Below are 72,089 nucleotides of genomic sequence, written 5' to 3' on the forward strand. Positions count from 1 at the left end.
CTCTCCATCTATTTGTATAAACTTTAATTTCTTTCATCAGTGTCTTATAATTTGGTGCATACAGGTCTTTTGTCTCCTTAGGTAGGTTTATTCCTAGATATTTTATTCTTATCCTTGCAATGGTAAATGGGAGTGTTTTCTTGATGTCACTTTCAGATTTTTCATCATTAGTGTATAGGAATGCCAGAGATTTCTGGGCATTAATTTTGTATCCTGCAACTTTACCTAATTCATTGATTAACTCTAGTAGTTTTCTGGTAGCATCTTTAGGATTCTCTATGTATAGTATCATGTCATCTGCAAATAGTGACAGCTTTACTTCTTCTTTTCCGATTTGGATTCCCTTTATTTCCTTTTCTTCTCTGATTGCAGTTGCTAAAACTTCCAAAACTATGTTGAATAAGAGCGGTGAGAGTGGGCAACCTTTTCTTGCTCCTGATCTTAGTGGAAATGCTTTCAGTTTTTCACCATTAAGGATGATGTTGACTATGAGTTTGTCACATATGGCCTTTATATGTTGAGAAAAGTTCCCTCTATGCCTACTTTCTGCAGGGTTTTTATCATAAATGGGTGTTGAATTTTGTTAAAAGATTTCTCTGCCTCTATTGAGATGATCATATGGTTTTTCTCCTTCAATTTGTTAATATGGTTTATCACATTGATTTGCATATATTGAAGAATCCTTGCATTCCTGGAATAAACCCCGCTTGATCTTGGTGTATGATCCTTTTAATGTGCTGTGAATTCTGTTTCCTAGTATTTTGTTGAGGATTTTTGCATTTATGTTTATCAGTGATATTGGCCTAGAGTTTTCTTTCTTTGTGATATCCTTGTCTGGTTTTGGTATCAAGGTGATTGTGGCCTCATAGAATGGATTTGGGAGTGTTCCTCCCTCTGCTATATTTTGGAAGAGTTTGAGTAGAATAGATGTTAGCTCTTCTCTAAATGTTTGATAGAATTCGCCTGTGAAGCCATCTGGTCCTGGGTTTTTGTTTGTTGGAAGATTTTTAATCACAGTTTCAATTTTAGTGTTTGTGATTGGTCTGTTCATATTTTCTATTTCTTCCTGATTCAGTCTTGGCAGGATGTGCATTTCTAAGAATTTGTCCATTTCTTCCAGGTTGTCCATTTTAATGACATAGAGTTGCTTGCAGTAATGTCACATAATCTTTTGTATTTCTGCAGTGTCAGTTGTTACTTTTCCTTTTTCATTTTTAATTCTATTGATTTGAGTCTTCTCCCTTTTTTTTTTTTTTGATGAGTCTGGCTAATGGTTTATCTATTTTGTTTATCTTCTCAAAGAACCAGCTTTTAGTTTTATTGATATTTGCTATCATTTCCTTCATTTCTTTTTCATGTATTTCTGATCTGATCTTCACGATTTCTTTTCTTCTTCTAACTTTGGGTTTTTTTTGTTCTTCCTTGTCTAATTGCTTTAGGTGCAAGGTTCGGTTGTTTATTTGAGATGTTTCCTGTTTCTTAAGGTGGGCTTGTATTGCTATAAACTTCCCTCCTAGAAGTGCTTTTGCTGCATCCCATTTGTTTTGGGTTGTCATGTCTCCATTGTCATTTTTTTCTAGGTATTATTTTATTTCCTCTTTGATTTCTTCAGTGATCACTTCGTTATTAAGTAGTGTATTGTTTAGCCTCCAAGTGTTTGTATTTTTTATAGATCTTTTCCTGTAATTGATATCTAGTATCATAGCATTGTGGTCGGAAAAGACACTTGATAAAATTTCAATTTTCTTAAATTTACCAAAACTTGATTTGTGACCCAAGATATGATCTATCCTGGAGAATGTTCCATGAGCACTAGAGAAAAATGTGTATTCTGTTGTTTTAGGATGGAGTGTCCTATAAATATCAATTAAGTCCATCTTGTTTAATGTATCATTTAAAGCTTATGTTTCCTTATATATTTACATTTCGGATGATCTGTCCATTGGTGAAAGTGGGGTGTTAAATTCCCCTATTATTTATGTGTTACTGTCGATTTCCCCTTTTATGGCTGTTAGTATTTGCCTTATGTATTGAGGTGATCCTATGTTGGCCACATAAATATTTACAATTTTTATATCTTCTTCTTGGATCGATCCCTTGATCATTATGTAGTGTCCTTCTTTGTCTCCTGTAATAGTCTTTATTTTAAAGTCTATTTTGTCTGATATGAGAATTGCTACTCCAGCTTTCTTTTGGTTTCCATTTGCATGGAATATCTTTTTCCATCCCCTCACTTTCAGTCTGTATGTGTCTCTAGGTCTGAAGTGGGTTTCTTGTAGGCAGCATATATATGGGTCTTGTTTTTGTATCCATTCAGTCAATCTGTGTCTTTTGGTGGGAGCATTTAGTCCATTTACATTCAACGTAATTATCGATATGTATGTTCCTATTCCCATTTTCTAAATTGTTTTGGGTTCGTTATTGTAAGTTTTTTCCTTCTCTTGTGTTTCTTGCCTAGAGAAGTTCCTTTAGCATTTGTTGTAAAGCTGGTTTGGTGGTGCTGAACTCTCTCATCTTTTGCTTGTCTGTAAAGGTTTTAATTTCTTCACCAAATCTGACTGAGATCCTTGCTGGGTAGAGTAATCTTGGTTGCAGGTTTCTCTCCTTCATCACTTTAAGTGTGTCCTGCCACTCCCTTCTGGCTTGCAGAGTTTCTGCTGAAAGACCAGCTGTTAACCTTATGGGGATTCCCTTGTGTGTTATTTGTTGTTTTTCCCTTGCTGCTTTTAATATGCTTTCTTTGTATTTAATTTTTGACAGTTTGATTAATATATGTCTTGGCATATATCTCCTTGGATTTATCCTGTATTGGACTCTCTGTGCTTCTTGGACTTGATTAACTATTTCCTTTCCCATATTAGGGAAGTTTTCAACTATAATCTCTTCAAATATTTTCTCACTCCCTTTCTTTTTCTCTTCTTCTTCTGGAACCCCTATAATTCGAATGTTGGTGCGTTTAATGTTGTCCCAGAGGTCTCTGAGACTGTCCTCAGTTCTTTTCATTCTTTTTTCTTTATTCTGCTCTGCAGTAGTTATTTCCACTATTTTATCTTCCAGGTCACTTATCCGTTCTTCTGCCTCAGTTATGCTGCTATTGATCCCATCTAGAGTACTTTTAATTTCATTTATTGTGTTGTTCATCATTGCTTGTTTCATCTTTATTTCTTCTAGGTCCTTGTTAACTGTTTCTTGCATTTTGTCCATTCTATTTCCAAGATTTCTGATCATCCTTACTATCATTATTCTGAATTCTTTTTCAGGTAAGCTGCCTATTTCCTCTTCATTTGTTAGGTCTGGTGCATTTTTATCTTGCTCCTTTATCTGCTGTGTGTTTTTCTGTCTTCTCATTTTGCTTATCTTACTGTGTTTGGGGTCTCCTTTTTGCAGGCTGCATGTTCATAGTTCCCGTTGTGTTTGGTCTGTCCCCAGTGGCTAAGGTTGGTTCAGTGGGTTGTGTAGGCTTCCTGGTGGAGGGGACTAGTGCCTGTGTTCTGGTGGATGAGGCTGGATCTTGTCTCTCTGGTGGGCAGGTTCACGTCTGGTGGTGTGTTTTGGGGTGTCTGTGGAACTATTATGATTTTAGATAGCCTCTCTGCTAATGGGTGGGGTTGTGTTCCTGTTTTACTAGTTGTTTGTCATAGAGTGTCCAGCACTGTAGCTTGCTGGTCATTGAGTGAAGTTGGGTGCTGGCATTGAGATGGAGATCTCTGGGTGATTTTCACCATTTGATATTATGTGGAGCTGGGACGTCTCTTGTGGACCAGTGTCCTGAAGTTGGCTCTCCCACCTCAGAGGCACAGCACTGACTCCTGGCTGCAGCACCGAGGGCCTTTCCTCTACATGGCTCAGAATAAAAGGGAGAAAAAGTAGAGAGAAAGAATTAGTAGAAGTAGGAAGAAAGAAAGTAAGAAAGAAAGAAAGAAAGAAAGAAAAGAAGGAAGGAAGAAAGGAAGGAAGAAAGAAAGAAGGAAAGAAGGAAAGAAAAGAAGGAGGGAGGGAGGGAGGGACGATGGGAGGAAGGAAGAAAGGTGGGAAACAAGGATAAAAGAAAGAAAGAAGGAAAATAAAGTAAAATAAAATAGAGTAAAATATAATAAAGTTATTAATTTAAAATATAATTATAAAGAAAAAAATAATTAAAAGAAACGGAAGGATAGAACCTTAGGACAAATGGTGGAAGCAAAGCTTTATAGACAAAATCTCATACAGAAGCATACACATACACACTCACAAAAAGAGGAAAAGGGGAAAAAATCATAAATCTTGCTCTCAAAATCCACCTCCTCAATTTGGGATGATTCATTGTCTAAAGGAAGGAAGGAAGGAAGGAAAGAAAGAAAGAAAGAAAGAAAGAAAGAAAGAAAGAAAGAAAGAAAGAAAGAAAGAAAGAAAGAAAGAAGATAAAGTAAAATAGAGTTATTAAAATTAATTATTAAGAAAGAAAAAAATTAAAAACAAAAAAAAAACGGATGGATAGAACCCTAGGACAAATGGTGGAAGCAACGCTATACAGACAAAATCTCACACAGAAGCATACACATACACAATCACAAAAAGAGGAAAAGGGGAAAAAATCATAAATCTTGCTCTCAAAGTCCACCTCCTCAATTTGGGGTGATTTGTTGTCTATTCATGTATTCTACAGATGCAGGGTACATCAAGTTGATTGTGGAGATTTAATCTGCTGCTTCTGAGGCTGCTGGGAGAGATTTCCCTTTCTCTTCTTTGTTCTCACAGCTCACAGGGGCTCAGCTTTGGATTTGGCCCCGCCTCTGCGTGTAGGTCGCTGGAGGGCATCTGTTTTTTGCTCAGACAGGACGGGGTTAAAGAAGCCGCTGATTCAGGGGCTCTGGCTCACTCGGGCCAGGGGAAGGGAGGGGCATGGAGTGCGGGGTAAGCCTGGGGCAGCAGAGGCCAGGATGACGTTGCACCAGCCTGAGGTTCGCCGTGCGTTCTCCTGGGAGAGTTCTCCCTGGATCCCGGGAACCCGGCAGTGGCAGGCTGCACAGGCTCCCCGGAAGGGAGGTGTGGATAGTGACCTGTGCTCGCACACAGGCTTCTTGGCAGCGGCAACAGCAGCCTTAGCATTTCCTGCCCGTCTCTGGGGTCTGCGCTTTTAGCCGCAGCTCGTGTCCATGTCTGAAGCTCCTTTAAGCAGCGCTCTTAATCCCCTCTCCTTGTGCACCAGGGAACCAAGAGGGAAGAAAAAGTCTTTTGCCTCTTTGGCAGCTCCAGACCTTTTCCCCGACTCCCTCCTGGCTAGCCGTCGTGCACTAACCCCTTCAGGCTCTGTTCACACTGCCAACCCCAGTCCTCTCCATATGCTCCCACCAAAGCCGGAGCCTCAGCTCGCAGCCCCTCCCGCCCCGGCGGGTGAACAGACAAGCCTCTCAGGCTGGTGAGTGCTGGTTGGCACTGATCTTCTGTGCGGGAATCTCCCAGCTTTGCCCTCCGCACCCCTGTTGCTGCGCTCTCCTCTGCGGCTCCAAAGCTCCCCCCGCTCCGCCACCCGCAGTCTCTGCCCGCAAAGGGGTTTCCTAGTGTGTGGAAACCTTTCCTCCTTCACAGCTCCCTCCTACTGGTGCAGGTCCCATCCCTATTCTTTTGTCTCTATTTATTTTTTTTTTCTTTTGCCCTACCCAGGTACGTGGGGACTTTCTTGCCTTTTGGGAGGTCTGAGGTCTTCTGCCAGTGTTCAGTAGGTGTTCTGAAGGAGTTGTTCCACGTGTAGATGTATTTCTGGTGTATCTGTGGGGAGGTAGGTGATCTCCGCGTCTTACTCTTCTGCCATCTTCCCCTCGTCCCCCCTGTTGGAAGATTTCTAATCACAGTTTTAATTTAAGTGCTTGTGATTTGTCTGTTCATATTTTCTATTTCTTCCTGGTTCAGTCTCGGAAGGCTGTTCATTTCTAAGAATTTGCCCATTTCTTCCAAGTTGTCCATTTTATTGGCATATATTTGCTCGTAGTAATCTCTCATAATTCTTTGTATTTCTGCAGTGACAGTTGTTACTTCCCCTTTTTCATTCCTTGTTATATTAATTTGAGTCTTCTCTCTTTTTTTCTTCATTAGTCTGGCTAACAGTTTCTCAATTTTGTTTATCTTCTCAAAGAACCAGCTTTTAGTTTTATTGATCTTTGCTCTAGTTTCCTCTGTTTCTTTTTCATTTATTTCTGATCTGAGCTTTATGATTTCTTTCCTTCTGCTAACTTTGGAGAATTTTTTGTTCTTCTTTCTCTAATTTCTTTAGGTGTAAGGTTAGGTTGTTTATTTCAGATGTTTCTTCTCTCTTAAGGTAAGATTGTATTGCTATAAACTTCCTTCTTAGAACTGCTTTGCTGCACCCCAAGGTATTGGCTCATCTTGTTTTCATTGTCATTTGTATGTAGGTATTTTTTGATTTCCTCTTTGATTTCTTCATTGATCTCTTGGTTATTAAGTATTGTATTGTTTAGCCACCATGTGTTTGTATATTTTACAGATTTTTTCCTGTAATTGATATCTAGTCTCATAGTGTAGTGGTCAGAAAAGTTACTTGATATGATTTCAATTTTTTAAAATTTACCAAGGCTTGATTTGTGACCCAAGGTATGATCTATCCTGGAGAATGTTCTATGAGCACTTGAGAAGAAAGTGTATTCTGTTGTTTTTGGATGGACTGTCCTATAAGTATTAATTAAGTCCACTTTTTTAATGTATTATTTAAAGCTTGTGTTTCCTTATTTATTTTCATTTTGGATGATCTGTCCATTGTTGAAAATGGGGTGTCAAAGTCCCCCACTATGTTTGTGTTACTGTCAATTTCCCCTTTTATGGATGTTAGTATTTGTTTTATGTACTGAGGAGCTCCTATGTTGGGTTCATAAATATTTACAATTGTTATATCTCCTTCTTGGATTGATCCCTTGATCATTATGTAGTGTCCTTCTTTGTCTCTTTTAGTAGTCTGTTTTAAAGTGTATTTTGTCTGATATAAGAATTGCTACTCCAGCTTTCTTTTGATTTCCGTTTGCATGGAATATCTTTTTCCACCTCCTCACTTTCAGTCTTCATGTGTCCCGTTCTGAAGTGGGTCTCTTGTAGACAGAATATATATGAGTCTTGTTTTTGTATACATTCAGTGGGTCTATGTCTTTTGGTTGGAGTATTTAATCCATTTACATTTAAGGTAATTATTGATATGTATGCTCCTATTACCATTTTCTTAATTGTTTGGGGTTTGTTATTGTAGGTCTTTTCCCTCTCTTGTGTTTCCTGCCTAGAGAAGTTCCTTTAGCATTTGTTGTAAAGCTGGTTTGGTGGTGCTGAATTCTCTTAGCTTTTGCTTGTCTGTAAAGGTTTTAATTTCTCCATCAAATCTGAATGAGATCCTTGCTGGGTAGAGTAATCTTGGTTGTAGGTTTTTCCTTTCATCACTTTAATATGTCCTGCCACTCCCTTCCGGCTTGGCGTGTTTCTGCTGAAATATCATCTGTTAACCTTATTGGGATTCCCCTGTATGTTATTTATTGTTTTTCCCTGCTGCTTTTAATATATTTTCTTTCTATTTAATTTTTGATAGTTTGATAAGTATGTGTCTTGGCGTGTTTCTCCTTGGATATATCCCATGTGGGACTCTCTGTGCTTCCTGGACATAATTAACTATTTCCCCATATTTGGTAAGTTTTCAATTATAATCTCTTCCAATATTTTCTCAGCCCCTTTCTTTTTCTCTTCTTCTTCTGGGACCCCTATAATTCAAAAGTTGTTGTGTTTAATGATGTCCCATATGCTTCTGAGACTGTCCTCAATTCTTTCCTTTTTTTTTTTTTTTTTTTTTTTTTTTTTTTTTTTTTTTTACTTTATTCTGCTCTGCAGTAGTTATTTCCACTATTTTATCTTCCAGGTCACTTATCTGTTCTTTTGCTTCAGTTATTCTGCTATTGATCCCTTCTAGAGAATTTTTAATTTCATTTATTGTGTTGCTCATCACTGTTTGTTTGCTCTTTAGTACTTCTAGGTCCTTGTTAAACGTTTCTTGTATTTTCTCCCTTCTATTTCCAAGTTTATGGATCATCTTTATTATCATTATTCTGAATTCCTTTTCAGGTAGACTCCCTATTTCCTGTTCATTTGTTTGGTCTGGTGGGTTTTTACCTTGCTCCTTCATCTGCTGTGTGTTTCTCTGACTACTCATTTTGCTTAACTTGCCGTGTTTGGGGTCTGCTTTTTGCTGGCTGTTCGTTTGTAGTTCCCATTGTTTTTGGTGTCTGCCCCTAGGGTCTCAGGTTATTTCAGTGGGTTGTGTAGGCTTTCTGGTGGAGGGGTCTAGTGCCTGTGTTCTGGTGGTTGAGGCTGGATTTTGTCTATCTGGTGGGCAGGTTCTCTTCTAGTGTGTAATGGGGTGTCTGTGGCCTTATTATGATTTTAGGCAGCCTCTCTGCTAACGGCTGGGGTTGTGTTCCTCTCTTGCTAGTTGTTTGGCATAGGGTATCCAGCACTGGAGCTTGCTGGTCATTGAATGGAAATGAGTCTTGGTGTTGAGATGGAAATCTCTGGGAGATATTTGCCATTTGATATTATGTGGAACTGGGAGGTCTCTTGGGGACCAGTGTGCTGAAGTAGGCTCTCCCACCTCAGAGGCACAGCCCTGAAGCCTGGCTGGAGCACGAAGAGCCTATCATCAACACTGCTCAGAATAAAAGGGAGGAAGGAAAGAAAGAAAGAAACAATAAAATAAAGTTATTAAAATAAAAATAATATTTTAAAAAATATGTAAAAGTAATAAAACAAAAAAGAAAGGAAGAAAGAAGAGAGCAACCAAAGCATAAAACAAATACACCAATGATAACGGGTGCTAAAAACCATACCAAAAAAAAAAAACAAAAACAGACAGACAGAACCCTAGGACATAGGGTAAAAGCAAGCTATACAGACAAAATCACACACAGAAGCATACATATACACACTCAGAAATAGAGAAAAAGAGAAAATAAAAATAGGTATATCGTTTCTCCCAAAGGCCACCTCCTCAATTTGGGATGATTTGCTGTCTATTCAGGTATTCCACAGATATAGGGTACATCAGGTTGATTGTAGAGATTTAATCCACTGCTCCTGAGACTGCTGGGAGAGATTTCCCTTTCCATTGTTTATTCGCACACCTCCTGTGGTTCAGCTTTAGAGTTGGTCTTGCCCCTGCATGTAGTTCGCCTAAGGGCGTCTGTTCTTCGCTCAGACAGGACGGGGTTAATGGAGCAGCTGACTTGGGGGTTCTGGCTCACTCAGGCCAGGGGGAGGGAGAAGTACAGAGTTCAGGGTGAGTCTGCAGTGGCAGAGGCTGGCGTGACGTTGCTCCAGCCTGAGCTGCACCAGTGTTCTCCCGGGGAATTTGTCCCTGGATCATGGGACCCAGGCAGTGGCACGCTGCACAGGCTCATGGGAGAGGCTGTGTGGACAGTGACCTGTGCTTGAACACAGGTTTCTTGGTGGCTGCAGCAGCGAATTTAACGTCTCATGCCCGTCTCTGGTGTCCATGCTGATAGCCGTGGCTCGCGCCCATCTCTGGATCTCATTTAAGCGGCACTCTTAATTCCCTCTCCCTGCACACCAGGAAACAAAGAGGGAAGAAAAAGTCTCTTGCCTCTTTGGCAGCTCCAGACTTTTTCCCGGACTCCCTCCCAGCTAGCTGTGGTGCATAGCCTGCTTCAGGCTGTGTTCATGCAGCCAACGCTAGTCCTCTCCCTGGGATCCGATTTCCGAAGTCCAAGCCTCAGCTCCCAGCTCCCATTCGCCCCGGCGGGTGAGCAGACAAACCTCTCGGGGTGGGGAGTGCTGGTCGGCACTGAACCTCTGTGCAGGAACCTCTCCACTTTGCCCTCTTCACCCTTGTTGCTGCGCTCTCCTCCATGGCTCTGAAGCTTCCCCTCTCCACCACCCCCAGTCTCTGCCCACGAAGGGGCTTTCTAATGTGTGGAAATCTTTCCTCCTTCACAGTTCCATCCCACTGTTGCAGGTCCCATCCCTACTCTTTTGTCTCTGTTTTTTTCTTTTTTCTTTTGCCCTACCCAAGTAAGTGGGGAGTTTCTTGCCTTTTGGGAAGTCTGAGGTCTTCTGCCAGTGTTCAGTAGGTGTTCTGTGGGAGTTGTTCCACATGTAGATGTATTTCTGATGCATTTGTGGGGAGGAAGATGATCTCCATGTCTTACTCTTCTGCCATCTTGAAGCTCCTCCTGGCCATCTCATTTAAATTTTATCTTCTTAATAATTCTATACTGGGGACGAGCTTCAAGATGGTGGAAGAGCAAGATGTGGAGATCACCTTCCTCCCCACATATATATCAGAAATACATCTACATGTGGAACAACCACTACTGAACATATACTGAATGCTGGCAGAACTCAGACCTCGCAAAAAGCAAGAAACTCCCCACGTACCTGGGTAGGGCAAAATAAAAAACAAAAAACAGACAAAAGTATAAGGATGAGACTGCACCAGTGGGATGGAGCTGTGAAGGAGGAAAGGTTTCCACACACTAGGAAGCCCCTTCGTGGGCAGAGACTGTGGGTGGCAGAGAGAGGAAAGTTCAGAGCCATGGAGGAGAGCACAGCAACAGGGGTGCAGAGGGCAAAGCAGAGAGTTTTTCACACAGAGGATCAGTGCCAGCCAGCACTCACCAGCCTGAGAGGCTTGTCTGCTCACCCATCGGAGAGGATTGGGGCTGGGAGGTGAGGCTTGGGCTTCGGAAGTCAGATCCCAGGGATAGGACTGGGGTTGGCTGCGTGAACACAGCCTGAAGGGGGCTAGTGTGCCACAGCTAGCCGGGAGTGTGTCTGGGAAAAAGTCTGGAACTGCTGAAGTGGCAAGAGACTTTTTCTTGCCTCTTTGTTTTGTGGTGCACAAGGAGAGGTGATTAAGAGTGCTGCCTAAATGAGCTCCAGAGATGGGTGTGAGCCACAGCTATCAGGGCGGATACCAGAGACGGGCGTGAGATGCAAAGGCAGCTGCTTAAGCCACCAAGAAGCCTATGTGCAAGCACAGGTCAGTATCCACACCTCTTCTCCTGGGAGCCTGTGCAACCAGCCACTTCCAGGATCACATTATCCAGGGACAATCTTCCTGGGAGAGTACATGGTGCACCTCAGGCTGTTGCAACTTCACGCCAGCCTCTGCCACCCGGAGCCTTTCCCAGCCCCACATTCCATAACCCTCCCTCTCCCCCCGCTGAGTGAGACAGAGACCCCTAATCAGCTGCTACTTTAACCCGGTCCTGTCTCAGTTGGGAACAGACGCCCTGAGGTGACCAACATGAAAAAGTGGGGCCAAATCCAAAGCTGAACCATGGGAGCTGTGCAAACAGAGAAAAGAATGGGAAATCTCTCCCAGCAGCCTGAGGAGCAGTGGATTAGATCACCACGATCAACTTGAGGTATGCTGCATCTGTGGAATACCTGAATAGATAATGAATCTTCCCAAATTGAGGAGGTGGACTTTGGGAGCAAAGATATATATTTTTTTTCTTTTTTCTCTTTTTTGACTGTGTATTTGTATGCTTCTGTGTTTAATTATGTCTGTATAGCTTTGCTTTTACCATTTGTCCTAGGGTTTTGTCTGTCTATCTTTTTTTTTTTTAATAAAGGTTTTAGCGTTTGTTATCATTGGTGGATGTGTCTTTTGTTTTGGTTGCTCTCTTCTTTGCTTTTTTCTTTTAATTACTTTTTAAAATTTTAAAAAATTTTTAATAAATATTTTTTATTTCAATAACTTTATTCTATTTTATTTTATTATTTTGACTTTCTTTCCTTTTTTCTCCCTTTTATTCTGAGCCATGTGGACAACAGGCTCTTAGTGCTGTGGTCGGGTACCATGCCTGTGCCTCTGAGGTGGGAGAACCAAGTTCAGGACATTGGTCCAACAAAGACCTCCCAACTCCAAAGACCTCCCAACCTCCCACCAAGTAATATAAAATGGCAAAAATCTCCCAGTGATCTCCATCTCAATGCCAAGGCCCAGCTCCACTCAATGACCAGAAAGCTACAGTGATCAACATTCTATGCAAAACAACTAGCAAAACAGGAGCACAACCCCACCCAGTAGCAGAGAGGCTGCCTAAAATCATAATAAGGTCACAGACACCCCAAAACACACCACCAGACGTGGACCTGCCCACCAGAAAGACAAGATCGAGCCTCATCCACCAGAACACAGGCATTAGTCCCCTCCACCAGGAAGCCTACACAACCCACTGAACCAACTTTAGCCACTGGGGACAGACACCAAAAAAACCCGGGAACTACAAACCTGCAGCCTGTGAAAAGGAGACCCCAAACACAGTAACTTAAGCAAACTGAGAAGACAGAGAAACACACAGCAGATGAAGGAGGAAGGTAAAAACCAACCAGACCAAACAAATGAAGAGGAAATAGGCAGTCTACCTGAAAAAGAATTCAGAATAATGAGAGTAAAGATGATTCAAAATCTTGGAAATAGAAGGGAAAAAATACAAGAAATGTTTATCAGGGAACTAGAGGAACTAAAGAACAAGCAAACAATGATGAACAACAAAATAAATGAAGTTAAAAATTCTCTAGAAGGAATCAAAAGTGGAATAACTGAGGCAGAAGAACGTGTAAGTGACATAGAAGATAAAATACTGGAAATAACTACTTCAGAGCATAATAAAGAAAAAAGAATGAAAATAATTGAGAACAGTTGCAGAGATCTCTGGGACAACATTAAACACACCAACATTAGAATTATAGGGGACCCAGAAGAAGAAGAGAAAAAGAAAGGGACTGAGAAAATATTTAACGAGATTATGGTTGAAAACTTCCTTAATATGGGAAAGGAAATAATTAATAATGTCCAGGAAGCACAGAGAGTCATATACAAGATATATCCAAGGAGAGACATGCCAAGACACATATTAATCAACTATCAAAAATTACATACAAAGAAAAAATATTAAAAGCAGCAATTAAAAATATTAAAAGGGGAATGGAAAAAATAACATACAAGGGTATCCCCAATAAGTTAACAGCTGATCTTTCAGCAGAAGCTCTGCAAACCAGAAGGGAGTGGCAGGACATATTTAAACTTATGAAAGGGAAAAACCTACAACCAAGATTACTCTACCCAGCAAGGATCTCAGTCAGATTTGACCGAGAAATTAAAACCTTTACAGACAAGCAAAATCTAAGAGAATTCAAGACCATCATACCAGCTTTTCAACAAATGATAAAGGGATTTCTCAGGCAGGAAACACAAGAAAAGGAAAAGACCTACAATAACGAACCAAAAAAATTAAGAAAATGGGAACAGGAACATGCATATCAATAATTACCTGAAATGTAAATGCATTAAAGTCTCCAATGAAAGATGTAGACTGGCTGAATGGATACAGAAACAAGACCCATATATATGCTGTCTGCAAGAGACCCACTTCAGACCTAAGGACACATACAGACTGAAAGTGAGGGGATGGAAAAAGATATTCCATGCAAATGCAAATCAAAAGAGAGCTGGAGTAGCATTTCTTATATCACACAAAACAAACTTTAAACAAAGATTATTACAAGAGAGGACGAAGGGAAGATGGCAGAAGATTAAGACACAGAGATCACCTTCCTCCCCACAGATACACCAGAAATACATCTACACATGGAACAACTACTACAGAACACCTACTGAATGCTGACAGAAGACCTCAGACCTCCCAAAAGGCAAGAAGCTCCCCACGTACCTGGGTAGGGCAAAAGAAATAAAGAATAAACAGAGACAAAAGGATAGGGAAGGGACCTGCACCAGTGGGAGGGAGCTGTGAAGGAGGAAAGGTTTCTACACACTAGGAAGCCCCTTCATGGGCGGAGACTGCGGGTTGTGGAGGGGGAAAGCTTTGGAGCCGCGGAGGAGAGCACAGCAACAGGGGATCGGAGGGCAATTTGGAGAGATACCCACACAGAAGATCGGTGCCGACCTGAACTCACCAGCCCAAGAGGCTTCTCTGCTCACCTGCCGGGGCAGGCGGGGCTGGGAGCTGAGGCTCGGGCTTTAGTCGGAGCGCAGAGAGAGGACTGGGGTTGGCAGCATAAACACAGCCTGCAGGGTGTTAGTGCAACACGGCTAGCCGGGAGGGAGTCCGGGGGGAAAAGTCTGGACCTGCCAAAGAGGCAAAAGACTTTTTCATCCCTCTTTGTTCCCTGGTGTGCGAGGAGAGGGGATTAAGAAAGCTGCTTAAAGGAGCGCCACAGATGGGTGCGAGGCACGGCTAAAAGTGCGGACCACAGAGACGGGCATGAGACACTAAGGCTGCTGCTGCTGCCACCAAGAAGCTTGTGTATGAGCACAGGTCACTATCCACACCCCCCTTCCGGGTAGCCTGTGCAGCCCTCCACTGCTACAGGATCCAGGGACAACTTCCCTGGGAGAACGCACGGTGCGCCTCAGGCTGGTGCAACGTCACGCTGGCCTCGGCCACCGCAGGATCACCCCGTACTCTGTGCCCCTCCCTCCCCCCCGGCCTGAGTGAGCCAGAGTCCCCGAAGCTGCTGCTCCTTTAACCCCATCCTGTCTGAGCGAAGAAGGGATGTCCTCCAGTGACCTACACACAGAGGCAGGACCAAATCCAAAGATGAGCCCCTGGGAGCTGTGAGAACAAAGAAGAGAAAGGGAAATCTATCCCAACAGCCTCAGAAGCAGCAGATTAAATCTCCACAATAAACTTGATGTATGCTGCAACTGTGGAATACGTGAATAGACAACGAATCATTCCAAATTGAGGAGGTGGACTTTGAGAGCAAGATTTATGATTTTTCCCCCTTTTCCTTTTTTTGTGAGTGTGTATGTATATGCTTCTGTGTGAGATTTTGTCTCTATAGCTTTGCTTCCACCATTTGTCCTAAGATCTATCCATCCATTTTTCTTTGTTTTTTTAAAAATTTTTTTCTTAATAATTGTTTTTATTTTAATAACTTTATTATATTCTTTCTTACTTTATTTTATTTTACTTTATCTTCTTTCTTTCTTTTTTTCTTCCTTCCCTCCTTCCTTCCTTCTTTCCTCCCTCCCTCCTTCTCTCCCTCCTTTCTTCCTTCCTTTCTTTCTTTCTTTCTCTTTCTTTCTTTCTTTTTTCTTCCTTCCTTCCTTCCTTCTTTCCCCCTCCCTCCTTCTCTCCCTCCTTTCTTCCTTCCTTTCTTTCTTTCTTTCTTTCTTTCTTTCTTTCTTTCTTTCTTTCTTTCTTTCTTTCTACTTCTACTAATTCTTTCTTTCTACTTTTTCTCCCTTTTATTCTGAGCCGTGTGAATTAAAGGCTCTTGGTACTGCAGCCAAGAGTCAGTGCTGTGCCTCTGAGGTGGGAGAGCCAACTTCAGGACACTGGTCAACAAGAGACCTCCTGGTCAACCTAAGATATATCCTGGTCAACCTAAGATATACCGATATATCCTTGTAAATGAGTTTAGCTACACACTCCCCTGACACTGTCTAGTAACTCCATCAAACATTTATTATTTACTATGATTTCCTTTTCTAATTCAGTCATTCAATACAAATACATGCACGCATGCAGTAGTTAGGATAACTGGAATTTTTTTAATGTAAATTTACTGATATAACTACCACCCATGTAAACTTCTCAGTCTTTCAGAGATAACATGGAATCCACCTAAATGTATTTTCCCTTTACCATGTATGGCAGCAAAGAAAACCAGTTCTGGCTGTTGTTTTCTCTTAACATCCCTTTATATGCTTCTCATCTGCACTTCTTCACCAGAGGCCAGTAAATGATAAATAAGAAGATCCATGCCAGTGATTGGCATCAATTTACAGTTAAAGTTTCATTGTTTCTCTAACATATCAATAGATCATTAATTGAGAATATGGGAATATAGCCTTCTAATGCAGTTCTCAGGGAAAAAGGTAATAAAGCTGGTTAAGCAGAATGATCAGTACATCACCAAGATTACAAAGTAGGAGACCCCATCATCCCTCCATCTCCCCACAAAGATCACCAATATTTGATCCCCCAAAACACTCTGCCTTTGGAGATCTCAGGAGTCCACTTTAAAAACTTAAGCAACACAAAATTAACTTTAAATAGATTATAACTTAAACACAAGGCCTGAATTTGTAAAACTTCTAGAAGAAAACAGGAAGAAATCTTGATATTGGTCTTAGAAATGATTTATCAGTTGTGACACCAAAATTTCAAGCAACAAAAGCAAAAATAAATAAGTGGGGCTACATCTAACTAAAAAGCTTCTACACAGCAAATGAAACAATCAACAAAATGAAAAGGCAAACTATGGAATGGGAGATAATATTTGCAAACCATATATCAGGTAAAGTGTTAATATCCAAAATATATATAGAACTCATACATTTCAATGGCAAAATAACAATTTGATTAAAAATGAGCAAGTGAACTGAATAGAGTCTTTTACAAAGAAAATATACAAATGGCCAAGACGTATATGAAGCAGTGTTTAACATCACTAATCATCAGGGAAATGTAACTCAAAACAACAATTAGATAGTACCTCACACCTGGTAGAATGTGGTTTATCAAAAAGATTAGAAATAACAAACTTTGACAAAGATGTTAAGATAAGGGTACCTTTGTGCACTTTTGGTAGGAATGTAAATTAATTCAACCATTATGGAAAAGAGTATGGAGTTCCTCAAAAAGTTAAGAGTAAAACTAGCATATGATCTAGCAATCCCACTTTTGGGTATATATCCAAAGGAAACAAAATCACTGTTGTGAAGAGCTAGCTACACTTCCATGTTTATTCAGCATTATTCACAATAGCCAAGACATGGAAACAACCTAAATGTTAGTCTATGGATGAATTAAAGGGAGATTTGAAACTGTAATATTATTCAGCAATAAAAAAAAAAAAAAGAAAAAGAAATCCTGCCCTTGGTGATACCATGAATGGATCTTGAGAGCATTATGCTAAGTGAAATAAGTCAGACAAAGAAATACATATACTGTATAATATCACTTGCATGTGGAATCTAAAAAAAGCCAAACTCATAGAAACAGAGAGTAGAATGGTGACTATCAGAGGCTTGAGAGATGAGGGAAATAGAAAGATACTGTTCAAAGGGTACAAACTTTCAGTTTTAGGATGAATAAGTTCTGGGGATGTACAGCATGGTGGCTATAGTTGACAATACTCGACAGTTGCTATGGAAGTGGAGCCTTAATGTTCTTACCATAACAACAATAACAATAAAATGACGATTATGTGAGGTGAAGGATGTTTTAAATAATCTTATTGTGGTATATACATTTTGCATTACATACATGTGTCAAATCATACACACCTTATTATATGCGACATATCTCATAAAGGTGGAATGAAAAAAGGAGTGATGATGTATTAGTAGCTTATCATGGCAATATCAGTTGCCTTCCTCCTAGCCCTATAACTTCCTCTTTGGCTCCTCTATATCATTATAGGGTTGTAAACTAGCAGAAAGTGTCTTTAAAATTGTGACTTTTAATAAGAATTTCAAACATATGAGTTAAGTTTTAGAGCTTTAAAATAAGTCACTATAAATGTGTTTTATTAAAAAATAAAATAGAAAAATCATGAGGAAACAGTGAAGAACTAGAAAACAATGTAGCAATCTAATCACACATTTGTTTCCCTTTAACTTGAGGTTTTGAACCATTAATTAACCTTAAAAATGAATGTGTACTGTATATAAATGTGTACGCAGTGCAGTGTTCTTAAGTGAACCAGTATTCTGACAGTAATAATTAATGAGTTAATAGCTGTGGCTATTTTAGGACAGTTTTAAAATATAATTTTGTGAAGAACATACAGGTTTACTGGTAAGTAGAAACTCATAAAATCTTAAATGAAGAAGGAAATTTAAAGAGCATATAATCCTTGGCAATACAAAAGCCTATCCTCAGTAAAATGGCAGTGCCTATCATGGTACTTGGCACCTACTTGGTGTTCAGTAGTTACTTGCCTAATATTTCCTTGCTGTGCTAGTAACATTGGATTATTACTACAATGATCTCATAGAACTTTCAAAAACACCTGAAGAGAGTCAGATCTGTTTTTGGTGAACTTTTGCCAGTTGGTGGAGATTGCTGCTTCCCTTACTATGAATTTTCACCCAGATATTTTAGAATTATTTCTAAAATTTATTCAGCCCTGATCATCAAAACAAACCAAGAAGTCTTTATGTTTTCTGCCAATTTTCCCTCTTTCACATGTCAATTAAAATTAGTTAGAAATATTTAAAACCCTCCCTTGGCACATCTTCCACCAGTCGTTCTTCTAAAATTTCTTGAACAAGTGGTTCATTCTCAGTCTCCAGTTTTTCATTGTCTCTCATGCCTTGTGCTCACAAGTAACATCCTCAACATAGCCAGTTATCAAAGTGATCTCTCTGAAATAAGCAGATTTTACATTTTTTTCTCTCCTTTAAAATGTCCTCTTTTGAAACCTCATTACTTTGTAATGTTTACTTTAATAAAGCATCTTAAAAACCACCTTCCTTGTATTATAAAGAATTTTTAAAAATAAGTATGCCTTATGATTTCCGCATTGTTTCTCCCTTACATTTGATGCTGTCTTGCACATCACATAGCCTCTTTCAGAGCTCTCAAACACCCACACACTCACACTACCTTTTTCCTGGAAAAGGGTCAGATTTTTAGTTATAAGTAATTATGAAGACTTTTCTTCAGCAAAGATTCCCTGGGGCTGACAAATAGTCTTACAGCCCTAATTAAATTATTTTATGGTAAATCTAATAACTATTCTTGTTTAGGTAAAAAACGTTTGGGATTTTTGCTTTTAAAAAACTTCAAAATAGGAGGAGAGTTCAACCAACCACAAGGACACATATATAGAGCATGATCTCATTCCTTAACAACTAGGTAGGATTTAAAAAAAAATGTCTTAATATCTAATTTAAGATAGCAGACAGTTTAATACATTTATCACTCATTAATAATATTGCTTTGAAATATAACAGAAGAAATACACAAATGAAATAAATCCATAACTCTGCTGTAAATTCAGAATGAGTCCCATCAACAAACTAAATGGTAGAGAACTTCTTGAACATAGAATGAAAATAAGGCCAAATGCATACCTGAGCTCCTTGAAATCCTATTTGAGTTAAAGAAGAGACCGTCAAAAAGGAGTGAATTGTTTTGCATAAGAATTCCAGAATAATTTAAAAATGAGAGGTAATGGGGCAGAAGAGAATCAACCATAGTGTAGTCAGCAAAGAAACTAATTAGAGAGATGGAAACAGTTGTATGAATCTTTTATTATCAGAAGTAACTTCTGTCACCACTATTTGCCCTCAGGATAAATCACAAATATAGCCAAACCAAATGAAAAACAAACTGAAAAAGTAGCCTGAGATTCCTAAGGATACTTAAAATTATGAAAGCACACACATAGAGAAGACAATCTACCCACATTTGTATACATTCAACTGACCAACTACTTGTTGATCTCACTTCTGAGGTTTGAATTTAGCTCTTTCATGGATACCGTGAGAAATCTTTTTAGTGTGTGTTTCAGAGTAGTTTTCTGTCGCTTGGATCTTTAAGAACAGTTGCTCAGGGATATATATATGTATATGGAATTTTATACTGGGTTGACATTATGCAGAGGTGGTGAGACAATTTCTCCTGCCCACCCAGATTCCCAGATGGGAAATTATCAGCAGAGACAATAAATGATTTAACTGATCATGTAATTAGATGGATCCATATACACACTGAGGATGAAGTGTGGGAAATAAATAACAATGGATTCTATGAAATGCTGAACTTTCATTTTATTTTACATCACAACTAAGTCTGCTATGTTGCCTAAATTCATTTCAATATTTTAAGACCTTTATCAGGAAAGAGTAACACCCCAACTATTGGAAGAAGACTGGAAGGATCCACAGAATTTAGCAAGCCACTGAATGGCCCAATGACACTGAAATATCACTCAGAGTTAGTAAAGTTAACAATTGTCCCCATCTGCTATCACTCATTGTTTCTCAAAATATAATTGTAATTAAACACAACATGATCTGAAGGACTGAATGAAGACATGAGTGAAGAAGAAAAAAGATGTATTTAGAATAAATGAGAGAAATTTATCAATATATTCTCTAATAATTTGGGTTAAATATGTGGACTTAGATTTTATGGGCACAAATCTAAGACAGAATGAAATAATTTGGGGTTGGGCTGAATTGATGTATGTGCAATCACCAGAGGTTCTGTATTTCACATGCTTGTTGGAACCTCCTTAGTCATTAAAACACATTCCAAATTTGCAACACAATCAGAACCGAACAGTGACCAGAAAGCCTTTGAGTGACTGAGGGTGAAGGATCCAATAACTGTAGGCAATAAAAAAGCTGGATGAGATCTTTAAGAATACTTAACATCTCACCATGTCTGATGGTCAGTTTCAGACCCTTTCCTCTTGATCAAGTGAAACAATTGACCAAAATTTTTTAAATAGAGTTCTCCTGTTTGTCCTCTGTAGGCCTGGAACATCTATGAGACATTTGTAATTTCTGATTTCAGGTTGAGTGTAATGAATCTTAGGGTCTTGTTCCCAAGTGCTAACTGTTAAATGCCATTAACAAAGTGAGTACAGTCATTGTAAAGACAGCACTGTGGCATAAAAATCAGGGTTCAGTGAATAGTCTGACATCAAGAGATCTCTTGATAACCAATCAAGGATTCACCAGGGACAAAATCAACAATTCACAAGTCCCTAAGACAAAGGGCTCACTTGAGTTACCAGGCTGTGTAAGGAGCTCTTTGCTGGAAACTGCCCCTGGCCTGAAACCCCTTTTCTTGTCACTTTAGCAAAGCTACATTGTAACTAACTTTTAAACCAGGCACCCTCATGCTCTACTCATCTCCAGCTCAAGCATGCCTTTTAAATCTTTTAATCACACAATACCTTGCTTAACTTGTTGGTTCGTTCCACAGATCAAAGAAGTGGAAGTGAAGAATAAGTAATTAACAGATGACAAGGTTCTTCTTTAACTTCCCCTTCAGTAATCTGAACAAAGTGTGTGACCAAACTGTGTGAAGAACCTAACATCTAGAGGAAGATCACAAAGAGTCAATGAGCCTGCACACAAGCCTGCACACAGTGAGAAATGGTGACAACTCTGACCTCCTATCTCAATGATTAACTGAGATTACTTTCCTGTTTCTCTTTAAAAGTTTCATTACTGGGAAGAATTTTCAGAAGTGGTTTTGGGAAGATGCTGAGTCCACCATCTCCCCAGATATCCAGCATTCTAAATTAAAGGCATCTTTCGTTTCTACCATTTGTGAGTACTGATTTTGTAAGTGACAAGCAGTGGAACCCATGTTCAATAACAGCTGCAGACTCAGATCTCTGAAGAGACTGTCTTTTCTCCATTGTATATTCTTGCCTCCTTTGTCATAGATTAGGTGACCATAAGTGTGTGGGTTTATCTATGGCTTTCTTTCATGTTCCATTGATCTATAGTTCTGTTTTTGTGCCAGTACCATACTGTTTTGCTGACTGTAGCTTTGTAGTATAGTCTGAATACAGGGAGCCTGGTTCCTCCAGTTGTGGTTTTCTTTCTCAGGATTACTTTTGCTCTTTGGGGTCTTTTATGTTTCCATAAAAATTGTAAAATATTTTGTTGTAATTCTGTGAAAGATGCCATTCTTTGATGCCATTTTTAAAATGCCACAGTTTGATAGGGATTGCATACAATCTGTAAATTGCTTTGGGTAGTATAGTCATTTTCACAATATTGATTCTTCCAATCCAAGAACATTGTATATCTCTCCATCTGTTTGTGTCATTTTTTTTTCTTTCACCAGTATCTTATAGTTTTCTGAGTACAGTTCTTTTGCCTCCTTAGGTAGGTGCAGTCCTAGGTATTTTATTCTTTTTGATGCAATGGTGAATGGGGTTATTTCCTTAACTTCTCTTTCTGATCTTTCATTGTTAGTGTGTAGGAATGCAAAAGATTTTTGTGTATTAATTTTGTATCCTGCAACTTTACCAAATTCATTGATAAGCTCTGGTAGTTTTCTGGTAGCATATTTAAGATTTTCTCTGAATAGTATCATGACATCATGGTCATCTGCAAACAGTGGCAGTTTAATGATTTTCTAATCTGGACTCATTTTATTTCTTTTTCTCTTCTGATGGCCAGCTTCCAAAACTATTTTGAACAAAAATGATTAGAGGACATCCTCATCTGATCTTTCTGCATCTATTGAGATGATCATGTGTTTTTTATTCTTCAATTTGTTAATGTGGTGTATTACATTGACTGATTTGCATACATTGAAGAACCTTGCATCCCAGTGATAAATCCTATTGATCAGGGTGTATGATCCTTTTAATGTTGGATTTTTTTTCTAGTATAATGTTGAGGATTTTTGTGTCTACATTCATCATTGATATTGGCCTGTAATTTTCTTTTCTTGTGATATCTTTGTCTGGTTTTGGTATCAGGATGATTGTGGCCTTGTAGAGTGAGTTTTGGAGTGTTCCTTCCTCTGCAATTTTTTGGAAGTGTTTCAAGAGGGTAGGTGTTAACTTTTCTCTAAATGTTTAATATAATTTGACTGTGAAGCTATCTGGTCCTGGACTTTTGTTTGTTGGAGGATTTTAAATCAATTTCAATTTCAGTACTTGTGATTGGTCTGGTCATATTTTCTCTTTCTCCCTAGTTCAGTCTTGGAAGGTTATATCTTTCTTAGAGTTTGTCCATTTCTTCTAGGTTGTCAATTTTATTGGCATATAGTTGTTTGTAGTAGTCTCTTATGATCCATTGTATTTTTGCAGTGTCAGTTGTAACTTCCCCTTTTTCATTTTCAATTTTATTGATTTGAATCCTCTCCCTTTTTTTCTTGATGAGTCTAACTAAAGGTTTATCAATTTTGTTTATCTTCTAAAAGAACCAGTTTTTAGTTTCATTAAACTTTTCTATTGTTTTCTGTATTTCTGCTCTGATATTTATTATTTCTTTCCTTCTACTAACTTTTGGCTTTGTTTTTTCTTCTTTCCCTAGTTGCTTTATGTGTAAGAATCGGTTGTTTATTTGAGATATTTCTTGTTCCTTGGGGTAAGATTGTATTGCTATAAACTGCCCTCTTAGAACTGCTTTTGTTGTGTCCCATAGGTTTTGGATTGTTGTGTTTTCATTGTCTTTTTTCTCTAGATATTTTTTTGATTTCCTCTTTGATTATCTTCAGGGATCCATTGATTATTTAGTAACTTTTTTTTTTAGCCTCCATATGTTTATGTTTTTTACAGTGTTTTTTCCTGTAGTTGATTTCTAATCTCATAATGTTGTCATCAGAAAATATGCTTAATATGATTTCAATTTTCTTAAGTTTACCAAGACTTGATTTGTGATCCAAGATGTGATCCTGAAGAATATTCCATGTACACTTGAAAAGACAGTGTATTCTGCAGCTTTTGGATGGAATGCCCTATAAATATCAATTAAGTCTCCTGTTCTAATGTGTTATTTAAGGCTTATGTTCCTTATTTATTTTCTGTCTGGATGATCTATCCTTAGGTGTAAGTAGGGTGTTGAAGTCACCCACTATTATTGTATTATTCTCGATTTCCCTTTTTATGGCTGATAGCATTTGAATTATGTATTGAGCTTCTCCTATGTTTGGTACATATATCTTTACAATAGTTATGTCTTCCTCTTGGATTGGTCCCTTGATCATTATGTAGTGTCCTTCCTTTTCACTTGTAACAATCTTTATTTTAAAGTCTATTTCATCTGATATGAGTATTGTTACTCCAGCTTTCTTTTGATTTCCATTTGCATGTAATATCTTTTTCCATCCCCTCACTTTCAGTCTATATGTGTCCCTAGGTCAGAAGTGGGTCTCTTGTAGACTGCATGCATAGAGTTTTTGTTTTTGTATCCATTCAGCCAGTCTATGTCTTTTGGTTGGAGCATTTAATCCATTTACATTTAAGGTAATTATCAATATGTATGTTCCTATTGCCATTTTCTTAATAGTTTTGGGTTTGTTTTGTAGGTCTTTTTCTTGTTCTTCTCTTGTGTTTCCTGCCTAGAGATTTTCCTTTAGTATGTGTTGTAAAGCTGGTTTGCTGGTGCTGAATTCTCTTAGGTTTTGCTTGTCTGTAAAGCTTTTGATTTGTCTGTCAAATCTGAATGAGAGCCTTTCTGGGTAGAGTATTCTTGGTTGTAGGTTTTTCCCTTTCATCACGTTAAATATGGCATGCCATTCTCTTCTGGCCTGCAGAGTTTCTTCTCAAAAATCAGCTGATAACCTTATGGGGATTCCCTTGTATGTTATTTGTTGCTTTCTCTTTATGCTTTTAATATTTTTTCTTTGTATTTAATTTTCATTAGTTTGATTAATACATGTCTCATCATGTTTCTCCTTGGATTTATCTTGTATGGGACTCTCTGCACTTCCTGGACTTGGATGACTATTTCATTTCCCATGTTAGGGAATTTTTCAACTATAATATCTTCAAATATTTTCTCTGACACTTTCTCTTTCTCTTCTTCTTCTGAGACCTTTATAATTCAAATATAGGTGCATTAAATGATGTCTCAGAAGTCCCTCATTTCTTTTCATTCTTTTATCTTTATTCTGTTCTGTGACAGTGATTTCCACCATTCTGTCTTCCAGCTAACTTATCTGTTCTTCTGCCTCTGTTATTCTGCTATTGTTACCTTCTAGTGTATTTTTCATTTCATTTATTTTATTGTTCATCTGTTTGTTCTTTAGTTCTTCTAGGGCTTTGTTAAACCCTTCTTGTACTTTCTTGGTCTGTGCCTCCATTCTATTTCCAAGATCTTGCGTCATCTTTACTATCACTATTCTGAATTCTTTTTCAGGTAGATTGCCTATCTCATCTTCATTTAGTTGGTCTTGTAGGTTTTTACTTTGCTCCTTCGTCTGCAGCATATTCCTCTGTCATCTCATTTTGTCTAACTTACTGTGTTTGTGGTCTCCTTCCTGCAGGCTGCAGGGTCATAGTTCCTCTTACTTCTGGTGTTTGCCCCCTCGTGGGTGAGGTTGGTCCAGGGGTTTCTGTCAACTTCCTGGTGAGAGGGACTTGTGCCTGTGCTTTTGTAGGTGAAGCTGGGTCTTTTTTCCTCTGGTGAACAGGGCCATTTCAAAGGGTGTGTTTTGGGGTGTCTGTGAGCTTAGTGTGATGATAGGCAGCCTGTATACTGATGGGTGGGGCTGTGTTCCTGTACTGCTGGTTGTTTGAACTGAGGCTTCCAGCACTGGAGCTTGCAGGCTGTTGGATTGAGCCAGGTCTTGGTGCCAAGATGGGGACCTCTGGGAGACCTCATGTCAATTAATATTCCTTGGACCAGGAATTCTGTGGTGGTCTAGTGGCCAGGACTCAGCACTCCCACCATGAGGGCTCAGGTTTGATGGCCATCTGGTGAACCAAGACCTCAGAAGCCATGTGATGCAGTCAAGAAAAGAAAAAAAAAAGGAAAAGAAAACAGACAATGAAAACCAATTCAAACAATAAAACAAAACCAATGAAACAAAAGTAAACAAACAAAATATAAAGAAGACAAAAAGAAAACAACCAACGCAAGAAAAAAACCCAAAACTAAAACAAACAATAAAAACAAAACTAAAAAATACAAAAAACAAGAAAAACAAAGAAAACAAAAAATAGACACAGAAAATGACAACAAAGCAAGAAAAGGGAAACAGATAAAAAACAAGACATACAATAAAAGCAAAACCAAACAAAAATAAAAAACAGAAACACAAAAACACAAAGAAAACAACCAAACAAAAATACCAAAATACCACAAAAGCAATCAAAACAAAACTAACAAAAACAAAAAGAAAACAAAAAAATAAACACATAAATGACAACAACAAAATAAAACAAAACAAAACAAAAAACAAAAAAATGAAACCAGAAAAGAAAAAAAAAATTTAAAAAGCAAAAAAGACAACAAACCCAAACAAAAATAAACCAAAAAACTAAAAATAGACAAAAAATATATTTAAAAAATTTTAAATAAATATATAATTAAAATTAAAACAATAGCAACAAACAATTCTCTGGGGCCTCCACTATCAGTGTCTTTACCCCAAAGTGAGCCACAGTCACCCCCCTCCTCTCTGGGAGGCCTTCCAATACCTCTAGGTAGGTCTCTGGACACACTGTGGGCACCATGGTGGCAACTCAGACTCTGACCTGGCCCAAGTCCCACGTGTACATGCCCTCAAACGCCACAGCTGTTAAAGCTAGACTGGTCTCAGTTGTGAGAGTACTCATTGTTCACTCAGATGTTCTTCAGATGTTGGATATACCAGGCTGATTGCAGTGGTTTAATCTGTGACTTTTACAGCTGCACAGATATATTCCTGTCCCTCTTCCTTAATCACACAGCCCCTGTGGCTCAGCTTTAGTTTTGGCCTCACCTCTGCATGTGGGCCGCACTCAGGAGTCTGCTCTCTGCCCAGACGAGAGGGGACGAAGGCAGCAGCTGACTGGGGGACACTTGCTTGCTTAGGTGGGAGGGTCTAGAGGTGGCAACTGATTGGGACACACATGCTTGCTCAGGCAGGAGGGGCATAAGGTAGTTAAGACTGGGTCCTGATAAACCTAGGGACAGTACAGGAATAAAGACACAGATGTAGAGAATGGACTTGATGACACAGTGAGGGGGAAGTGTAAGCTTGGGCAAAGTGAGAGAGTCGCATGGACATATATACACTACCAAATGTAAACTAGATAGCTAGTGGGAAGCAGCCACATAGCAGAGGGAGATCAGTTTGATGCTTTGTGTCCACCTAGAGGGGTGGGATAGGGAGGGTGGGAGGGAGATGCAAGAGAGAGGAGATATCAGGATATATGTTTATGTATAGCTGATTCACTTTGTTATACAGCAGAAACTAACACACCATTGTAAAACAGTTATACTCCAATAAAGATGTTAAAAAAAAAAAAAAAAAGACTGAGGCATGCACAATCACTCTGCTGGGAATCCCCCCCAGTGCCCACAGCATCAGGGACTGGTGTATGGGGAGAAAGTCCATGATGGTAGCCCCACCCCTTGATCATCACTTAACAATGACACCTCACTTCCAAGGCAGTCTGTGCTTCCTCCAGGATCATTCCCAGCTCTGGAACTCCTCACTCCTATCCCTACAGGCTGTCTCCACACAGCTGAGCTCCTCACTCCCACCCCTTCAGGCCATGTCCATGCAGCCAACACCAGTCCTCTTCCCAGGCCCACTCTCGTAACCCCACGCTTTAGCACCCAGCCCCCACCTATAATGGTGGACACCAGTCTCAGACTGGGGCATGCAGGGCTATGATACAGACCATCTGTGCAAGACTTGCTCTATCCTGCCTGTCACAGACCAGCCACTACACTTTCTTCCAATAGCCCCCAAAGCTTCCCCTCTATTTCAGAGTATTTTCCACCGGTGAGGGGTTAGAGTAACCTCTCCTCTCCTTCAGCCCCACTCAAGGGGTGTGGGTCCCATCCCATTTCCCTTTTTCTTTTTCTTCCCTTTCTCTTCTTCATCCTACCCAGTTATGCAGGAATCTTTTCTTGTCCTTTTATGTGTCTGAGGTCCTCTGCTAGTATTCAGCTGGTGCTCTGTGTGAATTTTTCCACTTGTAGATGTATTCTTGATGTACTTGTGGGGAGAAGTGAACCCCAGGTCCTCCTATTCCACCATCTTGACTGCTCTCTAATTTTTAAATGTTGCTTATTTTTCATTCTCACATTTATCTTCAGTGTCAATGTTGTTGACCTCACTACTGCTACTCTTTGAGTCATTGAACATATCTCTGGAACTCATATTCAACTTTATGTAGTTTGAGATATGGCATTGTTTTAATCCATGTATAGGGCTATCACTGGAAAATCCATCCAAATCCATAAAAACACATTTAAATTTTATTAGGAGTTTTGTGGTTTTCATTTTTCTAGTAAGTTTATGTTTATGATCACCACAATATAGCCCTTTGCTAAATTTCTTTTAAAGCAATCTTTTTAAAGTCTGTTTTAAAATATTGAATAGAGTACGTCTAGTAACTAGTTTAGTACTGGAAAACAAAATAAGGCAACCCCAAGGAGGTGGTGTGTGAATTGAACACCTAAATTGATTTAGTGGAAGATGGTGGCAACCTAAGGTATATTAATGACAGGGATACTGGCCAAGGGCTACTGCAGTAATCTAGGAGTGGACTATAGGAAGCAGTGAATTAGGAATTGAGTGGAAAAATCAAATCAAATATTCACTTCAAAGATTAAAGCACATAGATTTAATCAAAGAGAAAGAAAATCCAGTGGCTAATTGCATATAAGAGATGGAGAAGTCATAACAGGTGCTCAAAAATTATTTGTGAAATGAATGAGGAAATGATCAAAAGCAAGGTCATGGTTTCAAGCTGGAAATGATACACGTGGCTAAAGAAGTTTGTTAAGTGCTCAAAAAAGTAAGAAATCTAGCTGGGCACAGGAAATATGTTATTAAAGAATAGGAATAGGTGAAATACTATGGATGGAGTGTTAGATATAGGAATCTGCCTTATATGGGGGCAGATGCAAAGAAAACATAGTACAAATGAGATTAAAATCTGTCAGTGATAAATTAAAGTTGAATGGTTTGGGTTTAGCTTCCAATTCTTGATTGATCATGCTTGAGTGGTGAATGTACTTTACCTATATAATAGTGGGAAGAGCATTGGTCTTGAAATCAAGGATTGAATTCACATCTTAGATTCACTATTTATTGGCTGTGTAATCTTTGGCAAGTTGTTTAATCTCTCAGCTGGTTATTTTTCATAAATTGTGAAAAATTTCATCTCTCTCACTGAGAGTGAGAATTTGATGAGGTAATCTACAAATATGCCTGCCACATAGTAGGTATTCAGTTAATGTCCTTTAAATTTTAATCTAGAAAGAAAAAATATTGAGAAATATCTCGCTTTCCCCTGAAAGTACCTGTTAACTGTAGAACCCAAGTTTAGCCAATGTAAGTGAGACAAGAAAATGGAAGCATAAACGACAGAAGGAGGATTCAGTCTAACCCGAGAATCTTCTGTGAGTTATCAGAAATCATCATGATGGCATCTAAGATTATTCCCTCATAATGATATCTCTACTAGCACTCTTTGCCTGTTTAAAAATAGTTCTCCCTCTTCCCATAAGTGAGCACATTATTCACATTTGCCTAATTTTAGACTTTCCCTCAAGATTTTTGAAATGGAGCTAGATAAGAGCCTCGCTTTGTTTTCTGATTGCTGAACTGGAAAGTGTAAGCCACTAAAGAAGCAAAGTATTTTCTTATATCTAGGGATGCTTTACGTTGGGAAATAATAGCACTTTAGCAGTCTCAGAAATGGAAAGAGGAAAATGGAAAAACTTTGGCAACATCTTGGTCACAGCAGAAAAATCACTACCAGATGTAACTATAAAGTGCTGTGAGTTGAGTCTAGATCAGAAAGAGGATAGTAAGTGGCCTAAGAAAACTGACACCCATAGTCCAGAACAACGTCTGTGCTCTCAACACAAGGTCACTGAGCAGGCTTGTTTGTCAAATCAGCCAGTGCACTAGCACCAGGAATTGGATCCTGAGGGTCTGTCTTGCATATTATTATTCCAAAAATAACCTTAAGAATCAGATACTCACTTGAGGTTATGGGGAGGGGGAAGCGTGAGCTGTGACAGGGCGAGAGAGAGTCACAGACATATACACACTAACAAACGTAGTAAGGTAGATAGCTAGTGGGAAGCAACCACATGGCACAGGGATATTGGCTCGGTGCTTTGTGACAGCCTGGGGGGGTGGGATAGGGAGGGTGGGAGGGAGGGAGACGCAAGAGGGAAGACATATGGGAACATATGTTTATGTATGACTGATTCACTTTGTTATAAAGAAAAACTAACACACCATTGTAAAGCAATTATACCCCAATAAAGATGTTAAAAAAAAAATCAGATACTCAGTGAAAGATTTGCACAGACCTAAGCTAGTGCTCCAGCAGTTCTTCCAGGTAATTGGGAGTGCATGGTGGACAGAGGCCACAATGGGTGGTATATGGACAGTAACTCCCTTGGAGGCCACTGAAAGGAAATAAAGGAGGGAGGAAAATGTAGAAAAGTTGGTCCCTTTAGCCTCAGCCTTTCTGCAGGATTCATCAATGGCAGTAAAGTCTGTGTGGTGTCTGCTAAAATGGGGTCCCCACCCTGGCCTAGAAATCTGCAGTTTAACAAGCTCTACAGGCAAATCTTAGGGACCTGAAGTTTTGTAACTCTTGCTCTATTGATTCTGATAAAGAGAAAAACCTGAGAGATAACTGGTGGAATATGTATTGAATCTCTTCTATTTTCTTCAGGAAAGAGTGGCATTTGACATTTTCATAAGAACTTTACTTAGAGACTGACTCTAAAAAGTATTTACCTGAGCATTGTGTTCTCTGTACATACACAAATCATCTGGGAGGTCTGACCTCTACCTCTTTGTTCTGTGAAATAAAAAGAAAACAAACAGAAACTATTTTAGTTAAATTTAACAGGAGGATAATGTATTGAGGAGACATCAGGGAACTCAAAGAAGCCATAAGACGGTAGAGAAAAAGTGAGTAGGGACCAAAGAATGCCAGGTGCAGCCACGATCCTACCACATTAAGTTTTTTATGGAGTGGTGGATGGGATTTTATTATAGATTCTCTGCCACAGTCATTGCAAACAGTCCCTGCACCTTTGAGTAATTCAAGATTCAACTTTCTAGGCAAGTGGACTTTCCTAGGTACTGTGGCTGTGCTTTAGTTTTAAGGAGCAAAGGGAAGGCCTGACACCCAACACCTAGACTTTGATAGTAAGGGGTAAACCCTGCTTCCCTTCAATTTTTGCAGGCCCCAAACTAAGAAGAGTATCCAGATGCTGGGAGGATTACTACATATTACAGATTTCCATTATGCTACATCATAGATTATTTAAAAGAAAGTAGTATTAAAAATTTTAGTAAATGTACCTGATACCTGGCACATGTTCAATAAACAGCATTTGCATGGTTCTTTTTCTTGGTTTCCCATTCATATTTTCACATATTAAATGGAGATTACTATCTGAATGTTAACTATGACAAAATGGAAATAAATGTAGCTTTTGACCTAGGTTACATGGTTAATTGATGACAGAGCTATGCAAGAGCTCCAGCTTCTGAGAAGTGCATAAGACTTTTTTATGGCAAGAAGAGGGAGAAAGACAAACAAACAAACAAACATACAGTTATGTGTTTTTCTCATTCAAGGTCAATAGGGAAGAAATGATTCAGATTCACATTGAATTCTTTAATTTCAATCTTTGTCCCCAGTGTTTATTCAGGAGGGTCTCATTTCTTGTAATGAATAGTATAGCAGGACAGCAGGAAGTGAGAGTTAATATTCAGACATGTGTTATTGGCTGTTGAGTGAGCCACAGTTTTAGTTCATAAGTGTACTTGTAAATCCCCAAATTCCAACTTTTTCCTTGATTCCCTTAGGTGTTTGGAGTTCATTGATAAAGCTTACCTCAACCTACCAATGTTGAAGAATACTTTATTATTTACTGATAGTAAATAGTGCCCAGAAAGCTTAAAAACAAATGATGAAAAAAAAAGAAAAAGAAGGGGGAAATTGTTTATTTAACAGTTACTCATCCTCATCAGTGCTTTATTGTACAACAATACATATAAATATGTACATTGTACTCCCTGCAATTTAATGTAATGTTACCCTAAATTAATATACTAGATTATTGTAGCCATTTCAACCCCACCAAGAACCATATATTCAAATATTAATGCATGTATTAAACCATGTTACTTCTCTGATAAACTAAAATGTATCATCTTATTTTTTATATTAATAAGCACTGAGAAGTGGACAGCAGTTCTTTGTAAGGCATCTTTATCTTCTACTCTTTGCCATTACGTTACCTCTCCCCATCCTAGATGCATCTCCTGCTCTTTGTGTTCCCTGAGAGTTCTGATGCTACTGCACCAGGTCCTTCCAGGGGATGCTATTGATGTCCCAAGGTTGTCAGTCCTCTCAGATCACCTATTGTTCCAAGAGACACTGTATTACCTCACTAGATGTCATTGTTTCCAATGGTCTCTTGTAGATATATTCTCCATCTGTCCAGGTGCCAAAAGGACATTGGGAAGGAATATCTGCTTCCTTTAGTTTTATTTTCTTCTAAGTATCCCAGAGGTATGTACCTTGTGCCTTAGTGGTTTATAAACTCTAGCTAAACATGTCTTCCATTTATAATGAATAATTATCTCCCCTAGGAGCTTGCATCTGGGAATCTCAACTCAATGAATTTAAATTTCACTTATAACAGGGTATACCAATTTTTTTCCTCCCCTCTACCCTCTTCTATACATGCTAAACACACTCTCAATAATAAGCCTTTCTTACTGGTCCTTTCGTATTTGAACCCTTGATCCCTCATGCAAATAACCACATGGAAGGCCGTTGGATTTCCAGTGATGAACATTCTTACACTCAAACCAGAACCTTGTTATAGACAGTAACCAGTAGTCCAATAAATGAGTATTTAATGAACCTGTGTCATCATAAAGACACTTAGGGTTTTGGGGGTGAGGGTTTGGATGTTTCTTTTGGTTACTCTTCATTACAACTCTGTGAAGAAGCAGTTGCTTCATCATTTGGAAGGAGCCCTTGAAGCAGTTCTGTCTAATAGAACTTTCTGCAATGATGATAGAAATGTTCTTTACTTCTGCTGTTCAGAATAGTAGCCACTAGCCACAGGTTACCATGGAGAACTTGATAGATGGCCAATATTACCGATAAACTTACACTTCAATTTTGCTTAATTTTAATTACATTAAATTATTTAAATAACTACATGTGGGCAGTGGCTGCCATACTGAAAAATACAGCCAAAGAAAAATTAAGAGCAAAAAAAAATCTTATTCTTGATTCCATTAGGTGTAGGTTGTAAATTTTGAAAATATATATCAATTGAAGTAACTCTAAAGAATAAAACAAACTTTAATTTAGGTAAGACCCTGCCACCATCAAATTACAAATGGAAGCAGGAAAGAAAAGAAATAGTAAAAAGTACAGTTTCCAAAAAGACCATCAACAACATAATTCAAACCATACATTGTCAATAAAACCAAAGAAGTGACTATTTGTGTTTAATATGACTCAGCAAAGCATGAAACAATTAAGAAAAACTGTTTCAAGAAGTGAAATAATTTGGTCTTGATGTGTAATGGGTAGAAGTAATTAATTCCCATGGTTGTCAGGAATCTAATTTCCTGATTTTAATGTCTTAAATACAACACATGCAAACACTAAAGCCAATTTTAAATAAAACCAGACTTTTTTTCCTTTGGGTATCGAGCACATTCAGAATCGAGAGAAGGAAAAGTGGTAAGCAAAGCTGACATGGACAACCCTGTGACATGAAGAGAAAGCCAGAGCACAATTAGGAAGTATATAAACTCATAAAAGGAACAATTGCTTATTCTCATGCACAGAATTTTCAGTTATTCCGCAATAAATCTGATTTGTTGGAGTTATGCTTAAATTCAAAGCTCCAGATGACACTACTTTGAAATCTTAAGGTGAAGAGCTACAAGCAATTTAAAATTTGAAAATGAGGTCTCTGATGTGTGCCTCGGACATGTGCTTTGCTTCTGATAACTGGCACAGAGCTTTGCTAATTTTCTTTTTTATAAATTATGTCATTGTCACCATAATGGCTCTGGAATGATGTGAGGATTAGAGCCTTTTGTGCCTGAAGTTTATTATGTTCATACTAATATTTATATGGCAGGGTATTATAGATGCAGTGCATTGTAAAGCATTGTATGGAGAAGGAGTTGGCAGTGGGAATGAAGAACAGATCAATCAAGACAAGGATCTTTGTTTGCCCATCACTGTTCTTGTGTTGTTGCATTGTTTTTGAATCCCAAGGAAAAGTGAGAGTGTGAAGGTGGGAGGAGTCTTATTCACAGCCCCTGTGTAAGTCTTGAGGGTAATTGATGAAACACCTCAGTTCTTGAATTCAAAATGGGAAGGAAGAAAAATACTTTAATCTTGAAGAATAACTATAACCAATCCTTCATTTGGGGGTTAGACACAATGCTTAAAATATCGTAAGTCAGAAAAAGAAAAATGAATACCATATGCTAACACATATATATGGAATCTAAAAAAATGGTTCTGAAGAACCTCTGGGCAGGACAGGAATAAAGACACAGTCGTTAAGAATGGACTTGAGGACACAGGGAGGGGGAAGGGTAAGCTGGGACTAAGTGAGAAAGTGGCATGGACATGTATACACTACCAAATGTAAAATAGCTAGTAGGAAGCAGCCGCATAGCACAGGGAGACCAGCTTGGTGCTTTGTGACCACCTAGAGGGGTGGGATAGAGACACAAGAGGGAGGGGATATGGGGATATATGTATACGTATAGCTGATTCACTTTGTTATACAGCAGAAACTAACACAGCAATGGAAAGCAATTATACTCCAATAAAGATGTTAAAGAAAATACAGAAATCTTTCTATCTCTGTATACTGTATTTCAATTTTAATCTGAATGAAAATTTAAAACCACAGGTACATAATGTACAAAATAGTAGGCAGCATGGCAGAGTGAAAATAGTTTCTTCAGATAAGCAGACATGAATTTTAATACCAGCTCAATAATTATGTTTTGGAAATCCCTGAGAGAGTCACTTAAACTCTTTTAATGTCAGTTTAGTCTTCTGTAAAGCAGAACCAAAACACCTCTCTTAAAGGTTTATTATGGGTTTTAAAAAGTAAACTACCCAAAGCATATCTCTGGCCCATAGTAAGTGTTGAACCATGGTTACTTCTTGTTTGATTGTTTGTTTGGTTGGTTTTGTTTTGTTTTCTCTCTATCCTCTGCCTGCTAGGCCCTAGTCCTAAGGAGATCAAGTTGTTTGAGACAAATGCATAATTTGTTTTCCTAGTTGGAGCTGCTGCACTGAAGTCCTGTCTTCTATCCAATGTGGTAAATCAAACTATGACAATTTTGAAGGAAAGCTGAAGGTCTCATTTATCAATTTTTTCTTAAGATGATAAGCTGGGAGTATCCCTAAAGCAGCCAGCTCACACAAGCATTCCCCTGGTCCCTTCAGCTCAAAAGTGAAAAGCTACACAGAAGGCATTGCCAGACCCAGAAAACAATTACTCAACTCTCCCCAGATGGAAGATATTCAAAAGATTTCTCTTCAAGCTATTATAAAAATTATCAGTGTTCCCCACAAAGGGCCTCCATTTTATTCTTGGGATGGAGACTACCTCTAACTCCCAAAAGAAAAGATAACTATATATGCCTCACTCTCTGCCAAAGGTTCTGTGTAATAGCACCCCCTGCATTCCTAATATCTTACTTCTGCTATCTGTGCTATCTGCATATCTGTGGATGCCTTTGCAATAGTGGTGATAGTGCCAGCATTTATTGTGAGTGATTTCAGGGCACTGGGATAGGTAATTTATATTCTTCCAAGTTCTCTAATATATGGAATATTAGTTTCATGTACATTTTACAGGGGAGTAAAGCTGAGCCTTAGAGTTTAGTTTTCCTTTTCATAAATTTAGTAAATTGTAGACGTAAATCTCAATCTGAAACCCACGTTTACTTTCTTATTACACTGTCGTTTTCAGTCATTTCCACTATCATTTTGGCTTCTAAAAATCAGATTTCACACTTGATGAGGTTGGAGTAAATAGTGAAGAAATGTATTACTTCCTCAAAAAAGATAAAGATATATTATTGGAGAGTGGAAGCATAAAGAATTAATAACTTTTCATTGTCAGTGCAATCTTGAAATGTCTCCTTTTCTTCTTTCCTGAACCACCCTGTCCTCATCTATAAATGTAGTTAATAATCTCTGTCCTACTTACCACAGAAGATCGTTGATAGGATCTAATAAGATGTTTTATGAGAAAACTCTCTGAAAAGCATACAACCTTATATAATACTGTTGTTATTATTAAAATTAGGCATTATTATATGTTAATACCCCCTGGTGGGAGGGGGAACGGTGCTCTCTACCATCTTCCACAGATCATCTTGAATAGAAGTGAACTGTTTTTTTTTTCCCTTGATCCATTTCATTCATAAGAACTATTTTGGCCATGAAATTGGAGGCCGTTATAAAAAGATTATGAGTTTGCAGTTTGACAAACTTGGATTTGTATGCCAGCTCCAACTCTTGTCTTTCACTTTACTGATGCAATTTATTTATGTAATCTGTGTCTCATTTCCATCGGTTCTATAAGGAGATTAATACTCCTTCCTCTTTCATAGAATTTCTATGAAGATTAATGCAATAACCTAGCAAAACACATAGCATTGACTATGTACATAATAAAGGGTGAGTATCTTTTTCCAGCCTTACTCGGGTCACTCTTTAGATACATGACTACCATGTGGAAATCCATGCAATGCTGGTTGCACAAGATACACATGGGGATTTTATTTAAAACACAGATATGTCCCAGTTGGGGGTTCTGACACTTTAAATCTTGGGCAGAGCCCAGTAATATGAGTTTTTAACAGGTGCTCAAAGCAATTTTTATAGGAAACCAGCTTGAGAACCATGGTCTTCAATGATAAAAGTAGCAATCTTTTCACACTGATGTGTTTGCTGTATTAATGCAGCTCATACTGATCAAACTTTAGAGAATAACTTAAATTAACATCACTGTTGGATTTAGAAATCACCCAAGGAATATTTTGAACCTATCATGCACATGCTAGGTTTTGAGAATCAGTGTGAATCATCATAAAAGTCATATTAACTCATCTTGTTCCTTGAAGTCTTGGAGCTCAATTCAGTGAATAATTCTCCTTCCACCTATCTGTCATTGTTGGGAAACCAAAATTCCTTGAGACACACAGATTCTTGTTACTCCTTCCACTAATTCCTCACTTTTTGGGACAGTGAAGGTTATTATGAAGACCATAACTGCTGGTTTTTTTTAGTGGATTGGCAATTTCCATTTATGTAGCTCCTTTGCTGTTGTGTGATAAAGCAATGAAAACCAGAGTAAAACAGTACTAAGGTTTTCCAAGTCTTGCAATGAAATATGTCTCAAGTAGACATATTTAATAGTTGAAGAAAATGAAAGATTCACTTCAATTCCTCCTTCCTTCCTCTACTTTCACACCTTGCATTCACTTTTTCTTTTCAAAATAGCAGAATTTAATCAAAGACATGAGTTTGCATCTCTTCCATTGAAATATTCGTGGTTTCTGACTGTCTCATAACATTGAGGGTCTAAATGATTAGCATGGCAGAAGAATTCTCTCAATGTAATTTTATGTTAACCAAAATCTTTTTGTAAGTTAACAGAGAAACTTTCCTAGGTTCTCAGGAAGTTCGTAAGATGACAAGGTAGGTGTATTCTTTTCCTAGAGTTTTCTTAACAAAATTCCACAAATGGGTGGCTTAAAAATAAGAGAAATATATTCTTTCACAGTGTTGGAATTTAGACCTACCAATGTTTATATTGTGGATCTTTTATCCAGAAAATGTACTAAGCTCTGTCATTAGCTCTGTTAATTTTTACAATTTTTATATTGAGAATAATGTTATATGCACACAATAGCAGTTTTTCTCTTTCAATCTTTATAATTTTTATATTTTACTTGTTTTATTTCATTGGTTAGGATTTTCAATACAGTATTAAATATCAGGGGTAGCAAGCATTCTTGTCTTCTTCCTGACTTTAATTAGAATTCTTGTAAAGTTTTACAATTAGGTAAATGTTTGCTATAGAGTTTTTGCAGAAATATTGTTCCAAGTCATATGTATTATTTAAGGTGATGCTTGTTGCTGTAACAAATAAACTCTAAAATATCATTGATAGCACAATATAAGGTTTACTTATAGTTCACAGAAAGTGAACAGGAATAAGGCTCTGTCTGTCTCATGGAGTTATATGGTGACCTAACTCAATGGAGGATGTGTCTGTTTTAATCATTAGTTTCCTAGGTCACTCTGGGCAGTGATATAGAGGTGACAGGTGAAGAAAGAGAGTGAATCAGGAGTAAAAGGACTTTATGGACTGGACCTGGAAGTGGAGTACATTTGGCAGAACTCAGCCACATGACCACATGTAATTGCAATGGAGGCTGGGAAATAACATCCAATGGAATGCTCTGGTAGAATAAAAAAATGGGTTTGTTAGGCACAGTTCAACCTAAATATGTTAAATCCATACATAGAGATTAAACAGATAGAAAAGCTATTAATTGTTGTGTGCTTTTTTTTGTCTTACATAAAAGATGTCCTTTAAAAATGTGAACACAACATCTTCTAGACTAGAATGGCCCCAAATATTTTTTAAATTAAATATAATTTTGAAACCCAATGTTTTGAACAGCTGGAAGCAAAACTGCTTTCACTGAACTAAAGGCCAGACACAGAATATAGCCCAAGCAGGCCTGTGGTTGCTCCTAAAGAACGTTTGAAGAATTCAAATGCACCACACAAAATAATATTGAAAAATATTCATGGAGTTCGAGACTCATTTATGAATTATTCCTTTGAATTAACTAAATTTCTCTTTAGTGTTTCCTGCTTACCAGTTCCTAAAATAAATAATCCAATTAGAAATGTATTAAGCTTCGACATGTTTGTTATATAATGTCATCTCACCTTTTTTTAACTTAGTCAAACCTGGTTATTTACAAAGGCTCTGTATCGATAATTCACATGTTATATTTTTATTTTATTGAAATATTGTTGATTTACAATGTTATGTTAGTTTTAGGTGTACAGCAAAGTGATTCAGTTATACATATACATATATCCATTATTTTTCAGATTCTTTTCCCATATAGGTTATTATAGAATATCGAGTATATCCCTGTGCTATACAGTAGGTCCTTGTTGGTTCTCTATTTTATACATAGTAGTGTGTGTATGTCAATTCCAGTTTATTAATTTATTCCTCATCCCTCTCCCACCTTTAGGAACCACAAGTTTGTTTTCTGTCCATGAGTCTGTTTCTGTTTTGTAAATAAGTTGATTTGTATTTTTTTATTTTTAGATTCCAATATGTATCATATGATATTTATCTTTCTCTGACTTACTTCACTTAGTATGATAATCTCTAGGTCTATCCATGTTGTTGCAAATGGCATTATTTCATTCTTTTTTATGGCTGAATAATATTATATATTACCAGTGATATTATATATTATGTGACATATATACATATATATATATATATATACTTTCTTCTTTATATATTCATACATGGACATTTAGGCTGCTTCCATGTCTTGCCAATTGTAAATAGTGTTGTAATGAATATTGGGTTGCATATATTTTTTCAAAATATAGTTTTCTCATTGATTTATCTTTCCACAGAAAGCCCAGAAGTGGGATTGCTGGATCACAAGGGAACTCTTTTTAGTTCTTTAAGGAAGCTCCAGACTTTTTTCCATAGTGGCTGCACCAATTCACATTCCCACCTACAGTATAGGAGGGTTCCCTTTTCTCCACACCCTCTCCAGCATTTATTGTTTGTAGACTTTTTGATGATAGCCATTCTGACTAGAGTGAGGTGATACTGCACTGTAGTTTGATTTGCATTTCTGTAATAATTAATGATGTTGAGCCTCTTTTCATGTGCCTCTTGGCCATATATATGTCTTCTTTGGAGAAATGTCTATTTAGATCTTCTGCTGATTTTTTGATTGGGTTGAGTCATTTTTTTGATATTGAGTTGTATGGGCTGTTTGTATATTTTGGAGATTATTCCCTTGTTGGTTGCATCATTTGCAAATGTTTTCTTCCATTCTGTATGTTGTCTTTTCATTTTGTTTATGGCTTCCTTTGCTGTGCAAAAGCTTTTAAGTTTAATTTGAGCCCATCTGTTTATTTTTATTTTTATTTCCATTACTCTAGGAGATGAATCCAAAAAGATATTGCTGTGATTTATGTCAAAGGGTGTTCTGCCTATGTTTTCCTCTAAGAAGTTTATAATAGCCAGCCTTACATTTATGTCTTTGATCCAGTTTGAGTTTATTTCTGTATAGTAGGTTAGAGAATTTTCTAGTTTCATTCTTTTACATGTAGTATCCAGTTTTCCCAGCACCACTTATTGAAGAGACTGTCTTTTATCCATTATATATTCTTGCCTCTTTTGTCATGGATTAATTGACCATAGGTGTGTGGGTTCATTTCTGGATTTTCTATCCTATTCCATTGATTTATCTGTCTATTTTTGTGCCAGTATCATACTGCTTTGATTACTGTAGCTCTGTAGTATAGTCTGAAGTCAGGGAGCCTGATTCCTCCCACTCTGATTTTCTTTCTCAAAATTGCCTTGATATTTGTTTTTTTGTGTGTGTTTCCATACAAATTAAAAAAAATTTTGTTCTTGTTCTGTGAAAAACATCATTGATGATTTGATAAGGATTTCATTGAATCTATAGATTGCCTTGGGTAGTATAGTTATTTTCACAATATTGCTTATTCCAATTCAAGAACAAGGTATAGCTTTCACCAGCATCTCATAATTTTTGGAGTACAGGTCTTTTGCCTCCTTAGGTAGATTTATTCCAATAATTCACATTTTAGAATGAATTTAATTCAGTACATTCCTCTTCCAGTGATAGCAGCATGTCAAACATTTCTTTCTCTCAGTGTGGTTTCAAAGGATCTTTCTCTTGTAATAGGAAAGTGAAGCCTTAACAAATGGTTAATGGATACGGTTAGCAAAATGGAAGGTGGAAGCAGAACCTGATGTTCCTGAAGTCATGAGCCCTGATCTATATGTCTTTATGCCCAATCTGTACAACACAAATTCTTTGTTGCTCCCATTTGTTGGAGCAAGGGACAGAAACCTTTGGAATAATGTAAAAACTACAGCTAAGCCTTCTATAGGTGGCTGTTTTCCATGGATCTCTTAAATTCTAGTACCATGCTTCAGGAGTTTCTTGAAATTTTGGTACAGATTTCATTTAACTGGTATGTGTTTAATATTTTATACACTGTGATTAACTATTGTAGTAAAATCTAGCATGTATACTCATATGGTTAACATTTTTCAACATATACAAGAATAGTAAAATATTAGGCATGATGCCAAAACACTTTAGAATAGAGCTTTGAATGTGAGTTCTTCAACTATCTTTGTACTTATATTACAATTATCTTAAGTGAAATATTGAAAGGCATTGCTGTGAGTCTGCATTTTGTTAAATTTAAGATTTATAAATCCAAGAGAAAAAGAAAATTTTGCTACTCATTTTATTTGTTTGTTTTTTTTTTAAACCTATCCATTTATTGTTGTATTCATCCAAGTTGGAAAAGCATAAAGCTATTTCTTAAAACTTCCTGAAATTCTTAGCTTCTGGCACATTTGCCTTCTAACTTGAGGCATTTTATCAAATGATTCTCTGTATCCATTATATCCTTTGTTGTTCCCTAAGACAAGTGATGGTTATCTCAATAAAACTGGGGAAAAATACAGTACTCAAGGAGGTCTTTATCTCCTTATTACATTTCAAAAGATCCACTTGAAGGGTCAGTCAAGGGAGATATGTCTTTCATATAGTACATTTGAAAAGAAAAGTTTTGTATCCCACATAACTGTCTCTTGGCTATAGTACTTTCTTACAGCAGAGGAAAAGAAAGCTCTCTAAACAAACAAGTCAAAGCCAGGTAGGCAATTCATGAAAGAATAGTAAAAAAGACCTCATCGAAATTTTAATATTAGTGGGTTTTCAATTCTGTTGGAACTTTTTTTAGTGCATGTCAATGATATGTTAGCAATTGGCACACATTATTACTCAACTACCAGCCTTCCACTTCACACATAACATACTGACTCTGACTTCCATCTGAGGTAGGTACTACCTTGGATGACTAAAGATGTAGGAGAGAAAAGAATGTCCATTGAGTCCTTTCCTTCTTTCTCATGTTCCAACACTGAAAAATCAGCAACTAAGAAAAGTTCCTTTAGCCCACAATTTCCATGCAAACTATAATAATTTACTTGGTCTTTCATATGAGAAAGAAACAAAAACACATCCATTAGTATTTTCTCTTGTGTAAGAAAAACATGATCAAAGTAGAAAGATGAATTTGGATAGCAGCATTATAAAATTGCTGATCTTTTGAAAAATACCACACTTACAAACATGATGACTTTCAAGACCAGTGAGGTCACTGGTAATTATGAAGGAAGAAGCAATTCCATGATTTATCAAATGTATACCAAGAATATATGTAGGAAAGAAAAAAATCTGATAAGACGTCTTGTAGCTTCAGCAACAACATTTTCTTATATGTTGTTATTTCCATGAAACATTGATATATTAACATCTAATGCAACATTTAAAATATTAAATTAAAGCAAACATCTTAATAACATAAGCTAATTTAACTTCAAATCATAGTTTTTAAAGTGGTTTGTGTTTAATTACAAACTTGACCTCAATGACCACTCTGATTCGGTTGTAACAGAGAACTTGGCACAGCAGTTTGTGATATCAACATTTTCTTCCTTTCAACTCCCTTTTATACACCACTTTTCCCTTTGTCCTTTGCAATGTTGTTTGAAGTATTGCTGATATGATTGTTTTAATGGTGAAAAGTGTATGAAACTTACTTTTTCCAGCAAATGTGCAAAAGTGACTGTCATTATGTGCCAAAGGTGTCAGCAATTACTCCAAAACCAAATGAATCCATATCTGAATTAGAAAGCTATATTCATACCATGTTGTGTTGTGTAGCATTAGCTCAATTTCCTGTTATCATCAATCCTTGGAAGAGAAGTTTTGTGTTTCATTCTTTAAAGATTGTGGAGCTTCTTGATAGCCAGGTGATTATTGCAAAGCAGGGAAATACTAAGTACAGATGAAAAGCCATCCCCAGTGGTGGCTCAGACAGATGGTATTTGAAATTTTATTCAGGGAGCTGTGAAACATGAAAGCACATTGCCTGGATAGCAGTTGCTCTTACAGATGCAAAACTGTTCATCAATACAACAATCACACTGGGATGTTTCTGATTGACTTCCCTCTTCTTCAGTTTTTTTTTTTCTCTTTTTGCTATTTGTTTTTGTTTTTTTTAGGATAAGAGTATATCTAATATGACCTGGAGGATCACTGGTAGAAAATAGTTTTGTCCGTAGAATGAAGAATTCTTAGAAAAAGCCACCTTTATACTGGAAGTATGGTCTATAGACCATGTGTTTTGATATCACCTAGGAACCTTCAAGAAACACAGAAACTCAGGTCCTACCCCAAACCTAGTGAATAAGAATTACATTTTAACAAGATACCAAGGTGGTCTCTATTCCTGTAAAATTTGAGAAGCAGTGCCTTCAAAATCATCTAATCATCTTCCTTCTTTTTATAGAAGAACAGGAAGAGAAGTTCTTTCACATGTTCAGACTTAGATAATTGAGTGATTGACAGCAGAATGCAGACTAGAACTCTGAGTCAGTAACATAAGCATTGGCTTTGTAAACAAACAGGACCAATTCAAATCATCTGCCATATATATGCCTTACAATTCATGTACTGTGACCTCACCAGGATCAATTTACTAATTCTGAAGTGATAAGAATTTTAGATAGCATACTGAAAGCAAACAACCTGACCAGTCACAGAATAAAATTTCACAAATGAGAAAATAAGAGAAAGGTGAATATGTGGGATTACATTTCCACATGTGTGTGGAAGGTTGTTGTGAAGATCTCATGAAACGATATATACAAAAGCTACAGCACAATCCAGATGCTTCCTGATTCTCAGTCCAATGTACTTCCTTACACTTAGAATTTCTTATCAACAAAGTGCAAATATATTCTGTAGATCTTTGGGGTCATAATCGGCAATGGACACCCAAGAATGAAGGCATGAGAAGTGGATGGAAGACTCCCAATGGTACTTTGACTTCCTAGAGGGAAAGAAGGGAATCTAGAGTTTAGATTGTGTTTTGTGACTCCTTTTATTTTGGGAAATTGTGTTTCCCAAAATGTTACAGCAATCCACCATATCCAAATGTAAGAGGAGATAGAAGATCCCACAGGAATGAAAGGGAGCTCCTTTGCAATAGGGAATGCTTCTGAGCCTGATGGCTTCTGGCATTCACTCAGATGTTCAATCCATTTTACACAGTTACCCAGCACCTGCTATATGACAGACACTGTACTACATGCTATTCATATAGTCATGACGAAAGCACAATTACTGCCTCCAAAATCTCATCATATATGGGGAAAGAATAAGCAACAAGAACAAAACAAGATTCTATGTCATTGTGAAAAAACTAAAGATTTGTACAAAGTGATATTGGAGTAGGGGAGGGCTTGGAATAGGTGATTAAGGAAAGTGTCACAGAGCAAAGAGAAGAGTTTTGAAGAAAATCTGCTCTGCATGAAACCTGGTAGAGGGTAGCACAAAGAAAGATGGCTGAAATAGATAGTTATTCTCTTCCTTCTCTTGTTCTTCTTCTAACTAATATACTTAGATATTTTATCCTAAAGAATTTTATGAAAGAGTTTAATCTATTGTATATTTTAGTTGTGCTCTAAGATGGGGCTGAATTCAGAAATTATAAAATAAGACCCAGCAAAAAAAGAGCAGTTAATTTCTACCTTTGGGGGTTAAAAGATATAATTAAATAATTACCTAGTTTCAGCCAAATCTCAGATTTTAACTCAAATTATCTCCCATTGTTTGAGTTACAGCAGTGGGTGTGGGGCTTTTTTTCTCCTCTGCAGCATGTAGACATTCACTTTCCCCCTTTCCACAAAGTACACTTCAAAAATGCAAATTATATGCCAAACCTAAAAATCATTTTTAAAAGATAGCTGAGAGACTTCAATTCAGAGCAAAAGAGGTTTACACAGATGCAAGTGTCAATTAATGAATTTTAAGTCTTTTTTTCTTTGGAGGTGGAAGAGATGAAAAATGAGGCATACTTCCATCATTACACAATCAAAAAACTTTCCAGTTTCCACCAGGAGAATTCTCTTATAGTTCAACTTAAAACACTTTGTCTTATATTTGTTTTAATCTGTGTGCAGTGATGCTCTCTGCTTTATATTCTAACAATTTATAGAAATTAACATTACTCATGATCTTTTTAAATTTTTGCTTATATATTTTAATATCCATATGCATCATTTATTACTTATACTATTTGATACTTATACTATTATACTATACTATTACTTATACTATTTTATTGCCTGAAAATTCTAGATTTTGTCTTATTGTTTTCTATAACTAAAACATCCCATACTTAACCTCTCTTTGCATTTTACGATCTTAATGTTTTAATGTTCCTGAAACACATATTGAGCTTCTGATTGGTTAGGGTGCTTTGACTATAAGTAACTAAACACCTGAGAATCAGTCATTTATTCAATGAAGACAGTCAATGATTGTATCTAAAATAAAAACAGTTGTTGGCAGTTCCAAGTTAATTCAATGACACAATGATATATCAAGTATTTAAGATATTTTCATTCTTCTCTCCTATTGTTTTGTTCTCAATACATTGGCTTTTATCCTCAGACTTATTGCCTCATGTTCACAGAAGGTCTGCCCTTGTTCCTTGTCCAAAGCATGAAGGAGAAAAAAGTCTTTCTATGGTGAGCTCTCTCTCTCTCTTTTTTTAACCAAGAAAAATATCTTTCTAGAAGACCCTCAAACAGATTTCAGCTTATATGTCATTGGTCAAAAGTGTGTCATATACAAACTCTATACCACCAGTCAGTAAACTTTAGTGCTTAGGTCAAATCTGTTCCCACCTGTTTTTTTCAGATAAAGTATCATTGGAATACAGACATACTTATTCATTTATGTGTAATCTATGGCTGTTTTCCAACTACAATAGCAGAGTTAAGTAGTTGTGATAGAGACTGTATGGTGTTCAAAGCCCAAAATTATTTACTCTCTGGTCCTTTAGAGAAAAAGTTTTCTGAACCCTGTTAATGGAAATCACCATGAAAAATCTATGGGATTACCATGATAGGTATAGAAAATTCATGATTTATCTCCTAGCCTTGGGTATATTGCTTAATGAACAGATTTGAGATTCTATAAATTAAAGAACAAAGCCATTGTTTAAGTAACCAAAAGTTTTTGCCATAGCATCTATTAAGTGGAAAATCTCTGTGCTTAAAGGACGCAAAAATAAAGTACTTAACCCTTGTTCTCAAGTTAGTTTATCATCTGTAAAAGAGTAATATAGAGACTTCCGGGAAGATGGCGGAAGAGTAAGACGCAGAGATCACCTTCCTTCCCACAGATACACCAGAAATACATCTACACGTGGAACAACTACTACAGAACACCTACTGAATGCTGGCAGAAGACCTCAGACCTCCCAAAAGGCAAGAAACCCCCCCACGTACCTGGGTAGGGCAAAAAAAAAAGAATAAACAGAGACAAAAGGATAGGGACGGGACCTGCACCAGTGGGAGGGAGCTGTGAAGGAGGAAAGGTTTCCACACACTAGGAAGCCCCTTCGCGGGCACAGACTGCAGGTGGCAGAGGGGGGGAGCTTCGGAGCCACAGAGGAGAGCACAGCAACAGGGGTGCAGAGGGCAAAGTGGAGAGATTCCCGCACAGAGGATCGGTGCCTACTGGCACTCACCAGCCCGAGAGGCTTGTCTGCTCCCCAGCCGGAGTGGGCAGGGCTGGGAGCTGAGGCTCGGGCTTTGGTCAGAGTGCAGGGAGAGGACTGGGGTTGGCGGTGTGAACACAGCCTGCAGGGGGTTAGTGCACCATGGCTGGCCGGGAGGGAGTCCGGGGAAAAGTCTGGACCTGCTGAAGAGGCTAGAAACTTTTTCTTCCCTCTTTGTTTACTGGTGTGCGAGGAGAGGGGATTAAGAGCATTGCTTAAAGGAGCTCCAGAGATGGGCATGAGCCACGGCTAAAAGCCCGGACCCGAGACTGACATGAGACGCTAAGGCTGCTGCTGCCACCACCAAGAAGCCTGTGTGCGAGCACCGGTCACTATCCACACCCCCCTTCCGGGGAGCCTGTGCAGCCCGTCACTGCCAGGGTCCCAGGACCCATGGACAACTTCCCCAGGAGAACACATGGCACGCCTCAGGCTGGTGCAATGTCACGCTGGCCTCTGCTGCTGCAGGCTCACCCTGCACTCCGTGATACTCCCTACCCCTGGCCTGAGTGAGCCAGAGCCCCCGAATCAGCGGCTCCTTTAACCCCATCCTGTCTGAGCAAAGAACAGACGCCCTCAGGTGACCTACACACACAGGCGGGGCCAAATCCAAAGCTGAGCCCCTGGGAGCTGTGAGAACAAAGAAGAGAAAGGGAAATCTCTCCCAGCAGCCTCAGAAACAGCAGATTAAATCTCCACAATCAACTTGATGTACCCTGCATCTGTGGAATACATGAATAGACAATGAATCATCCCAAATTAAGGAGGTGGACTTTGAGAGCAAGATTCATTAATTTTTACCCTTTTCCTTTTTTGTGAGTGTGTATGTGTATGCTTCTGGGTGAGATTTTGTCTGTATAGCTTTGCTTCCACCATTTGTCCGAGGGTTCTATCCATCCGTTTTTTGTTTTTGTTTTTGTTTAATTTTTTTGTTAATAATTACTTTTTATTTTAATAACTTTATTTGATTTTACTTTATCTCCATTCTTTCTTTTGTTTCTTCTCTCCTTTAGGCAATGAATCATCCCAAATTGAGAGCAAGATTTATGATTTTTTCCCCTTTTCCTCTTTTTGTGAGTGTGTATGTATATGCTTCTGTGTGAGATTTTGTCTGTATAGCTTTGCTTCCACCATTTGTCCCAGGGTACTCTCCATCCGTTTTTATGTTTTTTGTGTTTTTTTTTTCTCTTAATAATTATGTTTTTATTTTGATAACTTTATTATATTTTATCTTACTTTATTTTATTTTACTTTATCTTCTTTCTTTTTTTCCTTCCTTCTCTCCTTCCATCACTCCTCCGTCCCTCCCTCCCTCCCTCCTTTCTTTCTTTCGTTCTTTCTTTCTTTCTTTCCTTCTTTCTTTCATCCTTTCTTTCTTTCTACTTCTAGTAACTCTTTCTTTCCACTTTTTCTCCCTTTTCTTCTGAGCTGTGTGGATGAAAGGCTCTTGGTGCTGCAGCCAGGAGTTAATGTGTGCCTCTGAGGTGGGAGAGCCAACTTCAGGACACGGGTCCACAAGAGACCTCCCAGTTGCACATAATATCAAATGGAGAAAATCTCCCAGAGATCTCCATCTCAACACCAGCACCCAGCTTCACTCAAGGACCATCAAGCTACAGTGCTGGACATCCTATGCCAAACAACTAGGAAGACAGGAACACAACTCCACCCATTAGCAGAGAGGCTGCCCAAAATCATAATAAGTCAACAGACACCCCAAAACACACCACCAGACGTGGACCTGCCCACCAGAAACACAAGATCCAGCCTCATCCACCAGAACACAGGCACTAGTCCCCTCCACCAGGAAGCCTACACAACCCACTGAACCAATCTTAGCCACTGGGGACAGACACCAAAAACAATGGAAACTACAAACTTGCAGCCTGCAAAAAGAAGACCCCAAACACAGTAAGATAAGCAAAATGAGAAGACAGAAAAACACGCAGCAGAATAAGAAGCAAGATAAAAACCGACCAGACCTAACAAATGAAGAGGAAATAGGCAGTCTACCTGAAAAAGAACTCAGAATAATGATAGTAAAGATGATGCAAAATCTTGGAAATAGAATAGACAAAATGCAAGAAACATTTAACACAGACCTAGAAGAACTAAAGATGAAACAAACAATGCTCAACAACATAATAAATGAAATGAAAAATACTCTAGATGGGAACAATAGCAGAATAACTGAGGCAGAAGAATGGATAAGTGACCTGGAAGATAAAAGAGTGGAAATAACTACTGCAGAACAGAATAAAGAGAAAAGAATGAAAAAAACTGAGGACAGTTTCAGAGACCACTGGGACAACATTAAACGCACCAACGTTTGAATTATAGGGGTTCCAGAAGAAGAAGAGAAAAAAAAAAGGGACAGAAAATATTTGAAGAGATTATAGTTGAAAACTTCCCTAATATGGGAAAGGAAATAGTTAATCAAGTCCAGGAAGCACAGAGTGTCCCATACAGGATAAATCGAAGGGGAAATATGCCAAGACACATATTAATCAAACTGTCAAAAATTAAATACAAATAAAACATATTAAAAGCAGCAAGGGAAAAACAACAAATAACACACAAGGGAATCCCCATAAGGTTAACAGCTGATCTTTCAGCAGAAACTCTTCAAGCCAGAAGGGAGTGGCAGGACATACTGAAAATGATGAAGGAGAAAAACCTGCAACCAAGATTACTCTACCCAGTAAGGATCTCATTCAGATTTGATGGAGAAATTAAAACCTTTACAGACAAGCAAAAGATGAGAGAGTTCAGCACCACCAAACCAGCTCTACAACAACTGCTAAAGGAACTTCTCTAGGCAAGAAACACAAGAGAAGGAAAAGACCTACAATAACAAACCCAAAACAATTAAGAAAATGGGAATAGGAACATACATATTGATAATTATCTTAAATGTAAATGGACTAAATGCTCCCACCAAAAGACACAGATTGGCTGAATAGATACAAAAACAAGACCCATATGTTTGCTGTCTACAAGAGACCCACTTCAGACCTAGAGACACATACAGACTTAAAGTAAGGGGATGGAAAAGATATTCCATGCAAATGGAAACCAAAAGAAAGCTGGAGTAGCAATTCTCATATCAGACAAAATAGACTTTAAAACAAAGACTATTATAAGAGACAAAGAAGGACACTACATAATGATCAAGGGATCGATCCAAGAAGAAGATATAACAATTGTAAATATTTATGCACCCAACATAGGAGCACCTCAATACATAAGGCAAATACTAACAGCCATAAAAGGGGAAATCGACAGTAACACATTCATATTAGGGGACTTTAACACCCCACTTTCACCAATGGACAGATCATCCAAAATGAAAATTAATAAGGAAACACAAGCTTTAAATGATACATTAAACAAGATGGACTTAATTGATATTTATAGGACATTCCATCCAAAAACAACAGAATACATATTTTTCTCTAGTGCTCATGGAATATTCTCCAGGATAGATCATATCTTGGTTCACAAATCAAGCCTTGGTAAATTTAAGAAAATTGAAATTGTATCAAGTATCTTTTTATACCACAATGCTATGAGACTAGATATTAATTACAGGAAAAGATCTGTAAAAAATACAAACACATGGAGGCTAGACAATACACAACTTAATAACGAAGTGATCACTGAATAAATCAAAGAGAAAACAAAAAATACCTAGAAACAAATGACAATGGAGACACGACGGCCCAAAACCTATGGGATGCAGCAAAAGCACTTCTAAGAGAGAAGTTTATAGCAATACACTCCTACTTTAAGAAACAGGAAAGATCTCGAATAAACAACCTAACCTTGCACCTAAAGCAATTAGAGAAAGAAGAACAAAAAAACCCCCAAAGTTATCAGACGGAAAGAAATCATAAAAATCAGATCAGAAATAACTGAAAAAGAAATGAAGGAAACGATAGCAAAGATCAATAAAACTAAAAGTTGGTTCTTTGAGAATATAAAGAAAATTGATAAACCATTCACCAGACTCATCAAGAAAAAAAGGGAAGAAGACTCAAATCAATAGAATTAGAAGTGGAAAAGGAGAAGTAACAACTGACAGTGGAGAAAAGCAAAGGATCATGAGAGATTACTACAAGCTACTCTATGCCAATAAAGTGGACAACCTGGAAGAAATGGACAAATGCTTAGAAAGGCACAAAGACTGAATCAGGAAGAAATAGAAAATATGAACAGACCAATCACAAACACTGAAATTGAAACTGTGATTAAAAATCTTCCAACAAACAGAAGTTCAGGACCAGATGGCTTCATAGGCGAATGCCGTCAAACATTTAGAGAAGAGCTAACACCTATCCTTCTCAAACTCTTCCAAAATACAGCAGAAGGAGGAACATTCCCAAACTCATTCTACAAGGCCACCATCACCCTGATACCAAAACCAGACAAGGATGCCACAAAGAAAGAAAACTACAGGCCAAATCACTGATGAACATAGATGCAAAAATCCTCAACAAAATACTAGCAAACAGAATCCAACAGCACATTAAAAGTATCATACACCATGATCAAGTGTGGTTTATTCCAGGAATGCAAGGATTCTTCAATATATGCAAATCAATCAATGTGATACACCATATTAACAAATTGAAGGAGAAAAACCATATGATCATCTCAATAGATGCAGAAAAAACTTTTGATGAAATTCAACACCCATTTATGATAAAAACCCTGCAGAAATTAGGCATAGAGGGAACTTTCCTCAACATAATAAAGGCAATATATGACAAGCCCACAGCAAACATCATCCTCAATGGTGAAAAACAGAAAGCATTTACACTAAGATCAGGAAAAAGACAAGGTTGCCTACCCTCACCACTATTATTCAACATAGTGTTGGAAGTTTTAGCCACAGCAATTGGAGAAGAAAAGGAAATAAAAGGAATCCAAATCAGAAAAGAAGAACTAAAGCTGTCACTATTTGCAGATGACATGATACTATACATAGAGAATCCTAAAGATGCTACCAGAAAACTACTAGAACTAATCAATGAATTTGGTAAAGTAACAGGATACAAAATTAATGCACAGAAATCTCTGGCATTTCTATACACTAATGATGAAAAATCTGAAAGTGTACTCAAGAAAACCCTCCCATTTACCATTGCAACAAAAAGAATAAAATATCTAGGGGTAAACCTACCTAAAGAAACAAAAGTCCTGCAGAAAATTATAAGACACTGATGAAAGAAATTAAAGATGATACAAATAGATGGAGAGATATACCATGTTCTTGGATGGGAAGAATCAACATTGTGAAAATGAATCTACTACCCAAAGCAATCTACAGATTCAATGCAATCCCTATCAAACTACGACTGACATTTTTCCCAGAACTAGAACAAAAAATTTCACAAGTTGTATGGAAACACAGAAGACTCCAAATAGCCAAAGCAATCTTGAGAATGAAAAACAGAGCTGGAGGAATCAGGCTCCCAGACTTCAGACTATACTACAAAGCTACAGTAATCAAGACAATATGGTAGTGGCACAAAAACAGAAAGATAGATCAATGGAACAGGATAGAAAGACCAGAGATATACCCATGCACATATGGTCACCTTATCTTTGATAAAGGAAGCAGGAATGTACAGTGGAGAAAGGACAGCCTCTTCAATAAGAGGTGCTGGGAAAACTGGACAGGTACATGTAAAAGTAGGAAACTAGATCACTCCCTAACACCATACACAAAAATAAGCTCAAAATGGTTTAAAGACCTAAATGTAAGGCCAGAAACTATCAAACGCTTAGAGGAAAACATAGGCAGAACACTCTATGACATAAATCACAGCAAGATCCTTTTTGACCCACCTCCTAGAGAAATGGAAATAAAAAAAAAAAAAAAACAAATGGGACGTAATAAACTTCAAAGCTTTTGCACAGCAAAGGAAACCATAAACAAGACCAAAAGACAACCATCAGAATGGGAGAATATATTTGCAAATGGAGCAACTGACAAAGGATTAATTTCAAAAATTTACAAGCAGCTCATGCAGCTCAATAAAAAAAAAATCAAACAACCCAATCTAAAAATGGGCAGAAGACCTAAATAGATATTTCTCCAAAGAAGATATACAGACTGCCAACAAGCACATGAAAGAATGCTCAAGATCATTAATCATTAGAGAAATGCAAATCAAAACTACAATGAGATATCATCTCACACCAGTCAGAATGGCCATCATCAAAAAATCTAGAAACAATAAATGCTGGAGAGGGTGTGGAGAAAAGGGAACACTCTTGCACTGCTGGTGGGAATGTGAATTGGTTCAGCCACTATGGAGAACAGTATGGAGGTTCCTTAAAGAACTACAAATAGAACTACCATATGACCCAGCAATCCCACTACTGGGCATATACCCTGAGAAAACCAAAATTCAAAAAGAGTCATGTACAAAAATCTTCATTGCAGCTATATTTACAATAGCCAGTACATGGAAGCAACCTAAGTGTCTGTCAACGGATGAATGGATAAAGAAGATGTGGCACATATATACAATGGAATATTACTCAGCCATAAAAAGAAACGAAATTGAGCTATTTGTAATGAGGTGGATAGACCTAGAGTCTGTGATACAGACTGAAGTAAGTCAGAAAGAAAGACAAATACTGTATGCTAACACATATATATGGAATTTAAGGAAAAAAAATGTCATGAAGAACCTAGGGGTAAGGCAGGAATAAAGACACAGACCTACTTGAGAATGGACTTGAGGATATGGAGAGGAGGAAGGGTGAGATGTGACAAAGCTAGAGAGAGGCATGGACATATATACACTAACAAACATGAGGTAGATAGCTAATGGGAAGCCACCGCATAGCACAGGGAAATCAGCTCGGTGCTTTGTGACCGCCTGGAGGGGTGGGATAGGGAAGGTGGAGGGGAGGGAGATGCAAGCGGGAAGAGATATGGGAACATATGTATATATATAACTGATTCATTTTGTTGTGAAGTAGAAACTAACACACCATTGTAAAGCAATTATACTCCAATAAAGATGTTAAAAAAAGATTAATATAAAATGTAATTTCTAAAAAGTGTGATAAATGCTTTCTATGATATAGGAATGTACCCAGTGTTTTGGGAGGGGTTTCTTTTATCATTCAAATTCTTTTCAATCTTATTAATTCCTTTTTTCTCATTGAAAGTCACATTTATATTTCCTTGTCTTAATGCTCTCCCATAACCTTTCTGTGTCTCTTGCCTTTCTTGACAAGAGTTGATTTTTTTAAATTTTTCTGTCCTCCTCAAGGTTCTAATACCATGAACTTCATCGACTGTTTCAGGATATCCTGGCTTTAACTTCAAATAAAATAAGAGTCAACAGAAAATCTCTCAATGTCCAAACCACACACATAAAAATATTTTATCTGTACCAATTCTTCCTCCTATTTTAGAGGCTACTTCTTTATGATTGTCTTTCATTCTAAAGCTCAGCTTCTTGGAACATCAAAACACACTCATTCTTTGGATTTTCTAACCTCTCATTGACTCATCCATTCACAATATTGTTTTAACCCTGAAAAGTTCACAAATAAAGGTTAACAATGAGGCTTCTTAATCATCAAATCCACTGGAAATTTTTCAATTCCTCTCATAACTTCTTTCCTTCATTTTCACTAAGATATGTGATCTCAAATTTAATCGCCTGTTCCTAATTCCTCAATCATATTCTCTTCTTCCATCTCCTACCTCTTAAATGTTAATATCCCTAAATAGGTATTATTTGATCATTTTTCTTCTCATTTTGTATACATGTTCTGACTGATCCCATCTGCCTGTAATTCTACCTCTTTAATCAAATGACTTACAAATGTATTACTTAAAAAGAGATTTCTGAGTTCAGGACTTTATGTTCAGTTTTCTACTGGACATCTCCACTTGGAGGGACTCAGTGGACTATCAAACACAATATGATCAAACAGAAATTATTGTCATCCTCCACCTCAAATTGTCTATTTCCCCCTTTCAATAAGTAGTCATCATCATATTTCAGTTAGTAGGAACAAGTCCCCCCCTTCATCTGCCCCCAGCATTGAATTGTTCACTGAGTATAATTGTATATTCTTTGAATATTCACTGAGATTATGAATCTATCAATTTCTTTATGTAATTATTTCTACTTCTCTAAAACAGGACTTTATCCTCTTTCTTTTCTTGGACTATTTAACAGTCTCCAAAATGGTCTCCTTATCCTCAATCACATTCCACTCTGATGCTCCCTCTATATACCTGTCAGAGTGATATTTCTAAACTCTGAAGCATACAATATGATACTCTTTCAAATCTCGAGGACTCCTGATAACTTCAGGAGGAATTCCAAAATTCTTAGCACATATTGCAAACTGCATCTTAGTTTGATCCTCTGCCAGCTTTCCAGTCATAAGCTTCTGCCATAATCCTACATGCAAGCATCCCTTAGACCCATCCTCATGGAATTATCTGTGATTCTTGGAGCATAGCATAATTATTCATGCTCCTGTGACTTATCAGTTATTTCCTGCCTGCTTGGAAAACCATCTCCACTTGATCTTCCTGAGTACCTTATTCTCTTTGGAAAAAAAATAAGTTAAAAATTAAAGCTTGAATAGAATTTAAGGACTTCCCTAGCAGTCCAGTGGTTAAGACACCCCATTCCCAATGCAGGAGCAGGAGTTCCATCCCAGGTCATGAAACTAAGATCCCGCATGCCGTACAGTGTGGCAAAAAAAAAATAGAATTTAGTATTAATTGCACAGTGGTACTTATTCTAATCATCTAAATATTATTTGCATGTTACAGATTATATAAACCACAAATTTCTCTGTGTTCTATAAATTTGTGATGCTAAATGATTTATTATTTGCAGGCATTCATAGTTAAAGCTTTGGGGGCTGAAAAACTCGGTATAAGTCTGTTTTCTGCCTTTTACTTGTTTTGTGAAACTAAGAAAGTCATTTAACATTTTAAGCTTGTTTTCTCAGTTATTAATTGTGTAAATAGTATGGTGTTTTTTGGGAATGTAGCTATCTATTTCTCTCTTCTCATAATTCCACTGAGGGAAGGAAACATGACCTTTACTTTCAATGGGGGGAGGGAGGAAGGAAATCACAGGAGAAACACATGCAGCTACTCTCTGCCTCTTCGATTATTCTTCCTCACAGAGGAGAGTCTATCTCATTAGAAAATTTGAAGAAGTAAATGTCTGCCCAGTTCAGTTCCTTCTTTTCTCTTCAGAGTCATCTTTTCTCCAGGAAACACACGATCTAGTCTGCTGTCTGTTATGTTGTAAACATAATGGGGAAAGCATTGCTACTTTGGGGAGAGTGTTTGTGTTGTCCAGCTCATCCAGTACCTGGCAGAGAAGGTTGTTTACAATGAAGTGAAGCATTCACTATTTCTTCTGGCTACAAATCTAAAGTACCATTATTCAATAATTTTTATCAATATTAAAAATGAGAGTTTGTTTTCCATCTGCCCTAGTCCTGCATACTATATCTCATTTGATTCTGAGCTTGAGAAGAACATTGTGATATTATTGATTAATTACCCCAGTAGTGCTGACTACAGTTCTTATTACCTGGGAAGATGTGGTTAAATGCCTAGCATGAGGTGTAAAACATCCTAAATGCTCAATTAATATTAGTTATTATTATTGAATATAATTGGGCCACATTCACAAATGGGTTACATTTTTTTTAACAGTGGAACACACTTTTGATATGATCATGGAAGGATTACATTTATTTTAGCAATAATAACACCTCTCAAGAAGACATTAATTTCATTTTGTGATGACAATCTGTATTTTGAACTAGCCAAATCCCAGATGATTGATGTCTTATGGACAAAATATTAAGACAGTGGACTCAAGGACATATTGTTATGTGGATAATTTGACATCATGGAAGAGGCATAATCCTGAATCTCCACCTTTGGGATAGGATATAATTAGTTTCATTTATTCCTGAAATCAATATTTCTGTATTTCTTAATTGGGATCTGCCTTTTAGAGGCACATTTGCATTTTAGTATCTCTTCATCTTATTCTTTGATTTTTTTTTTTTCTGTTAACCCAAACTTGGAGATATTTTTTCATTCAGTACCATGAATATCAAGTGTCTCTGGCAGTTATTGCTTTTAAGCAGCTTTTCCTATAATCACCATCACAAGCAGTAAACTCATAAAAGTTGTCAAAATGATGGATGCCTCTCCCCAATGACCCTTGATGCCTCCAACATACTGAGCTCTGTGGAGATGGAAAATGAGGAATCACACGTAAAACAATCTGGAGCAAGAGTGAAGCACAATCATTCTGACCAAAAACTTAAAAGCTCTTTCATTTAAGAAAACAAACTTGAAAGAAAGAAAGAAAGGGAAGATAATACATGTTATTTCTAAGTAAACACCATTTGGATGGTCCTTTATATAAAGAGGCACTATGCTCTGAGGCCAAGGTAACACAAGAGAAGGAAAAGAAGGATGGAAATGAGCATTGTCATTGCTCTCTACTATTTGAAGGACACATACTCATCACAATCACCCTACAACATATGTATTATTCCTCCCTTTTCTTTTTAATATATGATGATACAGAGCACAAAAAAAATTTAAGCAACTTTCCAAAAGTCATTAGCAAATAGATATCAGGAACAGAATTTAAAACCAAAGTATCTAATTTCCAAGCTAGTTATCAGGATTGAATTAATTAACATTTGTAAACACCCAAAACACAAATTTTCTGGCACATACTCTGTGTTCACAGAATTGTAGTATTATCATTGTTATTATACCATTCATTGCCTGCAACATTTGAGAACGCCTCAAATTTGGGACCTGTTACCATGATGCTTAGCAAACATTTGAGGAACTTGTACTCTGTGCCAGAAAATTAGTGTCTAAAATAAGTTTCTTGCCCCTCATGTAGTTTACAATGTAGTGGGCAACATGAACACTTTACAAGAAAACAAACAAATGTACAGTAAAAAATCAGGACCAATCTTTGGCTCAGGTCTTCATTACCATGTAAACAAATTCATTTTAACATTGAATATATATTCTCCCTGCTCACACAGGATTTTAATCTCTGACAAATCCCTTATCTCTCCCTGACATGTCTGAGAATACCAAAGGGTTATTCACTAATGTTTTTGAACAATATGAATTTGCTTGTTGTTGCCACTTTCCTACCAGGTTTGTATTATTTCTCCACCATATCCCCCAGACATTGTCTAAACCACTGAAGTTCCTGTTCTCATAGATCACCAGCCTCATGGGGGTATAGCCTCCAATGGGCCTTCAAAGCTGCAGACCACTTTTTGACTGTAATGACAATATGTTACTTTGGTCTTAACTGAGCCAGAGACAAATCTCTGTTCTCATCAGATTTGGTAAACATACACCTTTTTTCATGGAACTGGTCAGGACCCAGAGCCATATCCTCCCTCTTTTGTCCTTATTTATCCAACATTCTTGGCACTTGGATCTCTAGTATCCACATATTGCATAAGACTGACCTAGAGTAGACTTCACAGTAAATATTTAGTGAATAAATTTTCTGTGTTTAGGGAAAAAATAGAAAATGAGAAATATAGACATGTTTGGAACAGTTACAGTGGTGGATATGAATAGTCTTTTCAAATTCTTTTAGAAGTCCAATTGCTGACTCACTGTAGAGAAAAATGTTGATTACCTGTGAGTCTTTTGGAGATTTCCACTGTGTAAAGATTAGTTTGTACCATAAAAGTGGAAATGTATATCTTCTTTAAGTATCTTAAAGCTATACGATTATGTGAGAGGTTATGACCTGCAATTGTAATTATGGTTGTCATCAATCATCCTGGAAAAAGGAGGCCAGCAACTATAAATACTTCATGGGATGTAATGGTTTTAAAATGACTTTTAGAAGACTTATTCAAAGGAAAGGAAGTAGAATGCTAATTTTAAAAAGTGATTTTAAAAAAAGGATATAGAAATGCCCATTATTAACCTGGTTGTTTAATCTCAAAAATTATACCATAATTATCTGGCTATTCCTAATGTTTTCAACTCTAAAAATACCACACTATTCCAATGAACTCAGCTTGTGTTTGAACTAGTGGGGGCTAAAACTAATGATAAATGCTAAGCTATAAGTCAAGTCCCTTTCCTGTCCTCCAAAGATTATAGGGTGAAATGTAAAACTGTAAAACTTTCACATTTATTTATCAGTATTCCTCTTCTGGCAGTTAACATTTTGTATTTTATATATTATGTTTACTTTTTATCGCTCCTTTAACTGTAAGCAACACAATATAGCACACAAGGGAAAAAGAAAGAGTTTTAGGAGTTAGTTCTGGCTCCATGTCTACCAAACGTACAAACTCATATGAGTTATTCAGTTTGTTCACCTGTCAAATAAGAACACGTTTCCTCATCACAGTGCTGTGAGAATACAATGAATAAGCAATATATGTGAAAAAACAAAACATCATATCTGGTTAAAATAGGTATTTTTAAAATCTGTCCCCTTTCTCTATATTGGCGCCTAGAGGAAAATATGTGTATCTGATTTATATTACAGCTATCATTAACAGCAGCCCTGTGACTTGGAAGTGTCTGGCACCAGTAATATTTATAGAATGAAAAAAAAATGAGGAAATAAACAAACTACTTCCTGAAATTCAAGAAAGGTTAAAGGCATTGTTATCTTCAGAATTCTCTGATTTAGAGGTGCAATTTAAATTCATGGAATTTGAGTCATTTTACCACATGTAAAAACTTTACATAAGAGCATTATTTTATGAACTTCAGATAAAGTGGTGCACAAAAAATTTTATGAACTTCAGATAAAATGGTGCACAAAAAATTAAATTAATTGTTTTTCCATGTTCTATGGGTGTCTTGGGTGATCTATTTCCATTGATTTAATATAAAGAAAAAAATCATCAGAAGGTGACAACATTTTTTTCAAAACTCTTTGAACTAAGTATGGTAAGTTATCCCATAGCAAAATAACTTTAACATTTGAATAATGTAATTGGCCCAAACTATTCACCTATATACATCAAAACAGCAGTTTTCTGGAAATACCATATTTATATACACAAGGGATGTTGGTCAATTATACAGGTGAAAGAGTCGTTCAAGTCAATTTCTAATATACACAGTTGAAATGTTACTTTATCTGGAGACATTATGCAATATGAATTATTCAGTAGATGCTATATGCATATTTTTACATTTTCTATAAGCATTTTTACTGTCATTTTAAATGATTTTTTTAGTCACAATTTTACTAGTACAAGAAATCTCATAAAACAAACTATTAAAAAGGTGACTACACCTGCTTATAACTTGTTTATATACTAAAAAGACCATTACATTCTAGTGTTACTTATTTCAAGTAGTAATAACAGCATATAGTAACAGTGAAGATCCTTATTCTTCCTTTTGTAGATGGCTCCTTTTTTTTATGTATTTGTGTAATGTATACTGTAGAAGATAAGACTACCTCTCTGATATTCAAGTTAACCCTAAAAAGTTACCTTTTAATTAGCTTATCAGAAATACCAACTTCCATATAGGTACATTTGATGATATAACCACAATCAAGACAATTTTAATATTCCAAATTAATCTTATTCAGGACAACAAAAATGACCTATTCTGAATTCCATGCTAAATGCTAGGAAAGTGAAGATGAATATAATATAAACTCTGCTCTCAAGTATCTCACAGAACTTATAGTATATCGGATATATATTACAACCAGTAAACCTAATTATTGATTCTATATGAAAGAATAAAATCATTGAAAAATTGTAATGTAATTTAGCACAATATGTTTTTTAAATCCTAAAAATTTGTAAAGGGTAGTTATTCCTCTACAAAACAGAATCTCCCATGAGTAGTAAGTTAAAATAATTTAATAGACATCTATGTTGGTTGAGGGGAAAAAGATGGGGGATTTGGGGTTTTCTCCTTCACAGCATACCATTTTAGGGAAATATAGAATCTAGTTTACTGTTTTGTGCTCTAAAGGTAGTTACAATTACCTGAAGTAAAGGATCTGTACTGGAAATAATTTCCAGGTGCAAATGCTGATTAACAAAAAGGACAGAAAGTTTAAAATGAGGTTCCTCTCCTGATGCTATGACCATTCTCTTCTGAGAGCTTTTGAAATGCTTGGTTCCTACAACCACATGCCTTATAGAAGTCTTCCTTGAGTTTTGGAAGTGGAGGACAGAGAAGTATAATGAAAGGTATATTATTCTCTCTTTTAAGGTTAAAAAAAAATGGCTCACAGTACACAGGTCATTGAAAATACCAGGAAAATGAACAACTGACTTTGGCTGAAAAAGGAACATGATAAAATAGAAAAGACCTTTGAAAGTCAGACCCTCATTTTGCTAGACCTTCATTTTTGCATACATTTCAAGAATATAAAGGAAACTCTCCAAACAGAGAAATGGAGGCAAAAAGAAGGCAAAAGCAAACTCAATCAGTACCTACTTTTTATAGTGAACCCAGGTTTAAGGATGTCAGAATGGTAATGGAAGCTGCTTCATTACATGCTGGAAGAGAAGTTGGTGTGAACACGTGGAAGTTCCTTCTACAGGATGTTTTTAGAAATAATTTTCAGCAAAGACCGCATCAAAAAGAGTAGCTCGTTCAAGCTAAATACTCTGTTTGGAGTTGTTATGGTTATATTTGTGAAAAATAATCATAGACAGTCTACTGTATATGAAAATGAGGCAGTTTTGTCAGTAATCGGCTTGAAGCATGGAAAACAGGCAGCTTTTAGAAATAAGTACTGTATTCTGGGAAGTGCTCTGTGTAAATCAAGAGGCATATGTTCCTGAAATCTTCCTGAACAGACACATACACATACACAGCTAAACTGTAAATCACTAACATTTGTGGGGTACTTACTATGTACCAGCGACTATTCTGATTTTTCATGAATTAAACCATTTCAATCTCAATACAGCCATATGAAATAAGTTGTTACTATCTTCACCTAGTAAATGATGGAAGCAGAAGTTTTATCTAGATGAACTTGCTTTAGAATATATATATATGTACACATAGGTACAGAATGTAACTAAAAATACACACACACTAGAGTATAACATTCTAGATATTTATTAGGAATCAATAATTTTGAAGAGAAAGGAGGGTCAGTGGGAACAATCAGAGATAAAAGAATTGCCATTTAGACCCTGCCAATTCGGCAAGGAGCTTTGGAGTATAATAATGTCCTGTATCTGGTCAAAATGACTGAGACTTTATACCCCCACCTTGCTCGATTACTGGTTCTGGCCTGCTCCTGGTAGGGCATGATTTTGGGTGGAGCGAATCTCTGCAACTGAAGTAAACCCAGGACAACTGGAGACTGCTGATGCATTGCTCATGACTGGGCTACAAATTCTTCCTTGAAGAGGAATCCGGGAGACACATCTATATGTCTACATGTCTACACCCCACCACATGCATGCACACACACACACACATACTCACATATACACACTGTGAATGTCTATGTAGATGTATGGATATACATATATATGTATATATGGATATACACACACACACACACACACACACACACACACACATATATATATATATATATATATATATGATTTATAAACATACAAAGCATTTGGTAGAATTATATATACTTTTTGAAAGTCTGCCTATCATTTTGTCCTTGGAAAACCACCTCTCCCCAAATTCATGAAGTTTTTAAGAAGCTGACAATCAATTACATGAGACAGAAAGTTATATTACAATAAACATTGATAACTGCTACAGTGTACAAACTTCTGAATCAAACTTATGTAAAATCCAATACAGATATTCATGGTTGGTGAGTGGCCTACTGGGCCACTTAATTCAGGAATTAAGGCTTCTTTCTAGTTTCTCAAAATTGTCTCTAGTCAGCTGGTGGATAAAAAAGAGAGTAGAGTAGTGTTTGGTAAGTTTATGTGAATGAGGATTGGAAGAGAGGGACTTTGCTTCCATTGACCAAAACTCAATCACTTGTCCACATATAAATGGAAGGGAAGCTTGAATATATAATTTAGCTCTGCATCCCTCACCAAAGGAAAAAGCGTTTGTTGAAAATAGTAATTTCTGCCAAAGCAGGGTGATTCCAACCTGATCAATATTAGTGTCCTATCTCCTGAATTACAGTGATTGGTCCAAGAGGTGAGACTATAATTCAATCAGTCAATCAGCTGATTGCTAACAATCTATCAAATGTAGGAACAAAGACTATTAATCTCCCTTCAATTGCTAAGTTTCATATATATGAAATTACACAACCAAGTGTCTATCTTCCCCAGACACATGGAGGAATTCTATCTACAGTCAGAGAGCAAAAGCCCAACATACAGGAGAAATTTAAATAGAGAGGTACAAAGAGAAATTGGAAAATTGATAAATGCCCCCAATGACGTTTATTGAGCCCCTTGAATCCAGCCATTTTTAAGACACAATGGTATCTCAGTTACATAAGTCAATAAGTTGCCTCATCTCCTGAAGCAAGTTGATTTGGGTTTCTGTCATTTGTCAACATAAAGGAACTTCATACATATTTCTACCAAGGTTGTAATTTCAAGATAGTAGAAAAATATTGGTAGTACATTGGTAACTTTCTACAATCTTGAAAAGTTCTAAAACAGAGAAAATCTTCTGCCAAATTTCCCCTTCTACTCAGGTTCAGAGAAGCCAGTTCTTTGTGAAATAGAGTCTACTGCTGTTCTTCCCTTTCTTTAATTTGGTACAAGCAAAACAGGACAAAACATAGTGAGATATAAAATTGAGACCCAGGAAAAGTCATGAAAAATTTAGAAGACTGAATGAACCACGACTTTCTCAAATATGCTATACACTGAAAAAGAAAAGTATCAATCACCCCTATTTTAAAGCCATTCATTAGGAAGCAGACTCTATTGGAAATCAGAGTCCATTTGTTATTCTATTCCAGTCTATTGTTAAATTTTCCTGAAGGCAGAGACTAACATAAAAGGGTTTCAACAGGAGGCTGGGCAGAAGACCAGGTTGAACACTAAGACCTATTGTTAAGATAGATATCCTTAATGTGGGCTCCAGATAAAAAAAGACTAACAATGTTTTTACTCTTTGTTACTAGCTCATAGTATTCTCATTAAGCAATCTAACTGGTGTTTACTGGAGTTGTGAGTGGCTCCTTTTGTGAGAGAAATCCCAGGACTGTTCAGCAGTCTATGACAATTTCCAAACTATATAACCATGACATCAGAAAGTAGTGAAGCTACACAAAAAGTAATCCTCATATACTTCCTGTCAACCATGATGATGACCAACAAGAAATATGGGAGTTCCTTCTAGCATGTGGGATCTTTGACTGCCAGATTGGCTGACCAAGGAACTTACTCTAATGGTAAGGCAGACTAAATAGACTAACAATCGCTGTGTGATTGTTTTATGTCTTCCATTTTCTGTAAGGGAGTCTGCATTGTATTTGTCTTGACTTAATGCACTTCGAATATGTTAGAGAAAGTTAGATTTATGATTTGGCCATAGGTTGAATAATATGATGATCTACAGTTGAATCTGACCAAGAGAAATTTACCCTAGATTCAGAGATTCTAAACATGGGACTAGAGAAAAAATATGACTTTGAATTGTCCACTTTAGGGAAGAGCTGAGTACATTTGGATTAACTTCACAGTAAGCATATGTATTTTTAAATTATGTGAAAAGGAAGAGGATGTCTATATTTTTATGGCCAAATGGTGGTATATAGTGCAGATGCAGTATTTATTTCCTTTCCAGCATTCCTTTGGGGAACTCTGTACATTCTCGACAGTTTTCTTAGTATAGTCAGTATAGTCAGTTATGGTGATCAGGCCCTGGACCCTTATGGTACATGATATAATGTACCATGCTCAATATTAATATACCATTTCCCTGGTAACAATTAATATGCCATTTCCCTGGTAACAATGACTGATCTAAGATATAGGAAAATTAATCAAGTGGAACTATTAAAGAGGGAATGAGGCCAAGACACAGGGGTAAGCATAACCAAGAGATAAAGAATACAATGGTGCAAAATCCACTGCTTTTAAATACTGTGCTTCTAAACACTGTGATTCTTGAGGTCAATATATTACTGGATTTTCCTGTTTCATTTAGCAGTCAATTATCTTTTTTCCTCAGCTAACTGGAGTTGGGTTTCTTTCAACTGCAATTGAAAGAACTCTAATTAATATAGAGATATACATATATCCATACATATAAACATACATTTAGCACATGCATATGCTAATATAGCATAGGGGTTTAGAGTATGTACTTTGGAGTCAGACTATCCTGAATTCTAATGCCAGTTCTGTTCTTAACCATAGTGCTTACAATGTAGAAGGTAATTAATCATCATTATCATTTTATTCACATAAATTCTAATATGCATACTCATATATATTCTCACCTCTTGCTTGAGTAATGCTTAATTCATTTTCAAAGAATATTAAAATTACTCCTCTTTTCAAAATGTGTCTCTGAAAGTTGGTATTGTGAGATTCTAAGTTTTAAGCCTCTCCATCTCCTCACCACTCAAAAAGTCTAGGATATTGTGATAAATGAGCTAAGTGGATGGTGGATGCCATTTTCCTGGGACACAAAAAGGAGATGCTTGCAAAGTAACTCACAAAAACAAATATCCTTATTTCCACTGACAGTTTTGGGATGCTTTACAACTGAGCAGAACAAAGTTTGGTTTGTTTTTAAATTAATAAATTTAATTTTGTTTTAAACAAAATTGATAATAGAGAGTCTCCCAGGCTCAGATTCAAAAGGTCTAGACTCATCTCTATCAAGCCTAAGGTATGTTATAGAACCTCTCTTAAATGTTGCTCAATCATTTATAAAGTGGGAATAATATCTGACTTGCAGATTGTCAAAATCACCGAAAATAAAACGGAATGGGGAGAGTGGAGATCAAGATGATGGAATACACGAACATGAAACTCACCTCTTCCCACAAATAATCAAAATACATATATATATATATAGAACAATTCTCACAGAATCAGGACAGGACATGAACCCCTGGGAGGGAACTGTGAAAGAAGAAAGATTCCCTCACCTTGGGAACAACTGGGACAGATAAGGGGTTTCAGGGGATCAGAGGAGAGTGAAGAAACTGGCTTGTGTCAGGCAGGACAGAGAGAGGCCAACTCAGATGGTCCTGGCCTTCTTGCTGCACGTCCCAACCAAAGACATACACCTGATGGTGTTCATGGTTTGTAGGTGCTGCAGCTCAGGCTTCAGTGGACAGATCTTGAGAGAGGACTCAACTTGGCTGCATGGAGACAACCTGAAGGGCCTGGAATGTCATTGGGCTGCAACAGGGGTTGTGTGCCTGATGGAGTCTGGGTCCACCATAGTACCCCATTGTCCACATTTGCATTAAAGGGGACATGACTCTGCTATAGCAGCCTCATTCTCAGCATGCTCAGAGCAGGCACAGCTCTGCTTCCAGGAGCTCTGGAGTGCACAAGTGCTGATAGGTTTCCTACATGTAGAGGCAGGGCTGAAATCTGAGCCAATTCCAGGTGACTGCAGGAATTCTGCAGATTTACAGGCAGCTTTGTGAGTGCAGGGCCTGAAGGACATCTGAACAGATTACTGGTGCTTCTGTAGCTGGGACAAGTCTGGCATCAGCAGCAGTGGGCTTTGCAGGTGTGTGCATGCAGAGGTGGGGCTGGGGTCTGGGCTATTTCCAGTGCTCTCACAGAGGGCCCAGGTGCATACTACAGTGGGTGCTGGTGGATTTGCACCAGCAGATTTACACTGGTGGCTTTTTAAGCACAATGCCTGGTTGATTGCCTGTATTCTTACAACAGAGGCAGGACTGAGGGCAGTGCCAACAACAGTGTTCTTTGTGAGTACACACAATGGGTGACACATGACATCACAGAGTTTACTTCCCCCCAGTGGACAGCTCCTTCAGAGGAATACTCAGTGTCACCTTTCCCAGCAGGAATGTTCCAGTCCTGCCTACCTCATGCTGTATCTTAAAACTGGATCTAAGGGCTTTACTCAAACAATTGGGAAGGAGAACCTGCCTCTGACAGGGTTGTTACAACCACAGAGCAAAGAGGAGACCCTGTCCAAAATCAGGCTCTGGTCACCAAGGCACAAATCACACCCCCTATCAAGGGGATAACAACAAGCACAAACTGAGAAAAGACATGACAAGCATCCATACCAAAAACAGGCCTTGCATTAGACTCACACAGATTACACAGGGAAGCTTCCACATAAAAACAACTCTTTGAGACCACAGTAGATAACTCATTCTCCTAAACTCATAGTCACAAAATTTTAAGTAAAATGAATAAGCAGAAAAATTGTTCTCAATTAAAAGAGCAAGAGAATTCCCCTGAAAAAACAAACAACAGAAAAGACCTCTCCAGTCTACTAGACCTGGAATTCAAAAAGGAGGTAATAAAAATACTCAAAGAAATAAGAAAGGCTATCAATAGAAATGCAGATCACTGTAACAAGGAATTAGAAACTAAAAAGAGGGACCAAACAAAATTAGAAAACTCAATTGCTGAGGTGGATACCAAGATGAAGGCAATAAATAGCAAACTAAATAATGCAGAAGAATGAATAAGTGATCTGAAAGACAGAATGATAGAAATCACCCAATCAGAACAGCATACAGAAAGACAAATAAAAAATAATAATACAAGCACTATATTAGAACTATGGGATAATATAAAGTGTGCCAATGTATGTATAATTCCAAAAGAAGAGGAGGGGGTCAAAAATGTGTTTGAGGAAATTATAGCCAAAAACTTCCCAAAGCTAAAGATGGAAACATATGTCCAGATACAAGAACACAAAGGGTCCAAACAAGATGAACCCAAACAGACCCAAACAAAGACACATTATAATTAAAATGGCAAAAGTTAAAGAGAGGATTTTAAAGGCAGCAAGAGAAAAACAGAGCTAGTAACAAGGGGTCCCCCATAAGGCTATCAACTGATTTCTCTACAGAAATGCTGCAGGCCAGAAGGGAGTGACAAGATATATTCAAAGTCCTGAAAGGGGAAAATCCTGAAACCTAGGACATTCTACCCAGCAAGACTAACATTTAGAATAGAAAGAGAGATAAAAAATTTCTGAGACAAGCAAAAACTAAAAGAATACAACAATGCTAAACCTATCTTAAAAGAAATACTGAAAGGTCTTCTCTAAATAGAAAAAAAAAAAACAAGAATCTATAGGAAAGAGAGAAACACAATAGGAAAAGCAAATATGTAAATGGGTTATAGATGACTTAAAGAAGTCAGTACATAGATTTAAAAAAAAATCAACCAAAAAAAATTCTGTGAAAGTGATTATAACTACAATGAGGAGCAAACTGATAAACATTAAGATGTAAAAAGGACATCAAACTTATAAAATGTGGGAGAGAAGAGTAAGAAAATGTATGTTTTTTTAGAATGTATTTGATCTTATATGACTACAAGTCTAAAGGAAGTAGATATAGTAATGGGTTAACCTACTTGACAAAATGGTAACCACAAATCAAAAACATACAATAGATTTACAAAAAAACAAAAAGAAGATAGCTTAAAAGAAATATAATTCATTTGTTATATAAAAGAAAACCACAAAGGAAAAAAAAGAAAGAAACAAAGAAGAAATACAAAATCAACTGGAAAACAAGGTTTAAAATGGCAATAAATACACACCTATCAATAATTACCTTAAATGTCAATGGACTAAATGCTCCAATCAAAAGACACAGAGTAGAAGATTGGATAATAAACAAAAGCCTACAATATGCTGCCTATAAGAGACCCACTTTAGGGTGAAGAACACACATAGATTGAAAGTGAGGGGAGGGAAAAAGATATTCCATGCAAATAGAAATGACAAGAAAGCAGGGTAAAAATACTCATATCAGACAATATAGACTTTAAAATGAAGGCGATAAAGAAAGATAAAGAAGGACACTATATAATTATAAAAGGATAAGTAGAAGAATATTACACTCATTAACATATATGCACCCAATATAGGAGCACCTAAATACATAAGCAAATACTAACAGACATAAAGGGAGAAATTAACAGGAATACAATAATAGTAAGAGACATTATCACCCCACTGACATCAATGAACAGACCTTCCAGACAGAAAATCAATAAGGCAAGAGAGACCTTAAATGACACAATAGAAAACTTAGACTTAATTGATATTTTCTGGACATTACAACCTCCAAAAAACAGAATACACATTCTTCTCAAGTGCACATAGAACATTCTCTAGGATAGACCACATATGAGAACACAAAAAAAAGCCTCAACAAATTAAAGAGCATAGGAATTATTTCAAGCAGCTTTTCTGCCACAATGACATGAAAATAGAAATCAACCACAGAAATAGAAATGAAAAAAAATGATTACATGGAGACTAAACTACATACTACTAAAAAAAACAATGGATCAACAATGAAATCAAAGAGGAAATTTAAAAATACCTTTAGTCAAATTACAGTGAAAACGCAACCATACAAAATCTGGGATGAAGTTGGATTCATCCCAGAAACACAAGGATGGTTCAACATACGCAAATCAATCAGTGTGATATACCATATCAACAAAAGAAAAGACAAAAAACACATGATCATGTCAATAGATGCTGAAGAATCATTTGATAAAATTCAACATCCATTCATGATAAAAAGCTATCACTGGGCTTCCCTGGTGGCGTGGTGGTTGAGAGTCCACCTGCCGATGCAGGGGACATGGGTTCATGCCCCGGTCCGGGAAGATCCCACATGCCGCAGAGTGGCTGGGCCCATGAGCCATGGCCCCTGACCCTGCACATCTGGAGCCTGTGCTCCGCAACAGGAGAAGACACAACAGTGAGAGGCCCGCATACCACAAAAAAAAAAAACACAAAAAACTATCACCAGAGTATAGTCAGAATATATCTCAACATGATAGAAGCTATTTATAACAAACCCATAGCCAACAAAATACTCAAGGATGAAAAGCAGAAAGCTTTCCCACTAAAATCTGGAACAAGGATGCCCACTCTCACTGCTTCTATTCAACATAATATTGGAAGTCCTAGCCACAGCAATCAGGCCAGGAAAAGAAAGAAAAAATATCCAAATTGAAAGGGAAGAGGTAAAATTGCCATTATATGCAGATGGCATGCTACTATATATAGAAAACTCTAAAGACTCCACACAAAAACTACTAGAACTGATAAATTCAGCAAAGTAGCAGGATACAAGATTAACATACAGAAATCTGTTGCATTTCTTTATACCAACAATGAATGTTAGAAAGAAAAAGTAAAAAAAAAAAAAAAAAAAAAAAAAGACGACCTACAGAGTAAGAAAAAATATTTGCAAACAATGCAACAAGGGTTTTAATTTCCAAAATATACACACAGATCCTACAGCTCAATATCAAAAAAAATAGATAACCCAATAAAAACATGGGCAGAAGACCTAAACAGACAGCACTCCAAAGAAGACATACAGGTAAGCAACAGGCACATGAAAAGAAGTTTAACATCACTAATTATTAGAGAACTGTAAATCAATACTACAATGAGGTATCACCTCACTCTGGTCAGAATGCCATTATTGAAAAATCTACAAATAATAAATGCTGGAGTGGGTGTGGAGAAAAAGGAACATTTCTTCACTGTTGTTGGGAATTGGTGCAGCCACTGTGGAGAACAGTATGGAGGATCCTTAAATAACTAAAAATAGAGTTACCATGTGATCCAGCAACCCCACTGCTGGGCATATATCCAGAGAAAGCTCTAATTTGAAAAGATACATGTACCCCAATGTTCATAGCAGCACTATCTACATATCCAAAACATGGAAGCAACCTAAGTGTCCATTGACAGATGAATGGATAAAGAAGTTATGGTATATATACACTATATATATATATATATATATATATAGAGAGAGAGAGAGAGAGAGAGAGAGAGAGAGAGAGAGAGAGAGAGAGAGTGAAATATTAACCATAAAAAAGTGAAATAATGCCATTTGCAGCAACATGGATGGATCTAAAGATTATCATAAGTGAAGTAAGTCAGAGAAAGACAAATATATGATATCACTTATATATGGAATCTAAAAAAATGACACAAATGAACTTATTTTCAAAACAAAAATAGACTCAGACATAGAAAACAAACTTATGATTACCAAAGGGGAAAGGGGTTGGGGGATAAATTAGGAACTTGGGATTAACAGATATGCATGACTATATATGAAGTAAGATAAAAAAAACAAGATCCTGCAGGATAGCAGAGGGAACTATATTCAATATCTTGTAATAAGCTAGAATGGAAAATAATCTGAAAATATATGTATATATATGTATAACTGATTTACTTTGCTGTACATCGGAAACTAACACAATATTGTAAATCAACTATGCTTCAATAATTTTTTTTAATGGAATGGGAGTGATTTACAAACTGTAAAAGATTAAATAAATGTAAAGCATTGGGGATTATTGAAAATACCTGTTGAAGTTTTAAACCCATAAATGCAGTTTCACGTCTTCCTTACGTCCTGATCACTTTGAATATGTCAGATTAACTTGCTTCCTTGACATGTATCCCCTTCCATTTTTCCTTCTTCTTTTCCACTGAAATGTCATTCTCTCCCCAACCCCTGTTAAAGACTTCCACAGGCTTTCTGGGTTGCTGAAGGTCTAAATAAGGCAGGATATAAACATCATTTAAACCCCTTTTACCACATGAACCTTCCATTATACAAGAAAAAGTGAAGACAAAGAGAACAACACTATCACTTATTTTCCAGGTTCCCTTGAGCCAGGGTTGATTATGTAACTCTGTTCTGACTAAGGTGACATAAGATGATGTTTCCTTAGAAACTTCTGGAATTTATTTTCTTTGTCATAAAAGGTCTTGACAGATGCATGTGAGGAAGCCCCCTTTTCTGTCCACCTTATTTCTTAATACTTGGAATATTGCCCATTAATGTTGTTTGGGTTGACACAGTCATTTAGTTATTGTGAGGGAAGACAAGAGATTAAATACAGTGTCCTGTCACTGTTGAGCTGTTCAACTAATCTCCTGAAACTGTCTAGATTCTGACTTCCTGCCTTTGGGATAATACTTACGTCATAAAAATAGATGTATTGACCTCTCAGCTACCACGCTGTTGGCCACGCAGCTTCCAGTTGTTCGCTCCTCTGGTGAGATGGGGCCAGGAGATGCTATCCTCAGCTCCTTGCCTGGGTGGGCAAGTCATGCTATAGGGCTAGCAGAAATCCCCTTTTGAAGGTCCCACCAAGTTCCCCGATAGAGAGCT

Source organism: Delphinus delphis, chromosome 19 (genome assembly GCF_949987515.2).
Source record: "Delphinus delphis chromosome 19, mDelDel1.2, whole genome shotgun sequence".
Classification (NCBI taxonomy): Eukaryota; Metazoa; Chordata; class Mammalia; order Artiodactyla; family Delphinidae; genus Delphinus; species Delphinus delphis.